A 72,089-nucleotide genomic window follows, 5' to 3' on the forward strand; every position below is an offset into this window, starting at 1 on the left:
TGACACACAATTTTTTTGTGTTCAAGGGGTCCTTCTACCTGCAGCTCCAGGGAACAGCAATGGGGGCCTCTTTCGCCCCCTCTTATGCTAACCTGTTCCTGGGGCTGTGGGAGCGGGACCTCTTCCTGTCAGATCAGCTGCCGTCGATGGACCTCGTCCCCTTTTGGACGAGGTACATCGACGACATCTTTTTGATCTGGCAGGGTACGGAGACTGATCTCCATGATTTCATGAAGTCTCTTAATTCCAATGATTATAATATCCACATCACGTATACCCTCCATACACAGTCGGTCTCCTTCCTAGATGTTAAGGTCTCGAAAGATTCCTTTAATGTCATTCAAACCGACATCTTTCGGAAGGAGACAGCAGGTAATATGCTCTTACATGCATCTTCTTCGCATCCTCAATATATGATTGAATCCATTCCCACAGGACAATTTCTGCGATTACGCAGGATTTGCTCTGTGGACTCGGATTTTGAGAGGCAAGCTCTCGATCTCAAGTACCGGTTTTATGCTAGAGGGTACAGTAAAAGATGCGTTAAGAGGGCCTACAATAGGGCCAAGTATTCTACTCGTCATTCTTTGCTGTATAACCCAAAAAAGCCGCAATCACAGGATGTACTAAGATTTGTGACCAATTATCATGGTCAGTTTCCAGCTATGCGGTCCTGTCTACAAAAGTTTTGGCCAGTTTTGCAGGCTGATCCGGTCCTTGCCCGTATAATTCCTAATAGACCTATGTTAAGCATCCGCAGGTCCAAAAATCTTCGTGACCACCTCGTTACCAGTCACTATGAATCGGTTGTTCAGCCCTCCCCTTTTGGATCTCTCAATCCACGGGTGGGATGTACACCTTGTGGACATTGTGTGGCTTGTCCGAATGTTGATAGGGCAAATTCCTTCACAGATTCGGCTTCAACCCGCACTTTTACCATCAAGAAATTCATTACCTGTACCACAACAGCCGTCATATACTATGCTACATGCCCCTGCCCCAAAATATATATCGGTTTGACAACCAGACAGTTTAAGGTGCGGATTAGAGAGCACGTGAATGGGATAGTGGCCGCGGCGGATTGTCTCGATATTACGTCTCTCAAAACTATTCCCCGTCATTTTAAGCTCCATCATGGATCTAATCCCACGTTGTTAAGAGTTAGGGGCATTGATCATCTTGATCCTGGTATTCGGGGTGGTAAAATTAGCCAGAAATTGGCGCGTATGGAAACTAAGTGGATCTGGACCCTAAAAACTCTTCACCCTAGGGGCCTCAATGAGAACATATCATATGCCTCCTTTTTGTGATGGTCGTGGTTTTGGGGTGCTCTGTAACTCAATTTTTAATGTCTTGTTTTTAACTTCATGCTTACATTTTATTTAGACATCAACCTCTCATCATGCACACTATATCTTAAGAGCTGTGAGTCCTTGGCAGGATGAATATTTCCCGGATGTCCTTATCATCTCTTCTCTCATACACGAGTGGACTCCTTTTCCTTCAATCAATTTTCTACTTTCCATTTGGATCCTGTGGGACTCCGCACCTGTATAATGCATCTATTTCCGAATTTGTGCAGTGTATTTTAACAGTCGTCCTTTTAGTTTACTGTATGCTGTATAATTTTGTGACACTTGTATAGCCTTATAGATAAGTTGATCTACTTAATTCTCTTAACAATGGTCGTCTGTCTTTGTATAGCCCTATAGGTGTTCATATGTATGATTAGTTGCTATCACCTGGTTTTGGTTAATATTTTTGATCATAATCCACTCATATTGGTAATATAGACGATTTAACCAGGTGGTGCGCTTTATTTAGAGTTCTATGCAGACATATTCTCATTGTGCCCAGTGGCAATTCACATATATTGGTGTGTATGCTGGTCATGTGTACATATGGCAATCCACTGATGTGAATGTTGGATCGCATCCTGGAGAACCATATGTGCATATTCATCTGGTGTCCAATGAGATTTGATATGCATATGGATCTATATTATGCCATGATTGATACCATGTATTTATGCTATTTCTGGTGTTTGGATGCATTTATTTGGGTGCGATGTATCTAATGTCCCACTATCCATGATATACAGTTATTCTCTTTGGGCATAATGTAATTAGATTTATGTACTTATATATCTTATATACTATATATTGTATATATTGGATAGATGGAGCTATTTGAACTCAGCCCCTTGATTTTGTATACTATACCATTGACTTCGGGTATAATGATGGAGGTGTTGACTCCTTCCCTCCTCTCCTGCTATGTCATCTCCGCCGGGTGAGTACGCATGCGCCTTGCTGGCACCGGGACGTCATCGCGTGGCTGTGTTGCTATGACTCCCTGTATGACGTCCGCTCACGTGACCGCTGCCCGGCTGTCATGTGACCGGAAGTGTCGTGCACGGGAGTGACGCGGCCAGCGAGTGGCGTCCCTGGTTGCTGGGAGATTGCATGCGTCACCAATCGCCCGCCGAATATGATTGGTTGATGCTCTGGTTTTAAACGAGCACCTCCCTGCACTAACCACTCCCCCTGACGAAGGCTTTTGACAGCCGAAACGGCCGTCGGGCAGACGCTGGTCTCCGCATACTCCAGGATTATCCTCCCAGGTATAACCTTTCCCTCTTTGGGCGTTATAGTGGTTTATTTATACCACTTTGGTGGGTGACGTGGCTCAATTGAGGGCCCCTTTTGGTTCTCATATTCCCTATGAGTTCCTGCTTTACACAAGCCCCCTCCGCTTTTTACCTTGTGATCACGTCCCATTTTGGTTTATTATCCACTGTATACCTGGTTGTGATGTGATATGGTACTGTTCTTATGACCAATTGTGGTTGTAGGTTAACAATTATATTTATATACATTAGTATATCAATTGTCACAGTTTTCTATTTGCACACTCATATGGTGTGCAAATGTATCCTGGAGATACGGTGACCCGCTGTCGCACCTGTATCCTGTGCCGCAATTTCACCTACCCTGTGTGTTAATAAAAATTATCACTTTTTCACCTACTGGCGTTGTCGCAAATCCTTTTTGTTTCTTATGCTGTATACCAGCGACTTGCCGGGGTCCACATTTCGCCATGTTTATTTATGGTACCTCTATTTACATTGCATCTAGATAAAACATGGTGTGGCTGTGGTTTATATATAACATGTCTCACACTGGTAATGCCCTCTACTGTATCATATAAAATAAGCCAATGAGGCATATTCTAAAGGCCGCTACACGCAACGACATCGCTAACGAGATATCGCTGGGGTCACGGAATTCGTGACGCACATCCGGCCTCGTTAGCGACGTCGTTACGTGTGACACTTACGAGCGACCGCTAACGATCCCAAATACTCACCAAATCGTTGATCGTTGACACGTTGTTAATTTCCAAAATATCGTTGCTCGTGCTGGACGCAGGTTGTTCGTCGTTCCTGAGGTAGCACACATCACTACGTGTGACACCCCGGGAACGACGAACAACAGTGTTCCTGTGTCCTCTGGCAACGAGGTGGGAGTGACGTTCATGCGGCTGCTCTCTGCCCCTCCTCTTCTATTGGCGGTCTGCTGATTGACGTCGCTGTGACGCTGCACGAACCACCCCCTTAAACAAGAGGTTGTTCGGCGGCCACAGCGACGTCGTTAGGAAGGTAAGTATGTGTGACGCGCCCTAGTGATATTGTTCGCCACAGGCAGCGATTTGCCCATGACGCACAAACGAAGGGGGCAGGTGCGATCGCTAGCGACATCACTAGCGATGTCACAGCGTGTAAAGCAGCCTTTAGGGATATTTATGTCTGGCCTGCCCATAGATCTTAAAATGAATCTGTCAGCAGATTTTTGCTATATAATCTGATAGCACCGTAACATAAGCCAAGAAAGCCTGATTCCAGCACTTATCACTTACTGGTGTAGTTTTCATAGAATACTTTTTTTGTCTGATGTGGATGTAGTAGAGCTAAAAGTTAAAGGAGTTTTCCTATGAACAAAGTTAATATAATTAATAGACCTTGGAATAATAATAATTTACACAATTGGATGTGTTTAATAAAATGTTCCTGTGCTGAGATAATCTCATATGTTCCCCTGCTGTGTACTGTGTAATGGCCGTGTCTGACATTACAGGGGCATGGTCTGACCATACCACATCTCCTGGGCAAGGGAGGAAGTAAAAAACTATAAAGACAGTACACCACAGGACCACAGTTGATTGTTTTTGTGAGGTAAAGCAATTCCCTACCTGTTTTTTAAAAAATATATTTTACATCAAAGAAAGAATTATTTGTGATCCCGTGCTGTAATGTCTCTATACTTTATTACTTCCTCCCCTGCTCAGGAGATGTGGTATGATCAGACCATGTCCCTGTACGGTCAGACACTGCCATTACACAGTGCATAGCAGGGACACATATATAAGATTATCTCGGCACAGGAAAAAAAAATTAAAACCCATCCAATTGTGGAACTTACAAGGCATATTGATTAAAATAAACCTTTCATGGGACAAGCCCTTTAAACCATTTAGAACTAGGCCCACAGCCCTGACTGGCAGCTTCCTGTGTATACTGTGCATTGTAAGCGAGCTGCAGCGATGGGGCGGGGTTACACGGATTAGCCAGATTAGCCTGTCTGCCTGTCAGGAGCTCTAAGCTGGGTTCACACTAAGCGACAGCGACAACGACGTCGCTGTTACGTCACCATTTTCGGTGACGTAACAGCGACCTTGTAAGTCGCTGTTATGATCGCTGCTTAGCTGTCAAACACAGCGACGCAGCAGTGATCATAACGTCGCTGTGCTACATGTGCAGAGAGCAGGGAGCCGCGCTTAGCGCCGGCTCCTTGCTCTCCTAGGTACAGTACACATCGGGTTAATTAACCCGATGTGTGCTGCAGCTACATGTCACAGTGCATAGAGCAGGGAGCCGCGCACACTACTTAGCGCTGGCTCCTTGCTCTCCTTGCTACAGTATACATCGGGTTAATTACCCGATGTGTTCTGCAGCCACATGTCACAGTGCACAGAGCAGGAGCCGGCGCTGGCAGCAAGGGCGGAGGCTGGTAATGAAGGTAAATATCGGGTAACCAGGGAAAGGTCTTCCCTTGGTTACCCGATGTTTACGCTGGTTACAGCTTACCGCAGCTGCCAGACGCCGGCTCCTGCTCGCTTCATTTCGTCGCTCTCTCGCTGTCACACACAGCGATGTGTGTGTCACAGCGGGAGAGTGACGACCAAAAAATGAAGCTGGACATTCAGCAACGACCGGCGACCTCACAGCAGGGGCCAGGTCATTGCTGGATGTCACACACAGCGACAGCGACGGGACGTCGCTGCAACGTCACAGAAAATGGTGACGTAGCAGCGACGTCGTTGTCGTTGTCGCTGTGTGTGACACCAGCTCTAGTCTATAGTGTTTATCTATTGCAGATAAAATGCTGATTGTATTGATACTACAACACACAACCTGATAAGTGATACATCCCTGGAATCAAGCTCTTGTGCCCTACATCATGCTGCTCTCAGATTAATTAGTAAAAACCTGCTGACAGATTCCTTTTAACATTTCCTTTACGTATTAAGAAAAACGTGGATATCTCTGGAATAAGTCATTGGATCGCAGGTATCAAGATATCATTTTATTCAGCTTCCTGTGTCTTGCATGCCCTTATAGACGACTTAGGAGGGCTGATCCTACTGACAGATTCCCTTTTAACATTCTACACTGAATTTGGTATAGAGTGATATGAATATGTTATACTGTATATGGACAAATAAATAATCTGTATTCTACAAAATATTGGCATAGTTTTTTTTTACTATTCATAGACATATACATTCTAGACCAGGTGCTAATGCAGAAATCTGTCAGACAGCCGTGAGCCACACATGACGGGGCCACGAATCACATGTGGCTCCCAAGCCACAATCAGCAGTTTAAAATTATGTTTCTACATAAGAACAAGGTTGCTTGTCATGACCTGTCATTGAGTAGATTGCTATAAATAAAAAATGACATTTTTCATGTTAGTCAGACCAGACATTCTTTATAAGTGCAAAGACCTTCAAATTAAGAGATTGTGCCAAGACTGCACGTTATCACCTATTCATAGCTGGGGGTCCCATGAACAATGTCATGCATTGTGGAACTACAGGAAAAACGATCGTGTATCAAAGAATTCTTGTGGTGACCTCAGCAGTGGGACAGTGGAATACTTTAGCAGCTTCAAATAGAGACCCTTGTATCTCCAATGTAACAGACAATAAATGTGGTGTAGGCTGGTCCCTTAGTAGGAAAGTTGTAGTGTGTTTTCAGTCACTGAGAAGCTGATGAAGTGACAACCGTCATGGTGATAGACTGGATAGGTTCCAAAGACAGCAGTAAAACTGACGGCTTTCCCAGTATGTGAAGTGATGGCATATTGCTAGTTGTAGATCCTACACTTATCTTCTGCATGTGATACTCCAGCTTACATTACAACAGTTATGTTTGCTTGAGTCCCGTTGTGGAGGATTGCCAAAGGTACTTTTGTGCCTTCATTTATGAGATCAGTGGGGGTCTTGCAGGTTGTAAATCCAGGCTCCCTTACAAGTTGTCAGTCATGAGTCAGCAGATCATCTCCAGACCAGCACTGTGACTGTTGGTGTAAGGATCTTACAATGGAAACACAAAACATGCTGTAGTAGGATGTGTATGACACAGATTGTGCTTTTATTCATTTGGCACATACTATTTAAGTTCCCAGCTGGATTTGAAACTATCCTTATGTTCTACTGGAGCAGAACCTGAGCCAAGCTCCAGGTTTTTAAAGAGTTATGGGATTTGGAGTTTCCATGCAGTTTCTGCTCTAAAAACCTTGTGTGCACCAAGCTTAATGTTATATGACTCCGTTGTAGTCGCCGAGTTTTCCCAGGCGAAGCCGCTTCAGGAAAATGACGGTGGTCGCTTCTCTGAGGCTGCTTCGCCGGCTGCTTTATCCTCATTCTTGCGCAGCTCCAGCCGCTGGTGGCTTTCACTCAATACTGCTAAGTATAGAAAGTTGGTAACTTCACAGAAGTGGATATAGAAACTAGGAGAAGTAAAAGATCTTCCTTTAAACTTCCCATTCCTTATGATTCCACTCCCAACTTTAGCTAAAAAAAAAAAATACTGAAATGTAATTTTTCATAAAACTTTTGAAAACTTCCAAGTCAAACCACCTTATTCATGAAGAAGTGTATGCCTCTTAATGTTTCCGGTGAACCTGAAAAGTAGCATGAACCTTCTTGTGCCTTGCCACCAATCCTATTGCATAATGTATATCATTGATCACCATGAATTAGACAAGCTGTGGCATCATGTCGTTTTGCCCTCATCTGGCTCTAGCTCTGCCCAGTTTGGTGGAGCTGGGCAAAGTTGGCCTGAAAATGCCAAAAGGCGATAAATGTTGGCACAACTTCAAGTTGGGCAAAAATATTGCCATGTATAAAAGTCTTTTTTAAGCCAGAAGACTAAGGGGATAAAAAACCCTGAAATGTACATTTTTTTTAAATATTTGTTGGGAGTTAAAAGGGACATATTGAATGTAAACCATACACTGTGGTTTTTCATACTGTTAAGCCGCGTTGTTTTCCAAAAATCATGGGTTTTTTTAACCCCTTTGTGGCATTTTTCCTTCTACAAACTGTAAAAAGTGAATATGAAAATGTATATTGCATTTTTGATACCTTTTTTTTGTGAATCCCACATGTAAAAAATATAAAAGCAATATAATGTAATTTTTGTAATGTAAAGACATGGTTGTAATACTGATACCTTTGGTGAAGAAATCCACTTTTTGGTTCTTCTTTAAACACTATTTGAAGTTCTCTGCTAAACAGATTTCAGTACACAGGGGCCGGGCTGTACACAGGGGCCAGACAGTACACAGGGGCCAGACAGTACACAGGGGCCAGACAGTACACAGGGGCCAGACAGTACACAGGGGCCGGGCTGTACACAGGGGCCAGACAGTACACAGGGGCCAGACAGTACACAGGGGCCGGGCTGTACACAGGGGCCGGGCTGTACACAGGGGCCAGACAGTACACAGGGGCCGGGCTGTACACAGGGGCCGGGCTGTACACAGGGGCCGGGCTGTACACAGGGGCCGGGCTGTACACAGGGGCCAGACAGTACACAGGGGCCAGACAGCACACAGGGGCCAGGCTGTACACAGAGGCCAAACAGTACACAGGGGCCAGACAGTACACAGGGGCCAGACAGTACACAGGGGCCAGACAGTACACAGGGGCCAGACAGTACACAGGGGCCGGGCTGTACACAGGTGCCAGACAGTACACAGGGGCCAGACAGTACACAGGTGCCAGACAGTACACAGGGGCCGGGCTGTACACAGGTGCCAGACAGTACACAGGGGCCGGGCTGTACACAGGGGCCAGACAGTACACAGGTGCCAGACAGTACACAGGTGCCAGACAGTACACAGGGGCCGGGCTGTACACAGGGGCCAGACAGTACATAGGGGCTGGGCTATACACAGGGGCCGGGCTGTACACAGGGGCCAGACAGTACACAGGGGCCAGACAGTACACGGGGGCCGGGCTGTACACAGGGGCCGGGCTGTACACAGGGGCCGGGCTGTACACAGGTGCCAGACAGTACACAGGGGCCGGGCTGTACACAGGTGCCAGACAGTACACAGGGGCCGGGCTGTACACAGGGGCCAGACAGTACACAGGTGCCAGACAGTACACAGGGGCCGGGCTGTACACAGGGGCCAGACAGTACACAGGGGCCAGACAGTACATAGGGGCTGGGCTATACACAGGGGCCGGGCTGTACACGGGGGCCAGACAGTACACGGGGGCCAGACAGTACACGGGGGCCAGACAGTACACGGGGGCCGGGCTGTACACGGGGGCCGGGCTGTACACGGGGGCCGGGCTGTACACGGGGGCCGGGCTGTACACGGGGGCCGGGCTGTACACGGGGGCCGGGCTGTACACGGGGGCCAGACAGTACACAGGGGCCAGACAGTACACAGGGGCCAGACAGTACACAGGGGCCGGGCTGTACACAGGTGCCAGACAGTACACGGGCCAGGCTGTACACAGGTGCCAGACAGTACACAGGGGCCAGACAGTACACAGGGGCCAGACAGTACACAGGGGCTGGGCTATACACAGTTGCCAGACAGTACACAGGGGCCGGGCTGTACACAGGGGCCAGACAGTACACATGGGCCAGGCTGTACACAGGGTTCGGGCTGTACACAGGGTTCGGGCTGTACACAGGGGCCAGACAGTGCACGGGGGCCGGGCTGCACACTGGAGTCTTGTCCTCTTCACCAAAGGTATCAATTTATTCAGTATTACAGCCAGTGCCATTACAGCCAAGTCTTTACTTTACAAAATAATGCTCAGAGGTGCTCTTTATAGCTCCACTTGGAGACAAAAATGTTTAGCTCTTTTTTCAAAACCAAAAATAGCCTGTAATACACATATATAAAATACCCATCCATTATGTATATAAACATTTATTACATCAAAAAAAATTGTTAAAAAAAATAATACATGGTATTAACATTTAACATACTTGAACACATATGTAATACATATGCACACATGCATTTATAATGTACAAAGCCATGTTGCCTACTTAAGGGAATATAGGAGCAGATTCTGCTCAGCAATCACCTGATACATTATTTTCACAAAACACGGCGGACTTCCACAAAAATTTACATTGAATGATATTATACATTTGCCCTAAAAATATTTACATAAAAAGTGCAAGTAACCTACAGGAATATATCATGGAGGGTTACTATTTCTATTTACATTGTTGGGATTCAAAATTAGCTGAAGGTCTTTTTTCTTTTCTTAATTAAAAGATAAGATATACAAAAACAAAACCCCCCTTGCAATACATAGGATATGTCAGCCTTCGCATTGACACTGTAATGTTCACCGTTATGACCAAACTGTGTAAATATTCCTATGCAATACTCTTTCCATTTCTCTGTAAACTGTGCAGGCCGATGGCCGGATTGCCTTTGATTTAGTAGAATATAATGGCGTTTGGATGTCACAGTTAATTATAACGAATGTACTAATTATTGTGTTTCAGTGTAAACTTGATAGGAATATCTTAACTAGGCCAAGTGTGAACATATATCTGGGCTCCAATAGAGACATCCATAGTTCTCTATGTATCTTAACGTTATATTTGAAATCCTTAATTTGTATTGTTTGGGATACGTCGACTAACCATCTAAATAGCTATAACCCCCAATGATCACTCCTCGTCTATTCTTTCACCTGAGCTTTTAGGGATCAGCATATCATTCTGTCTGCAGAATTAGAGGCGATATTGGAAGGTGCCCCCTTTAATTACTACCTGACCCTCAGACTTCGAAAACAAGCTATCCTTCTACATCCATGTTGTGACTGCACTCCTTAATGGCAGCCATGAAATGAGCAGCAGCATGGTGTTTTCTAATAGCGGCATTGTACGTGCTACTTCTGTTCAGTTTCCTCTTTCTACTAGGAACATAAAGCCACAAGAAATGTAGTGAAATGTTCTTCGGATTCATAGTTCCAAGAAAACGCACACTTGATTCAGAGGCAACTTTAGCTCCATCCTTCTCGAGATGCCTACATGAACCAAAACACACGTCTGTGCATTTGTCCAATTGCAGGATTCAGTAGCCACAGGCTTAGATGTGTGTTTTGCACTGGCTCAATCTGCCCGATGACAGTACCACAGTCTATGGCTTATTTGTGAAAGCAAAACACACCTAAACATCAGCATCACTTTATACAGTCTGTGTAAGCTGGGTAATGTTCACACTCAGCACATAATCGCTGGTGTCAGTACATGCAGGCCAAATTCACATGCTGGCTTCATTTCTGTAGTGAGTCGGACTTCATATTCTGAAAAAAAAAAAATTATGGTGTTAAGCTCATAAAAATAAACAGCAAGATATTATTCAATCTGAATACTGCTAGTGTAGGGTAATTTGTCATGTGACAGATTTGTTGCAAACGTTTCAGCCACTGATCATTCATCTGAATAGGGCCTGTGAAACTCTATGTAACAACCTCATACAAAACAATGAAAAAGATCCAATTTGCGACATAGAAATATACTCTTATACAGGTTGTCTGGTTTGGATATTCCCGTGGATGCTGCCGGCTTCCTGTCTACTTGGTTCTCAGGGTTTGCAGTAATCATGTTCATCTATTATTAACAGCAGGTAAAGTGAAGTCCTGAAGCCGTGTGTTATCTGCACAACACATGGACGCACGTATCCTCCAGACTGAAAACTAAATCCCAGGAGTGTGTGCATTTTTTGTCCATATTATGACAGCATGTCCTGGCCCGGGTCCTGAGACTAGTAGTTGGACAGGAGCTTGTGGCAGTAATACAGATAAGACATTATGCTGACACTCAACATTGATCCAAGACCAAGCAAGCACCAGACATGATAATTCAGTGCAGAATGGTGCAATGAGTGCACCAAGCCCTGGGTCTCGCTAAGGGTGCGCCAAACACCTAATTTCCAGATCAGACAAACTGCTTTTTATGCCCATCAAAGGCGATGTTTATTACACCAAAGATATGATTTTATAGGGGCAAAGTACCTTATTTAAAAATGGACTTTAAAGGGGTTTTCCACTACTAGGACACCCCCTTCTGATTCCACATGTTTTCCCCAGGTAAAATAATAAAGTCTATACTCACCTCCAGTGCTAGCACCATTCTAACGCTGCAGCGGCTTGCGGTGTCACGGCATCACATAAGCTCCCAGTTTAATCAGCTCCAGCTTCCTTCTCCCCACCTCGGACCAAATACCAGGAAGTGAGTGCAACCTCAGGCGTGATTGCTCCTTGAGTCCGAGGTGGGGAGAAGGAAGTGGGCACTGATTGGATGCAGGGCTCGCGTGATATCACAACCCCATGTGAGCTCCGACACTGCAAGCCACAACAGCGCTGGAATGGTGCCTGGTATAGGCTATTCTTTTACCGGGGGGAAATATGTGGAATCAGAAGTTGTCCTAGTAGTGGACAACCCCTTTAATAGTGGTTTGGGGTGACTGACGCCCTATGACCCTTCTAGCCCCCCACCCACAGCTAACCTACATTTGAAATGTATAAGGTGTAATGGAATAAAGAGAAAATACCTGAGGACTTGAGGGCATCATATATATAGCCATAATCTTGTAGAAAAGCATTCTGATTTCCAGATTGATTGGTGAAATATCCTTTACCGTCTATATTTGTCTGCTGCCAAACAGTGGGGTCTAACATCTGTCATTAAAGAGTAACACATATTAGTAAGAGACTATATATATGTAGTAATAAAAAGATTTTGACATTTGCAAAGTGTGAACTACCTACACAATACGTTTCTCTTACCTTAAAAAGCTCATCAGTGGCAGCTTCATCATCCTCAACTATAAAAACAGGATAGACAAAATATTAATACTAAGAAATACTACTATATTTACTGCAAACAACTGCTGCAAGACTAGGTGCGCATTGCATCTATGCACCAACTACAGTATACGACGAGAGCTTTCCTGCCATAGACTGCCAATCACAAAAAAAAGAGGCCAAAACTGTCTTCTTTCGGACTTTGTCTGTCAGGTATGCACTTGTATACACAGATTGTTTAACTCTGTAAGAAAAGGCAGCATATTGCACTTTCCTATACAGAGGACCACAGCAAAAAAATATATACCGTGCAGTATACCTTTCTTTACAGTAGGTCCTTATGTGGGTGACTGCCTCGGCATTCATTCTGACTGGCCACTGTCAGGTGCGTACCTCCTAAGTGTGTACACCTGACAGGCGGCACAATGCCTCGGCATCCATTCTGACTGGCCACTGTCAGGCACGTACCTCCCTGAGTGTGTACGCCTGACAGGCGGCACAATGCCTCGGCATCCATTCTGACTGGCCACTGTCAGGTGCGTACCTCCTGAGTGTGTACGCCTGACAGGCGGCACAATGCCTCGGCATCCATTCTGACTGGCCACTGTCAGGTGCGTACCTCCTGAGTGTGTACACCTGACAGGCGGCACAATGCCTCGGCATCCATTCTGACTGGCCACTGTCAGGCATGTACCTCCTGAGTGGTGACCTGACAAGCGGTACATTAGCAATGTGTACCTATGCTTACAGTGTCATACAGTTACAACTCTATGAATTAAGCCGAATTTGAAAGTCCAAGATCTATCAATGCCAGTGATATAAATATTAGCTATATTTACGAGCAGAAAGTAAGAAATTTAATAATTACCATCAGAGGAGATGGGCGACACCTGTAGATTGTACATATCGTTTGTGCTGTCAGGCAAGGGCATATCGATAAAATCTTTCAATTCAAGTACACTGCTGGAAACTTCACATTCATTCATGTCTGCAAGAGATATTCACACAATAATCAGCTTGAGTCTTAAAAATATAAAAATTAATAACATCTTATCTACACACACCACAGTCCTACAGTCATTGTCTTTTATTATTCTATTAAGCCTTCTTAAAAGGATTGTCTATACAACGCCTACAGCTCTCTTGGCTTCCTGAATAAGGAATGTTATAATACATGTAAGATGCATGAACAGCTGGTTATATATATTATATATATATACACATATACATATACACACACATACACATTATATATATATATACACACACACACACACACTCTATCTCTGTACCTTGTGTGCATGTGACTAGCACTAGGTTTAGCTCATACAGGAGGATATCATCAGAAAATGACTTATTTAAAATTAATCTTGTCACAAATGCAATTTTCAAAAAAGACTTGCTCGCTCTCTCATATATATATATATATATATATATATATATATATATATATATATATTATACATACATACACACACACACGTATGTATGTGTATAGTATAAATGTTGCAATGTTCATACTGGCCACTGGGGTTTTTCTAGACTCTACTTCCTGATGTGTCAGAAAACGACATATTTACATAGCCTCAATGAACGGATTGCGACTAGTTATGAGTGAGTGTGCTCGGCCCGACTATTGAGTAACAGGGAGCTCGAGATGCTTGGTACTCGATCGAGGGATGTCAACTCTAGCCCTCCTGTTAGGGGAGTCTGGAAAAATGCTCAGTTTCCCATTGACTTCCATATTATGCTTGTTATTTAGGTTAAGCCCATTCAAGCGTTCCATCTACTTGATTCGAGTACAGAGCATGTTGTTGTGTTGTGACTAGATCTCAGATTGTATTACTAAATGCTGTCTGTTTCTTTCTACCACAGATACAAACATCATCTGTACGAGGAGACAAGTGACTTTGCAGCTACCTAGAATTTCTGTGTTTGCGATGTCGATTTCCTGTGTCGGATATAGATTTGCTGTGTAGCCGTTGTGGTCGTCGGGGAGCTGACAGCTCTTTACAGCTTGTTCCACCTCATCTGCAGATGAGCTCTCACCCTGCAAAATAAAGGGGTAAGTATATGTTACCCAGAAGTATGTATACACCATGGACGGGTATCTCTGGCTATTGCAGAGCTCGTACCTTTTTCTTTGGTCTGCTCTTGGAGTCCTTCAAGGATTTAGACTTGCGTTCTGTAAAGGAAACACAAAACTTAAGTCATCACAACCATATTACACACAATAACCAGTGCACAAAACAACATGAGCAGTGACTGATAGCAACCAGTAATTATTGCTATGAAGGCTGGTGGCTATAAGTGACACTTCCACATAAACATTCATTTTTATGGTCAGCAGATTTACTATTATACTCACTGACGTGTAGGAAAGTGAGAAAATGGCATAATAAACTCATTTATGTTAATCTTTATCTATGGTATAATATAGAATTACAGTATTCAAGAGGAACAGGACATATAAAAGGAGGACATGTAATTATATATTTTGCAGCCACTTCAAAAACACAAAGCAAGAAATGGCAAAAAAATGGCATGTGTGTATGCGGCTTTAAGCAGTGGAAGCTGCTTCCTATTAGATGGTTGTCACTATACTACTCTATATAATGCCATGCGCCCTACAGCCGTCAGGTCCTCAGTCTTACCTTTTTTATCCATCTTCACTTGAGCGGGCAGCATCTGGTAGACTCTCACCGCACTGGACCCTTTATATACACTTCGATCCCTCACTTCTTTAATATCAGGCAGGGAATTCATTGCGCAGCGGAAGTTTGCTTTCCAGGTCTTGGCATCGGGTTCCTTCTCACCAACTTTAAACTTTCCTATAAGAAAAAAATAAATACTTTAATAGTTGAACTCAGGTGTAGTTAACAGCAATCATACTGTAATATAATCGACATGTCAATTGGCATTGGTAACTTGTGTCACATTCTCTAATCCAGCGAACAAGGGGGGGAGGGGTGGGAGTCTATTAGTCCTATTAAATTCCAGCCCCCATACTTTCTCAAATTCCCACATATGATGTTTCTCTGACATATTTAGGCTAGTTTCACACTACGTCTTTTTAACATCCGCTGAAAACGTTTTTTTAGCGGAAGTACGGATCCTGCTTTTACAGCAAATAACGTATGCAAACGCATATGTTATTTTGCAGGATCCTGCACTGGATGTTTAGGGGCGGGCATTGGAGTCATGTGATCGGGAGTGAGGGGAACTAGACTGGGAGGAGGCTTCTGACAGCTGCAGACGCTGGTAACCAAGGTAAACATCGGCCTTGGATACCCGATATTTATCTTGGTTACGAGTGTCTGCAGCTGCTAGGAGGCGGGCTGTCTGCACACGTAACCAACGTAAACATCGGGTAACTAAGATAAGTGGTTACACGATATTTACCTTGGTTACGAGTGTCCGCAGCTCTCAGGTGGGGGAGAGGGAGGGAGGGAGGAAGGGGGAAAGACAGATAGAGAGAGAGGGGGTGAGGGAGGGAGTAGAGAGATAGACAGATCACGCGAGACTGGTTCTGGGCATGCTCAGTACTTTCTGGGCATGCTCAGTACAAAAGCAGGATCCTGTCTATCAGCACGCCAGCGTTCACCTGCGTTTGCGTGCGTTATAGTCAGGATCCAGCAATTTGCAGTATTTGGACGGAGCTCAAAAACGCTACAAGTAGCGTTTTTGAAACATGTTAAAAAACTGCAAGTCACTGGATCCTCACTATAACGCAGGCAAACGCAGGTGAACGGATGTTAACGCGAGTCCATTGCAAATGCATTGAAATGAAAACGCATTTGCACTGGATCCGCTTTTCCGCTAAAATAACGTTAAGGACGGATGTTAAATAAACGTAGTGTGAAACCAGCCTTACTCCTAAAGGTTTCCATATCCTTTATGTTAAAGGGGTGACAGTTCACACCAGCGCCACTGTGGCGCCACTGACCCAACACAGAGCTCTGCCATGCCACTGGCGGGGACAGCATTGCCTCCGCAGTATAGGAGAATGAATCTGGCCGGATCCTGCAGCACAAGCAGGCTGCAAAGCAGAGAGCATGTGCCTAGGTGACCAGCCGGGCTGGGACTGCAAGGTGGCCGGTAACCTAAGCAACGAGCTGTACACTACAATATTATAAAGCCTTCCATTCGTGAGAACAGAGAGGATTTCTAATAGGGAAATTTAAAAATTTGCTTGTTTTTACCAGTTTTTTGCAATTTTACCAATTTATGAACTTGTGACAACTTCTGTAACGTTACACAAGTCCAAATGGAGGCCATGAAAGTTTGCCCATTCACAATCAGCCTTCACTATGTGAATACAAGTGACCAAAGAAGACAAACTCCAGCTAAAATTATTAATCCCTAAAACGTCACTATAGAATGCATTTGTCAATGTAATGAAGTAGTGAATGGATATTTTTAATTTCGGTAACTCCAAACAAGACCTTATTCCCACTATGGGAGAACAGAAGCCCATACACATGATACCCCGGTAAACATGCCCATTCAAACGTACCGGTATGCATAGCCCAGCTACGGAAAAGGCAGGCGTCCTTTTCAATATCCCAGCCGTGACGGGCAGCATGCTTCCAGGGAATCTGGAAAATCCCTTCCTCCTGCAGAAATCAAAGTTTGAAACTGCAGTAAAATGTCAGTACAATTCCAGTGAGCAAACAGCGCAGATCAGATATGGGAGAGGAGGACAAGAGTCTGCAGGAAATCGTACCTCGTTCATCCAGGAAAGGCCGGGAATCGTCTTGGATGCGATCTGTTTTTCGAGCCAAGGTCTCATCCTTAAACGGGTGACAGGCATTTTCCTGTGGAAACACAACAGGTCACACTTAGAATTATGTTTCCCTCACATGAAGGTTTCTACATTGCACATTAATCATGAAGGCTTCAGCACGAGATTGCTACAAATATCGTTTCCGCTTGCCACTTATTTATTCTCTGCACAAAACCTGGATCACGCCATCCCCTATAGCTCACGATCTGGACTCTGGCACAATTGGAAAACTGCCATTAATGTGAATGGCGCCATTATCTGCAGAGATCCTCACAGCTCAAGGAAAGTCACAGAAATTCCTAGAAGTCTTGCAAGTAATGCAGCCCAGAACCCTCTGTCATGAAGCATCTTATTATTCGCTGAATACAACTCTTACAGAATGATCACACACATCCTGCTCAGTGACCAGGGCAAATTCATGGCAGATCTCTGCCCTCTATTATTAGGGCAGCTCTGAAATATGATCCAATGACAACAGGTCTGCCAGTTACACTGGATCCACGGCACGAGGCGGCAGCTGCACCAGGCGCGGTCCTCTCACAGGACGACTACTGGGCACGCTGACTCCTTACCGCTGGAAAGCACCTAAGAAATATGCAACAGTTTCTACTGACTTCCTATTAGAGCAATGCAGCACTATCTACATACACCTATCTAGAGCAAATAGAGGATTATATGATACGCATAGCTGGATAAAATAAATACGGTGCACATGCATGTATTCTTCCCTGCAAACAGTAAACATGTACACATGCACAAATGTATGAGTATATATATATACACACACCAAGTGTATAACAGAATAAATATTATATATATACACATGCATGTTTTTTCCCTGCAGTGAATGTGTAAAGTACACACACACAAATGTATGATTTTATATATATATATATATATATATATATATATATATATATATATATATATATATATATATATATATATATATATATATATATACATACACACACACACACACGTTTTTTCTTGCACACAGTATGTATACACACACATCTGTATGAGTACATATCGTTCCGCGGCCGGCAGCCTCTGTTGCTGCCCCTGCTGGTCGGTGCCGGGAGCGCAGCAGCCCCCTGTATCGGCGGCACGTTCTGTAATGAGCCTGTTGTACACATGTAATGATGAAGCCCCGCCACCTAGTGGCAGCTCGCACGCACTGCAGCTCCCCGCCCACTTCATTGCTCTGCTTTGTTTTTTTGACAGGAACTTCCTTGTGTTCGTACAGGACAGAGCAATGTCTGCCGACCCCTTCTGCAGGAGACAGCCACATGCGGGCAGCGACCTACCCCATGTATGTAAAGTGTGCGCACAATCATGGAAAATCAATGACAAGGAAGCTGTGTATGAATGAGAAGTGTCCATCAAGTTCCGGACACCAGCATATGCATAATGGTGGTATAGAGACCACAGGAGAATTCTCCAGAGCCGCGAGCTGCAGGCTCCGTGCACACTGCACAACTTTCCCAGCACTATTAACCCCCATAGAGAAATATAGAAGAAGTCTGCTCCTACATTACCTGAGGCTAGTCCTCCGTGCAGCACCGCCGTGGAATGCAGAAGGTTAATCCTGAGTGGACCAGAGCTGGTACTGGGAGCACTGGTTCTGGGACGGGGTAGTGGGAGCACTGGCACTGGGAGCACTGGCACTGTCGCAGGCAGTGTGCGGCTCTGTATCGCCAGCGCTGCTGATGCTCCAGGTATATTGCTGAGTAAACCCGCCCTGGGAGGAGAGGGCGCCCCTATTGGACGCTGGAGATGCCACAGCCAAGCATCATTTCGGGGAAATCAGGCTGTTTAGAAACTGAGTGAAGACAGGGGAAGTCCCAGACTCCCTGACCCCTCCCCCCGCAGAGCACGAGGCATAATAAACAGCGCTGTCTCCTCGGCTTGTGTGCCATGCTTATTATAGAGTGTAGTATATGGATGTATAGTATTAGTGACGACATATGGATGTACAGAATGTGTCAGGGACATTATATGATGTATTGCATGTGTCAGGGACATTATATGATGTATAGAATGTGTCAGGGACATTATATGATGTATAGAATGTGTCAGGGACATTATATGATGTATAGAATGTGTCAGGGACATATGATGTAGAGAATGTGTCAGGGACATTATATGATGTAGAGAATGTGTCAGGGACATTATATGATGTAGAGAATGTGTCAGGGACATTATATGATGTATAGAATGTGTCAGGGACATTATATAATGTATAGAATGTGTCAGGGACATATGATGTAGAGAATGTGTCAGGGACATTATATGATGTAGAGAATGTGTCAGGGACATTATATGATGTAGAGAATGTGTCAGGGACATTATATAATGTATAGAATGTGTCAGGGACATATGATGTAGAGAATGTGTCAGGGACATTATATGATGTAGAGAATGTGTCAGGGACATTATATAATGTATAGAATGTGTCAGGGACATATGATGTAGAGAATGTGTCAGGGACATTATATGATGTAGAGAATGTGTCAGGGACATTATATGATGTATAGAATGTGTCAGGGACATTATATAATGTATAGAATGTGTCAGGGACATTATATAATGTATAGAATGTGTCAGGGACATTATATGATGTATAGCATGTGTCAGGGGCATTATATAATGTCTAGAATGTGTCAGGGACATTATATGATGTATAGCATGTGTCAGTGACATTATATGATGTATAGCATGTGTCAGGGGCATTATATAATGTATAGAATGTGTTAGGGACATATAATGTATAGCATGTGTCAGGGACATTATATGATGTATTGCATGTGTCAGGCACATTATATGATGTATACCATGTGTCAGGGACATTATATGATGTATAGCATGTGTCAGGGACATTATATGATGTATAGCATGTGTCAGGGACATTATATGATGTAGAGAATGTGTCAGGGACATTATATGATGTATAGCATGTGTCAGGGGCATTATATAATGTCTAGAATGTGTCAGGGACATTATATGATGTAGAGAATGTGTCAGGGACATTATATGATGTATAGCATGTGTCAGTGACATTATATGATGTATAGCATGTGTCAGGGGCATTATATAATGTATAGAATGTGTTAGGGACATATAATGTATAGCATGTGTCAGGGACATTATATGATGTATTGCATGTGTCAGGCACATTATATGATGTATACCATGTGTCAGGGACATTATATGATGTATAGCATGTGTCAGGGACATTATATGATGTATAGCATGTGTCAGGGACATTATATGATGTATAGCATGTGTCAGGGACATTATATGATGTATTGCATGTGTCAGGGGCATTATATAATGTATAGAATGTGTTAGGGACATATAATGTATAGCATGTGTCAGGGACATTATATGATGTATTGCATGTGTCAGGCACATTATATGATGTATACCATGTGTCAGGGACATTATATGATGTATAGCATGTGTCAGGGACATTATATGATGTATAGCATGTGTCAGGGACATTATATGATGTATAGCATGTGTCAGTGACATTATATGATGTATAGCATGTGTCAGGGGCATTATATAATGTATAGAATGTGTTAGGGACATATAATGTATAGCATGTGTCAGGGACATTATATGATGTATTGCATGTGTCAGGCACATTATATGATGTATACCATGTGTCAGGGACATTATATGATGTATAGCATGTGTCAGGGACATTATATGATGTATAGCATGTGTCAGGGACATTATATGATGTAGAGAATGTGTCAGGGACATTATATGATGTATAGCATGTGTCAGGGGCATTATATAATGTCTAGAATGTGTCAGGGACATTATATGATGTAGAGAATGTGTCAGGGACATTATATGATGTATAGCATGTGTCAGTGACATTATATGATGTATAGCATGTGTCAGGGGCATTATATAATGTATAGAATGTGTTAGGGACATATAATGTATAGCATGTGTCAGGGACATTATATGATGTATTGCATGTGTCAGGCACATTATATGATGTATACCATGTGTCAGGGACATTATATGATGTATAGCATGTGTCAGGGACATTATATGATGTATAGCATGTGTCAGGGACATTATATGATGTATAGCATGTGTCAGGGACATTATATGATGTATTGCATGTGTCAGGGGCATTATATAATGTATAGAATGTTAGGGACATATAATGTATAGAATGTGTCAGGGACATTATAGAATGTGTCAGGGACATTATATGATGTATTGCATGTGTCAGGGGCATTATATAATGTATAGAATGTGTTCGGGACATATAATGTATAAAATGTGTCAGGGACATAATATAATGTATAGAATGTGTCAGGGACATTAATGTATAGAATGTGTCAGGGACATTATATAGTGTATATTGTGTCAGGGACATAATAGTATATATTGTGTCAGGGACATTACATAATGTACAGAATGTGTCAGGGACATTATATATATGTATAGAATGTGTCAAGGACATTATATAGTGTATATTGTGTCAGGGACATTATATAATGTATGGAATGTGTCAGGGACATTATATAATGACCCTGACACATTCCATACATTATATAATGTCCCTGACACATTCTATACATTATATAATGACCCTGACACATTCCATACATTATATAATGTATAGAATGTGTCAGGGACATTATATAATGTATGGAATGTGTCAGGGACATTATATAATGTATAGAATGGGTCAGGGACATTATATAATGTATAGAATGTGTCAGGGGCATTATATAATGTATAGAATGTGTCAGGGGTATTATATAATGTATAGAATGTGTCAGGGACACTATATAATGTATAGAATGTGTCAGGGACATTGTATAATGTATAGAATGTGTCAGGGGCATTATATGATGTATATTGTATATCATGTCCCTGACACATTCTATACATTATATAATGCCCCTGAGACATGCTATACATCATATAATGTCCCTGACACATGCTATACATTATATAATGTCCCTGACACATGCTATACATCATATAATGTCCCTGACACATGCTATACATTATATAATGTCCCTGACACATGCTATACATCATATAATGTCCCTGACACATGCTATACATTATATAATGTCCCTGACACATTCTATACATCATATAATGTCCCTGACACATTCTATACATTATATAATGTCCCTGACACATTCTATACATTATAAAATGTCCCTGACACATTCTATACATTATATAATGTCCATGACACATTCTATACATTATATAATGTCCCTGACACATTCTATACATTATAAAATGTCCCTGACACATTCTATACATTATATAATGTCCCTGACACATTCTATACATTATATAATGTCCCTGACACATTCTATACATTATAAAATGTCCCTGACACATTCTATACATTATATAATGTCCCTGACACATTCTATACATCATATAATGTCCCTGACACATTCTATACATTATATAATGTCCCTGACACATTCTATACATCATATAATGTCCCTGACACATTCTATACATTATATAATGTCCCTGGCACATTCTATGCATTATACGTTACATATAAAAGAGCTTTCATAGAGGTTTTTAATGTCTCCTCTCATCTTGAGAAGTTGACACTGCAGATGTGACTTCTTGGCACGCGCTGATATTACATATGGGACTATTGATCCCTACGAAGCGGAAGTTGTCGGATGGTTTTTGGGCCCTTCCTACAGCTTTCTGTAAGGTACTGTAAAGGGTGTTACCTATCTTTAGAAGTTCTCATCTATCCATAGAATAGGTGACACTTTGCTGATCAGTGGTTGTTCCTGAGAGGAGTCTGTGGAGCCCCGTCTAAGCTGACACCATTCACTGTCTATGGAACTGTCAGAGACAAACGAGTGCAGCGCTCAGCGTATTCTGGCAATCACATAGAGAATGAATAGAGCACAGGCCTCCAGACAAAGCTAGGCCAGTAATCATCACCTATCCTATGGGATTAACCCTTTAAGACACATTTATGAGTTGTACATTACGCTAGAGAGGCTGTGCTGGAAACACTTCAGTGCACATCACGACTGTCACTACAGGGCAGCCCCTTTGACCTCGGTGGAAACATCAAAGTTGAGGGCTCAGGTTACTTGGAAGACCTTCAGCACTTCCAGAGCTGGGACTGCCTGCAGAGCTGATGGCAGCTTATGTACACAATCAAGCAAACATGATTTACTGACACTGATAAATCAGTCTGTGGACCCTTCCAAATGTATGAACATGTCTTACAACCCCCCTACCTTTAGAAGTAGGGGGCTTCTGTGGTGGGAGAACAGCAGTAGTGATCCAGAGGTGACCCATGTGGAAGCAGATAGGACCCACCTGACTGACTCCTGTAAGGACAGAGAATTTCATATGTGCAGTTTTTTTTTATTTTTACTTTAGAGGGGAAAAGAGACAAAATATACAAAAAGAAGATGAAAATGTGATGCAAAAAGTTCAGGTGAATAGCAGTTCTATGCTTGTATTTCCTTCACCTGACACTATTTGAGGACAGGACAGTGTCTGGCGGTGACCGCAGGTGACACTATTGTGGTGGTCGTCACACTGGAGGTGCGATGCTTCCTTTTGCCTAATAATAGTTACATACAAATAATACTTTGTAGATGAGAAGCAGCTCTACAGCCCGTCATTCATTCACACACCCCTACATAGTGAAACGTAAGCAACAGAGGCAAGAACATGATAGAAGAGAAAGAGAAGAACATTTGCCTCTGGGGTGAAAAATAAAAGTTGGATATTTCGGTATGTGCTTGCATATCCTCATGTAACAGTTGAGTATCAGATAGGTGGGGCTGCAATGCTTTATTTCTGGGTTTCTGTGATACCGTCCTCAGGGATGTGTATGTAAATGTAGCATTTAGATTCCTACGTATAGGATGTCATATTTTCAGTGGTGGGGTACAATCTCTGAGATCCTTCTCATTCACGAGAATAATGAGACCAGGGTCCTGTCTGCTTTTCCTCTGCACAATGACCTACCCATACACGTAGTGTGCAGCAGACTGAACGCTGTTTTCATTAGGCCTCATTCACACGTCCATGTTGCATGTATGTATTGTATCCATCTTTTTCATGTATACCACACACACCCATTATAATCTATGCTGCTATTCATATGTCTGTGTCTTTTTCTAGGACCAAGTCCCTGTGCAAAACTCATGGCGTCATGTCTGATTTTTTTCAGTATGGCGGCTGACTCGCCCACGCCAGGGCTATGGGACACCCGGTGCCGGGCCGGACTAGTCCGGTGGTAGTCAGTGGTGGCTGGGCCCGGCTCCGTGGCCCTGGTGGGTGTCAGTAGAGTATGTGGCTTAAGTTAAAGTTTGTGTTCGTGACGCCACCTGTGGTATGCGGCTAATAAGCCGCCGCTGCTGTGTGAGGCCACCGGGATGATGTGATGGCAGCTATGGTAGTACTGCTCCCCACAGGTGGAGCAATGCCCGGGGCACAGTTGGTGCTTGTAAGTGTCTATGCAGATGGAATAACAGAGACGAGTCCAAAGGTGCAGTTCCAGTTCTTTTACTCACAGTTTCCGTCACAGTTGCAGGGACCCTCAGACTGCTGGGACCACTGTCAGGGACCTCCGTCAGTTCTGGATGATTCAGAGCGTGAAATCCGGTTCCCTCTCTTTAGTGTCTCTTTTTCTGCTGTCTTCACTAGCCTTGCCTTAGGTAGATGGACTTGGCTTGGCCTCCATTACAGCCTCCAGGCTGGGGGGTCACCTGTCGGCTGATTACCCCTTTTCTGAAGGTCTGCTCTGGGTTCTGGCCCTGGGAGCTTGCAATTCCCTGGGCCTCGGTTTTTACTGTCTGGAGACTGTCTTTTCACTCCTCCAGTTTCTAGGGACCGTCCCCTGTCGCAGCTGATCACTCCACCGATGTCACTGTGGAACGGGCCACCGCAGCCTGCAGCTACCCGTAGCGCCTCTGGGCCCTCGGCTTCGGTACCCAACAAGGACAGCTCGTGGTACCTACAGGACTACCCGCGGCCCTGCGACCCTTTCTTTCCTTCTCTTCTTTCTCCTCCTTGCCTGCCTCAGCAGGCCTCCTCCTCCCTCCTTTCTCTCGTTCTTCTCCTCCAACTACATGCTGCTTCTCTCACTCCCTGAGGTAAACTGAAACTAACTTGACCTTCCTTTCTCTATCTGCTCTCTGGTCTCCTCCCACCTCCCCAGTTGCTAAGCTACCACCCTATGGGAGCAGGGATGGGTCTTACAGCCCCTCTCAGCATGCAGCATGGGAGGGTTGCCTGCCACTTTCCCTGGTCCTGTGTGTCCCTAGCAATGGGTGTAGTGTGGATTTACCAGGGGACCGGAGTTCACTCTCTTCCTCTCCCAGAATGGGGCATCACACCGCTGATGGGGTGCAATGACCTGTGGCGGCGGAAGCCTCAGGGGCGCCACACTCCCCCACAGCAAATCCCAGCACGTCCTCGGGCTGAAAAACAACAAAAACATGTGGAGAAACTGCAAAAACATTTTTGTATGCAATAACATAAAACAGTAAAACATTTCTTCCCTTTATGGGAGGCACATATCATAAACGTTGCAAACTTCTTATAAAGAAAACTCTAAGTGTGCACTTCCAGTCCATTGCACGGTTCAGGCAAATCCCCCATAATTCTGGTAGGGGGCACAACGGGTGCAACTAATTACATTTTTGGCTACTACAAGTCCAGTAGCCCGGCAGTTCGTTTCTTTCAATCAAACAAGATGACATAATCAACCAGCCATTAAGTCCAATGGCCTGGTTACATAAGACATATAAACAACATACCAGCCACTAAGTCCAGTGGCCTGGTAGGACATCACACATACACTTCCACCGGGGCCCACATTCCAGTTCAGTGGCCCGGTAACACATAACATGGGGGGTGACGTCTTCAAAAAGCATCAGGGGCAGTACAGCAGGAAAGGGTGTCGTCTTCAAAAAGAATAAGGGGCAAAACACGAGGGACTTCTTCAAAAAGAATGAGGGGCTATGTACAGTTCAGCTGCTTCTTACTTCTTTACATGTAGGGATTCTTCTCCGGCTCCCCACCTGGCAGCAGGTAGACAGCGGTCAGCACAGTCTGCGTCTCCTGCGTGGCTGTAGCAGGCCCGCTGCAAGATGCTGCGGCCTGGGCCTGCTCTGAGGTAGTGCTGCTGGCTTGCATAGGGTTACTGGCTGGCGCGAGGCTGCTGGCTTGCAGGGGGTTACCAGCCATACGGCGCCACTCTGGCTCTTCTGGGGCTGCCTCTTTGTCTTGGCGGGCCGCGCCTGGCATGGCGGCGGCCTGGGTTGGAGTCGCTGCTGCGGTGTGGATGGGCGTCGCTCCGGCGGTGAGATCTTGGCGGGCCGCACCTGGCGTAGCTGCGGCCCGGATCGGCGTCGCCGCGTCGAGCGTCCCTCCAGGGACCGCGGGCATGGCAGCGGGGGTTGGGGCTCTCGCGCCGGCAGGGGCATTAAATGACTCACCCCTCAGTTGCATCTCCGGTGTTCTGGTGGTCGCTGTCTTGCTGCAGGGTGCTGGTATCGGAGCTGCGGTCGTGGCACGCGCGCCTGCAGGAGGGCCGGGCAGGAACCCCACCGGGCAATCCGGGCTCCGCCGGCTGGGGGTGTCACTCTCTTTACCCGGCTCTGCAGCGGCTGCTGGATCTTCTCCGCTCTCCAGGACGCAGGACACAACCCGGTTCTGAGGTGCGTGTCCCGGCTCGGCCACTCCTCCTCTGGCCGCTCGTTGCTCGGCGTCCATCCTTTTAGCTTTTTCACGCGCCATCTTTTCTTCCTCCGCCTTCTATGGCGGGCACCGCTTCGCGCGCTTTTCTTGGACAAGGGGGCGGGGCTTCTCTTCGCGCCCTTTCTTCTTGCACGCCCCCCTTCTTCCCGCTCTCAGCAGCGCTAATGGCGGCGGTTTCTCAGTAAAGTACACAGTCTGTCACACGGTTCTTCAGGCGCACAGTACCCGGTTAGACCGGGCACGAAATCCTGTTCGTGACGCCAAAGTTGACTCGCCCACGCCAGGGCTATGGGACACCCGGTGCCGGGCCGGACTAGTCCGGTGGTAGTCAGTGGTGGCTGGGCCCGGCTCCGTGGCCCTGGTGGGTGTCAGTAGAGTATGTGGCTTAAGTTAAAGTTTGTGTTCGTGACGCCACCTGTGGTATGCGGCTAATAAGCCGCCGCTGCTGTGTGAGGCCACCGGGATGATGTGATGGCAGCTATGGTAGTACTGCTCCCCACAGGTGGAGCAATGCCCGGGGCACAGTTGGTGCTTGTAAGTGTCTATGCAGATGGAATAACAGAGACGAGTCCAAAGGTGCAGTTCCAGTTCTTTTACTCACAGTTTCCGTCACAGTTGCAGGGACCCTCAGACTGCTGGGACCACTGTCAGGGACCTCCGTCAGTTCTGGATGATTCAGAGCGTGAAATCCGGTTCCCTCTCTTTAGTGTCTCTTTTTCTGCTGTCTTCACTAGCCTTGCCTTAGGTAGATGGACTTGGCTTGGCCTCCATTACAGCCTCCAGGCTGGGGGGTCACCTGTCGGCTGATTACCCCTTTTCTGAAGGTCTGCTCTGGGTTCTGGCCCTGGGAGCTTGCAATTCCCTGGGCCTCGGTTTTTACTGTCTGGAGACTGTCTTTTCACTCCTCCAGTTTCTAGGGACCGTCCCCTGTCGCAGCTGATCACTCCACCGATGTCACTGTGGAACGGGCCACCGCAGCCTGCAGCTACCCGTAGCGCCTCTGGGCCCTCGGCTTCGGTACCCAACAAGGACAGCTCGTGGTACCTACAGGACTACCCGCGGCCCTGCGACCCTTTCTTTCCTTCTCTTCTTTCTCCTCCTTGCCTGCCTCAGCAGGCCTCCTCCTCCCTCCTTTCTCTCGTTCTTCTCCTCCAACTACATGCTGCTTCTCTCACTCCCTGAGGTAAACTGAAACTAACTTGACCTTCCTTTCTCTATCTGCTCTCTGGTCTCCTCCCACCTCCCCAGTTGCTAAGCTACCACCCTATGGGAGCAGGGATGGGTCTTACAGCCCCTCTCAGCATGCAGCATGGGAGGGTTGCCTGCCACTTTCCCTGGTCCTGTGTGTCCCTAGCAATGGGTGTAGTGTGGATTTACCAGGGGACCGGAGTTCACTCTCTTCCTCTCCCAGAATGGGGCATCACACCGCTGATGGGGTGCAATGACCTGTGGCGGCGGAAGCCTCAGGGGCGCCACACGGCCGGGGCCACACGAGGACTTCTGTGATCCTTGTATGACACTCGGCTCACGCTGGCAGCACAGCAGGAGCAGAGTGTCACTGCGACTGAGGTCCGATCATGCGATCGGACCACAGCTGTAGGGGGCGGGCCGGCACTGATAAGGGGCGGGCCTGCTCTGAAGAGGGGAGTGAGGGATTTATCTCCATCTTTCCTCCGTAGCCGCCTATTGCCATTCTCGCACTGCACTTGCGGTACACCACAGTGTAAGGCGAGTGCAGTGCAATTTTTCTTTCGCCCCATAGACTTGAATGGGTGCGAGAGAAACAAGGATCGCATTACGCTCGCAGCATGATGCGAATGTTTTCTCGGTCCGATTAGGGCTGAGAAAATAATCGCTCATGGGTGCTGGCACACAGGGTAATATTGGTCCAAGTGGAATGCGATATTTTATCGCATCCCACTCACTCCAATTTTCATGCCGTGTGGCTTTGACCTATCATAGATAAACAGAGATGTTATAAGTCTATGGATCCATGAACTATAAGTACAGCACACGGATAGCTAGTTTGAGTGCTGTCTGTGTATAACATTACAAAGGGTAGGAGAAGCTTTGTCATTTATCTATTGATCCATCCATTAAAAACACTGATTGCAAAATGGATAAACAGACCATACATGGATCACACGAATCCAAAACACTGACGACATAGGTACCATTTATTCACGTACATGTTTAAAAACGGTCGTCTAACTGAGGCCTTAGTTTGAGGATCTGGGGAGCATTCAGACCCCTACTAAAGTGATGCCTATCTTAACAATATGCCACCAAGAAAACCCCTTTATTTTTTTTACCTAAATAATTTATGAGTAATGTAATGTCTGTGTTCGCTCCTTACTAATGATGGGCGAATCCGAACTGTAAAGGTCTGGATCCGCCCAGGTTACCTAGTACCTGCGCACTGATCCGTGACCGAAGTTCTCAGGAAAGTCCGTGTAATTCTCAGGATCCGGCCATGCGGATAATTTAAAAAAAAAAAAGAAAAAGAAACAAAATAAGAATAAAGCAGGCGCGTAATACTTACTAGTCTCCCATGTTCCAGGTAGGTAACACTGCTTCACTAACCTCATACATTCACTGCTTCCCCCACCCACTGGCAGTCCCAGCGTCTGTGATTGGTTGCGTCAGACTGTGCTCCACCCTGTGTGACAGTGTGTCTGTGTCTGACTACTTGGAATCATACGCTGTCTGCGTATCTATAGTATATTAACAAATAAATAAAATATTTGGCATAGGGTCCCCCCATATTGTGATACCCTGCACTGATAAAATATATGGCTACAGGCTGCAACCCCCAGCGATGTGCTTATCTTGGTTGTGTATCAAAATAAGAGGGACCTCATGCAGCTTCTTTAGATTATTTAAAATAATTTAAAAAAATGGAGTTCGCCCCCCCCCCATTTTTGATACCCAGCCATAATAAAGCCGACAGCTAGTGGCTGGTATTCTCAGGGTGGGGAGGCCTGTGGTTATTGGGCCCTGCAGCCTAAAAATAGCAGCTTGCAGCTGCCCAGATTTGTCGCATTCATTAGATGTGACAATGCTGGCAATTTACCCGGCTCATCCTGATTGTCCTGGTGCGGTGGCAATCAGGGTAATATTAGGGCTTAATTACAGCTAACAGCTGCCACTCAGCCCTAGATTAGTAATGGGACACATCTATGAGACCCCCATTTCTAATCTGTAAGTGAAAAGAAATAAACACGAACACCTAAAACATCGTTTATTTGAAATGAAATACAAAAAAACCCAGCCTCTTTCACCCCTTAATTAACCCCAAACACCCAGTTCACATAATCCACACGAGCTCCCACAACACACTGCTACATACTGAAGTAACAGTGTGCGGACACAGAACATGTCTGCACGCTGTGGGCTTCAGTCAGAGATTGACTGAGCCAAAGCGATGGGCGATGACATCACTTAGTTTATTTGCGGTTGCAGCTGGAGGTTCCCATGGTAGCCCACCTGTTACCGCAGGTAAACTGACCTCAGGTGACCTCATTAAACTCAGTGACCTCACCTCAGACCTCCATCTCATGGCAGAAAACCAAGGTTTTTTTTGAGAAGACATGCAGATTTGGTGCTGAAATTTATACAACATATTCCTGCACCCAATCTGCATGCCCCGGCAAAAATAATTGCATCATAACGCATGCAGTTTTGATTTGATTTTTTTTACCAGGAGATGCAAATATGGTGCAGGAAACTCGTGTATAAATTCCAGTACCAAATCTGCATCTCTTTGCAAACAAAATGCACAAAAACAGTTTTGACGCCGTTTCTGTGCGGTTTTCTACAAGGGGGTGCATATTAGGTGTGGAAGTCACCAGATTTTGAATGTCATCTTTTTGCCTATGCACAGTGTGTGCAAATATCTGTCAGTCATTGGCACAAAAAACGCGCACAACTGGACAGCGACATTATATTTTACTTGAGTCATTGGCACAGACAGGAATAGAGAGCTCAATATTGAGGACTTGCAAAGCTGCAGGGGATAAAACAGTAATTTATTAAAACTACAGCTTGAAGCCCATTAAGTAATAAATCGCTCAGACTCTGCTCTTATTTATGCTGCTCACAAATTGGGAATACCTATTATGATATGCACCCTATAATGTATTAAAAACCCTTGTGCAAGTGTGAACAGACCCTCACAGTTTATCAACAGTTTTTGTGCAGTGCAGTGGTGCCCTATTCCATGATCTGTACACTGAGGACTACTACAATGTTTACATGTTGTGATGCTTAAGTCTATGTGCGCTCACAGTGGGTTTTTTTATGCTGCGTTTTTGTGCATTTTTGGCTGCAAAAAACGCACAAAAACGCAAATCTGCGTTTTTGTTCACTGCGTTTTGCTGCATTTTTCCAATGCATTGCATGTGTGAAAAACGCAGTAAAACGCAGGAAAGAATTGACATGTCCATTTTTTTTTTTAACTCAAAAACGCAGCTAAAAAAAAAAGTTGTGTGCTGACAGTGTCGCGGGCGGAGGAGGGGACGCTGCGCTCTCCCACTGCTCGGGTCCGGCCGCTGCTGCTGCGGCTGCTGCTGCTCGGTGGTGGCTCGAGCAGTGGGCCGGATCCCGGGGACTCGAGCGGCGTTCCTCGACCGTGAGTGAAAAGGGTGGGGATTGATTGTGGGGATTTGAGATTGTCCTTGACGCCACCCACGGTTGTTGTGAGATTGGTGACACCACCGCTGCTCTGGACTGGGGATCCCGGGAGCGATGACAGGGAGCAGCTTGGATGTTAGTCCTCCCCTCCGTGGGTAGGGGGATTGGTTGTCCTGGGGCCCGGTGAGGGAGTAGGGATGGATGGCAGGCGGGTTACGGGGCCTGGCGAGGTGCAGGGTCGCGGGGGCAGCGCTGTGCCGCACGGCACGGTGGTACTCACTCAGCCAATGATGTACACAGAGTCTCTGGTAAAACAAACGGCTGGATGGACGGGTCCCACAGACGGCTGCGGTGTTTCTCCTCCCGGCAGGTTGATGGTGACTGCCTTTCCCTGCACCTGTGTAGTGTGTAGGGTTCCAATGGGTTCCCACCGGTAACCCGCTCCCCAGCTTGGATGGGTGCTGGAGGAGCCCCTTTTGCCCGCAGGCTCTGGCCCTGGGAACTTTAGCCTTGGCGGTGACTGTGTTTCCCTCTCTCGGTTGGACTGTTGCCTTCTGTCAGGACTTGGCTGCTGGGAAACCCAGGAGGTTCCCTTCGCTAACGGATTTGACAAACTCACGGCGACTCCTAGCCTTGCCGGGGTCTGTAAGCCCCTGCCGGATGGTGCTGGCTTCTCTTTGCATACCGGTCCGGTACCGCCGGGCCACCGCCCGTCCACGGTCCTTACGGCAAGCTCCAATAGGCCACTCCTGCAGACGGTCACCACCGTCTGCCAACCTTGCTGATCTGTCCGGGCCACACATCCGGACCACTTTCTGTCTGCTCAACTGCTACCTACTCCTCACTGCTTCCTTTTCCCGCCTCCAGGACTGTGTACTCCTCGGTGGGCGGGACCAACTGCCTGGCCCACCCCCTGGTGTGAACATCAGCCCCTGGAGGAAGGCAACAAGGGTTTTTGTCTGACTTTGGTGTGCCTGACCGGGAGTGTGGGGTGTGTTAGTGTTGTTCTGTGACGACCTGGCTTGTCCTGGGTGCCACATTCCCCCTTAGTAAAATGCAGACTGTCCGCGGGCTGCCCGTCCATCACCGGTTTTATTTTCACAAACTGAAAAAGATAAACGGTCAACAGGTTACAATTATAATAACATCTTCCCACATCGGGAGGCATGGTTACTTAAACGTTGCTAAACGGTAACGGCTTCCGCTCTCTCCCACCCAAGTAACCTGGCCCTGATGCTGCCCCTAAGCAAACAGGCAGCACCCCTTGACCCCAGTCCAGCACAAGTTACCAAAGCGGGTTCTGTCTCTTTCAGGGGACCCACGTCCATGGGGAACCCCTGAACCCCCGGAGGATCGCCACCGGTTGCAGTAGTGGCGGGCCTGGGCCATCACTTCCCTCCAGGCCCATCCTCCAAATCAGCCTCTCCGGAGGCGGTTACGGTAAAGCCATAAAACACATTTTATTTACAAACCACAAGTTTGTGGTTGCCCTGCCAGTTCTCGGGCTTGTCCATAGTAGTTCCTACGCATTTGTTTGTGAGGGGTCCCAACGGGGACCAGTTGCCGGCAACGACCGGTGCAAATCAGGGTTTGCTAATCTGGTGACATCTTCGGTTATCATTCTTATCATTCATTTATAACTTTTACAACGGTACTTTCAACACACACAAATTCCCCCCCCCTAAAGAGTAGTTTCCCTGTACCTAAGTGGGGGTCTACCTAGGTTGGGACGAGTGGACCTCCGGGGCCCGGTGTCAGTGGTGACAGGCAGTGTGGCAGAGGGAACCATCAGTTCCTCCTCCCTGCTATCGTGTGGGGCAGGCGGAGGCATAGGGGAGCTGGGTACAGGTTCATCCCTGGGCACTGGCTCATGGTTGACTACTTCCATTACTTCCTCATCCACGGGTTGTGGGAACAGTATCACTGGAAGAATCACCGCGCCGTTCTGTGTAGGCCAGTCTGCTGGGAACTCACCCATAATAGTGTGGATTACCTCTTCTGCCTTCTCCGCCGGTCTGGGAGCCGGAGCTTCAGCTGCCACCCTCAATGCTGATGGGCACCTCTTTAGATGGTCCCGGGAAACCGTGGCCAGAGTTCCCCCCTGGTCACGACTGATCTGGTAAGCCTTCCCATTCTCCCATCCTGTGGGCTGTATGACATATGGGGTTTGCTCCCACTGATCATCCAGCTTGTGGGTCCTCCTTTTTTGCTTCAGCACTACATCTCCAGCCTGGAAAGGACCAGCAGACGCCTTCTGATTGAAGCGCTGCTCCTGCTGTTCCCGACTCCGACTCAAGTTCTTTTCAACGTACTCCTGGATTTGTCGGTACTGCACCCTCCGCTGAGTGTCCCATTCAGCTGTCGAAGGGAGTGCTTCCGGGGCTTCCAACCCCATGTCCAGATCCACCGGTAGCCGGCCGGGGCGAGCCCTCATCAGGTATGCTGGGGTGCATTTTGTTGAGCTGGAAGGGATATTGTTGTACATATCAACCAGGTCAGGTAGTTTTTCCGGCCACAGGTTCCGCTCTTCTAGCGGCAACGTCTTAAGGAGGCCCAGGACCAGGTGGTTCATCTTTTCACAAATGCCGTTGGTTTGGGCATGGTAGGGCGTGGTCCGGATTTTCTTGCAGCCGTACAACTGACAAAATTCTTGGAATACCTCCGCTTCAAAGGCCGGGCCTTGGTCAGTAAGTACCTTCTCAGGGTATCCATGTGGTCGGCAGAAATAAGCCTGGAACGCTCTAGCGGCGGTACGGCCGGTTAGGTCCTTGACTGGGACAACCACCATGAACCTCGAATAGTGGTCCACAATGGTTAGAGCGTAGGTGTACCCACTTCGGCTGGGGGTGAGCTTTACATGGTCCAGGGCAACCAGCTCCAGCGGTTGATGTGTAACAATCGGGTGTAGGGGCGCCTTCTGGCTGGCCTCGTCTTTCCTTCTCAGCGTGCAAGGGCCACATTCTCGGCACCAGGCCTCCACAGATTCCTGCATTCCACTCCAATAGAACCGCTCCCTCAACAGCATCTCTAGTTTCTTCCATCCGAAGTGTCCAGCACCATCATGGTATGCTTGCAGGACGGTGGGCACATTAGCTTGGGGAAGCACCAACTGGCGAATCTTCTCCTGGGTCTTTGGGTTAATCAGCTCACGGTACAACTTCCCCTGGTGTAGATACAGCCGGGTCCGTTCTTGCCACAGGCGTTGGGCTTCGGCTGGGGCGGCAGGGTCTATCCCAGCAGCGCCTTGTTCCACCAGGATCTTGACTAGGCGGACAGCGGGTGCCTGGTCCTGAGCTTCTTGCCACTCCTGGCTGGGCAGCGGGTCTAGGTTTACCTGTTGTTGATGGACATGCACCTTCTCAGTTGGCAGCCGATGAAATGCGGGCAACTCAATTTCTTCGAGGTCGTCATCCTCGGGCACTTCTTCCGACCGGTGGGGCATCCGAGAGAGTTCATCGGCATTAACGTTGGCACGGCCGGCCCTGTACTTGATGGTGAAATCGTAGTTGGCTAGCCTGGCTACCCACCGCTGTTCCAACGCGCCCAGCTTGGCTGTGTCCAGGTGGGTCAGTGGGTTATTATCCGTGAAAGCAGTGAACTTAGTTGCTGCCAGGTAATGGCGGAACCGCTCGGTGATAGCCCACACCAGGGCCAGGAGCTCAAGCTTGAAAGAGCTGTAGTTCTCAGGATTCCTCTCAGTCAGTCGAGCTTTCGGCTAGCATAAGCAATCACTTTTTCCTTTCCGTCTTGGACCTGGGATAGGACTGCCCCCAAGCCTACATTGCTGGCATCGGTGTAGAGGATGAAGGGGTGGCTGTAATCAGGGTACACTAGGATTTCTTCTCCGGTCAGGGTCGCTCTCAGCTGGCGGAAGGATTCCTCATGCCTTTCTTCCCACACCAGTGGGGCTCCTAGGGGTCTACCACCCTTGGTCTGTCCCACGAGGAGATCTTGCATCGGGGCAGCCATCTTTGTGTACCCCTTGATGAAGCGGCGGTAATACCCCACCAGGCCCAAGAACTGCCTCACCTCCCTCACCGTGGTCAGCCTCGGCCAGTCCTGGATGGCGGTGATTTTCTCGGGGTCAGGGGCGACACCTTGTGCACCAACCATATGCCCTAGGTACTGCACTCTGGGTTTCAGCAGATGGCACTTTGAGGGCTTCAACTTCATCCCATATTTAGCAAGGGACGCGAACACCTAGGCTAGGTGCTTCAGGTGGGCTTCATATGTCTGGGAGTACACAATCACATCATCCAGGTACAGCAAGACGGTCTCGAAATTTAGATGCCTCAGACAGTGTTCCATCAGCCGTTGGAAGGTTCTGGGGGCATTGCACAACCCGAACGGCATGCTATTAAACTCGCAGAGTCCCATAGGGGTGGCAAATGCAGTCTTCTCTCGGTCTTCTGGCGCCACAGCCACCTGCCAGTACCCACTGGTGAGATCAAGGGTGGAAAAGTAGTTAGCGGTTCTCAGCGCAGCCAGGGATTCCTCAATGCGGGGCAGAGGGTAGGCGTCCTTATGCGTTATCTGGTTAATTTTTCAGTAATCCACACACATCCGCATGGTGCCATTCTTCTTCTTAACCAGTACCAACGGGGCGGCCCAGGGACTACAGCTGTCCCTAATAACCCCTGCCTCCTTCATGTTCCTCAACATGTCCTTGGCACATTGGTAGTGTGCAGGGGGAATAGGCCTGTACCTTTCTTTGATAGGGGGGTGCTCACCGGTGGGGATATGGTGTTGGACCCCTTTAATCTGCCCAAAGTCTAGGGGGTGTTTGCTAAAAACTCGCTCATACTCCCGTACCACCCGGTATACCCCTTTTTTGTGATGTGTAGGGGTATCGTCAGGTCAGTGCCTACGTGTAGCTGTCGGCACCACTCGTCTAACTCCCCTTGGGATGGGTGAGTGCTGGCAGTAGGTGGTGAGGTGGGGGGAACGGCCTCGCGGATGGTGTGGGGATCCAGAGTGAGCAACTTGGCAAGGGTAGCGTACTGGGGAAGCCTGACTTCTTCCTCCCCGCAGTTCAGCACCCTCACGGGCACTTTCCCCTTCTTTACGTCTACCACCCCTCGGGCGGCCATTACTGTGGGCCAGTGTTCAAAGGGCATGGGCTCTATCATGGCGGGGTAGTCACGCCCCTGGGGCCCTACCGCTGCCCAACACCAAATCATCATCTCGCTCCTAGGAGGTACAATCAAAGGGGCAACATCAATCACTCTCACCCCACCAATCTCTCCTCCTGTCGAGTTCAAATGTTGGCGGTACATCAGGGCTTGGATCTCACGCTGCACTGCTCTCTGTCGGCTCCCCGCTGCCGTGGCGGCCAGCTGCTGCAGTAGGGTCCGCACGTCACTCATACAGTGCTCCATCACGTTAGTCCCTAGCACTACCTTCGGGTTATGATCATTGGGTTCATTCATTATCACAATCATACCCTGGTGTTGCAGTTCAGCTCGTCCCACAGTCATGGCCACTTGTTTGTACCCCACTTGGGTCAATGGGAGTCCATCAGCAGCAATCAGTGTCATACTGGCGTCTGGGGGAGCCAGTTTGTCTTTTCCCCAATACCGTTGATACAGTGTGTATGGTATAGTGGTTACCTGTGATCCAGTGTCCAGGAGAGCCATCACCGGTATGCCGTCCACGGCAATGGGGATAATGGGCCGGGCTCCGATGTACCAGTCCCGCCAGTCTGGGGGGCCATGGGGTTCTACTCCTGAGGATTGGCCCGTGGCCCCAGGGGTTGCTCGTTTAACGGACACCGTCGGGAGTAGTGGCCGGGCTTGCTGCACCTGTAACAGATTTAGGGGTCCATACCATGAGTCATTGGCCCTTCTCCGCTGCATCCAGGGGACGTCCTCAGGGCTATCGGCGAGCTGCAACTTCACCGGGGCCTGGGATCTGGTCGGAGGCTGGAGTGCGGCGAGGATCTTAGCGAGGTCGCCATCCATGCGGCGAACCTGAGCAGCGAGTTCTTCCATCGTTCCGCTTGGGGCTGCAGGTGCTGGAGGTGCTGGTGGGGTAGGGGCCACCACGACGGGAGCAGTCTCAACTGGCCATGGGGCTAGCTCAGGGGCTTCAGATGAGGGGGGTTGCAGAGCTTTGATGGCCCGTTCTTTTAACACGGCAAAGTCCACATCAGGGTGTTCTAGGGACCACAGCCGAAGTTGTTTGCGGTCCTCTGAGGACCTCATCCCCTGCACAAACTGCTCACTTAACATTTTGTTACTGTCCGCACTGTTGATGGTGTCCACCCGCTTCAATGTGTGGAGTGCGGTTTGCAGACGCAAGGCATAGTCCCGAATGCTATCTGCGGGCCGTTGCCGGCATTGATAGAACTGCATCCGCAACTCTGCCTCGCTACGGGTCTCAAAGGCAGTGTGAGGTAAATCCGGAGATATGACGATAAATCATGATATTCAAGTATGTCAGGAAGCCCTCTCCTGGTGTCACCCCCCCTTTCCTTCACACAACTGGTTTAGCAACAAATCCCATGGCCATGTCCTGTGATATGGAGATGAGGTGGTGTGGGAACAATGGACACAGGATGACTCCCTGCCGTCACCCTGTAACAAGAGTTGTATCTCATTAGCAAGGCTATGGAACTAGCTAGACAGAACGACTCCAGTAAAAAATGGTTCATATCTCGCAAGCCATATTTCCGATAAATATGGCAACCATAAAAATGGTGTCTCCGCATGTGGACGATGCCGGCACCCCCTTTTTATGGGAGCAGGACATTGGGAAATGCCCCAGGCGTGATATCAGCCAATGGGGAACTGGCAGACAGGTCATGAGTCCCCTCGTTCTGTAGCTAAATTCATAACTGTCACAATGAGAGCATTGGCGTCCGCCTACGACGCTCCCAGGCAAAGTTATGGCCCATATTCCATGTTGGGATATTGTCCATAACTCAAGCCAGGGGTGGAGCAGTGCTCCCTGTGAGGTCACGAAGGTAGGAGGGGACCTGGATCTGCCCAGGTTGATAACCCTACTTCGGCCATTTTCCAGTGTTCTTCTGCTCGGGGGCCTGGTTGGGGAAGACCTGTGAGGGAGTTCCTGGAAACCTGGTCTACAGCGCCCCCCTGTGGCCAGACGCAACAAGGTAACTGCTGGAACGGTGTATGCCTGTTTGTAACCCATGCTTTGATTGTAACTGTACTCTGACATATGTATATTCTGTAGATTCCCTATTGTATATATTGTAGTTTCTAGTGTGCTTTAGGCTGATTAAATTATATAATTAATCTTGGGCTGTTCTGTTATCTCGATCTTGAATCCCACGTCTGTGTGTTCGGGTAATAGTTACCGTGAAGCGGTTGGTGGCAGCGAATTGTGCCAAGGATTATTGTGGGGAGGCCAGTGAGATTCGGGGAGATTTTATATATTCCGCCCGCGGAGGTCGGGGGAATATATACCTTACTCTCACCGGGGACCCTTCAATAATCGGCATAAGTAGTATAGCGGCCTCCTTGCTTATTGTCGGGCAATACCATAATTGGCCTGACTATAAGAGGGGCGCTAGAGAGCGCGTCACGTGCTCTGTCTGTCGGTCGGGAGGTATAAAGGAGGGGTGACCCCACTTGTTACCCCCCGATTGTGACGTACTGGTAGCCAGCGCGGGGGATTTCTGAGTGACCCCCCCGGTGGTTTGTGACATATTGGTGGCATAGCGGTGGGATCGAGATAATAGTGTGTGTGAGTGTGAGACCCATACTCCCAGACACTAAAGACTGCCTGCAGCAGCTGTGGCTGCTGGGGTCTTCAGACTAGCTCAACACTAGAGTGTCAGAGTGCAGATACTGTAAGGTGTGTGGAAGCATCAGGTGTCAGTTCTGTGTCAGTGACCAAAAGTCTGCAAGAATGGCTGATGGCACCAGGAGCAGAGCTATGCAACTGGCCAATGCTAAGGCAGGAGCCGAAGAGAGGGAGGACGGTGCTGTGGACAGCAATGAGGAGGTTGCCCACGAGTCCTCCAGGAGCTCGACGCCAGAAAACCGTTCTGCCGAGGACATTGCACAACCTGGCACTGCTGGACAAGATGAGGAGGAGCTCACCCAAGGTTCCTCAACGAGCCAGATGCCAGCCCTCCGCTCTGAAAGGGACAGTGAATCGCCTAGCTCTGCAGCGTGCCGCAGATCACCACGTGCCATTCCACCGAGCCTGGGAGGCTCGGATAGCCTTCTTCAAATGGCTATGGCCCTTCTCCAGGCTGGAGACCAGAAGGGCTACAAGGAACTCCTGGCAGAGCGCAGGGCAGAGCGGCAAGCAGAGCGTGAGGCTGCGGAGCGAGAGCGGCAGGCAGCGCGTGAAGAGCGAGAGCGAGAGCGACAGGCAGACCGTGACTACCAGCTGCAGCTAGCTCAGCTCCGGCCCTCATCAGCCACACGTGACCTTCGAGACACCAAACTTCCAAAGGTCCGTGTTGAGGACTTCCCAGTGCTGGAGAAGGATGGAGACTTGGACTCTTTCTTGACTGCTTTTGAACGGACTTGCTTGCAGCACCATCTGGACAAGGACCAGTGGGCCAAATACCTGACCCCCCGTTTAAGGGGTAAGGCCCTGGATATCCTTGGTGACTTGCCTGCTGAGGCAGATCAGGGCTACGACACCATCAAGCGGGCCCTGATCCAACAGTACAACCTCACTCCAGAGTCCTACCGCAAGAAGTTCCGGAGCCTACAGAAGGGACCAAAGGACTCCTGGGCTGACCACCGGCGGGCACTTGCCCGAGCTGCCGACCACTGGACCCAAGGCCTGCAGCTTTCCACCGGACCGGAGATCCTGGACTTGTTCATCACGGAGCAACTCTTGTGGAACTGCCCTGAGGATCTCCGCCAGTTCATCCGAGACCAGAAGCCAAAGGGGTCCACGGCTACAGCTGCCCTTGCCGATGACTACACCAACAACCGGGCCCCTGAGGCCAGGAGAGCGGCCACCAGCAGCACCTGGAGAGGGGGTAAGATGAATTCTGCGACTGCCCCACCTGCCCCTAGACTGCAGGGGGTGTCCCCCTCAACTCCCCTCTCCAGGCCCGTGGCGGAACCAAGACGGTGCCACCAGTGCAACCTACCTGGACACTTCAAGGCCATGTGCCCTCAGCGTCCCAAGGCCCCGGCTCCGTCCCCGTCCCAAGGGCCGCCCAAGGTGTATTGTGTGGGTGGGGGTGGTGGTAGGTCCCTGGACAGCTTCCAACCTGTCACCGTCGGCCGGTCTGTGACCATAGGACTGCGAGACAGCGCCTCGGAGGTGACTCTGGTGCGGCCTGAGATGGTGTCCCCCCAAGACTTGATCCCTGGAAAAACCCTCGCTGTCTCCGGGATTGGAGGCACTGACCCGGCGCTGCCTGTTGCTGACATTTATGTGGACTGGGGCGCAGGGCGGGGGGTGAGGGAGGTGGGGGTAACTGATCGGATCCCTGCAAACGTGCTACTTGGGACAGATTTGGGGCAGATAACCTCCCAGTTTGGGCCCCCCCCAAGGGCTGAACCTTCAGCCCGTACTGACATGACTCCTAACAATGTCAATGTGTTATCTATGAATGATGTAAGGGAGGAGGGAGTGAACTCTGATATTTCTGCTTGCATAGACACCATAGACACACACTCAGCTGCAGCTGTGACAGGGGAGGGGGTCAGAGAAAGGTGTGACAATGCCTCTACAAGTAACCAGCCTGTGAGCTGGGATCTGTTGCCCTCTGCAGGGATAAGCAGAGAGCAGGGTGCTGCAGGGGGAGGACCAGTGTGTGGGGTGGGGGCTACCACAGCAAATGTGGGGTCCCCAGAGATTTCACAGCGGGGTTCTGTTGCTGCAGGAGGGGAACAGGCAGGTGAGATTGGGGCCGGTCCAGGAGCGGAAGTGCTCCCAGGTAAGATCTCGGTGCATGGTTCCCCCACAACCGGGGTGTCAGGAAGCCAGGTAGGTCTGCCTGAACCGGCGACTTGGTCAGGAACGGAGGAGGAGCAGGCACGACCCACGGTCGCAGCGGCTGTGGCCGCTGTCACCCGCAGTGGGAGTGCTGGAAGCCAAGGGGCCTCCCGGAGGTCCGATAGCTCTTCCCCTTCTGACCAAGTGGCAGCCGAGTCAGGTGGAGGCCAGGACACAGGTCCCGGGGTACTGACTGAAGATGTGACAGTCTCGTCGATTCTGGCCACATCTAGTCAGGGGTTTCAGGCAGCGTTAGAAGCTGACGACAGCCTGAAAGCTCTTAAGGAGCAGGCGGCACAGCCTCCCTCGGACTCGGACCCGGAGCGAGTGGTCTGGGACCAAGGACGGCTGTACCGGGCCACGGTCCAGCAGGGTTCACCGGAGGCGTGGCCCAGGGACCGACAGTTGGTGGTACCCTATCCGTTCCGGACGGAGTTGTTGCGGATCGCACATGAGATTCCGATGGCCGGACACCTAGGGATCGCTAAGACCAAGGCCAGGTTAAACCAGCATTTCTACTGGCCAAAAATGGGGGCCGATGTGGCTGCCTACTGCCGTTCGTGTGAAACCTGTCAGAGAGTGGGGAAGGCGGGGCCACGCCCCAAAGCCCCACTAGTATCTCTGCCAATCATCGATGAGCCTTTCAGGAGGGTGGCTGTGGATCTGGTCGGCCCGCTGGCCATCCCCAGCAGCTCCGGGAAACGCTTCATACTGACGGTAGTGGACTATGCCACCCGGTACCCAGAAGCAGTGGCCTTGTCGTCCATTCGGGCTGACAAGGTGGCCACCGCATTGCTGGAGATTTTCTCCCGAGTGGGTTTTCCCCAGGAAATGCTCACTGACCGGGGGACCCAATTCATGTCCCAGCTGATGGAGGCCCTCTGTAAGCAGGTCCAGGTGCGACATCTGGTGGCCAGCCCGTACCATCCACAGACTAATGGCCTGTGCGAGCGGTTCAATGGCACCTTAAAGCAGATGCTTAAGATGTTGGTCGACTCCCATGGGCGTGACTGGGAGCGGTATCTCCCACACCTGTTATTTGCTTACCGGGAGGTTCCACAGGCCTCAACAGGATTCTCACCGTTTGAGCTCCTGTACGGGCGACGTGTGCGGGGCCCCCTGGCTCTGGTGAAAGAGGCTTGGGAAGGGGATTTGGCCACCCCTGGAGTGTCGGTTATCGAGTATGTCATGCGCTTCCGGGACAAAATGCAGGCCTTGACGCAACTGGTACACGACAATATGGCTCAAGCCCAGGCCGATCAGAAGCATTGGTACGACCAGAACGCTTGTGAGAGGACCTACCAAGTGGGTCAAAAGGTGTGGGTACTGGTCCCCGTACCACAGGACAAGCTTCAGGCAGCCTGGGAAGGCCCATACCTCGTGGACCAGCAGCTCAACCCTGTAACGTACCTGGTCACCCTGGACCCTGCCCGTGGAAGGCGGAAGCCCTTCCATGTGAACATGATGAAGGCACATCATGAGCGGGAGGCATGTGCGCTCCCCGTGTGCAACCTGCCTGAGGAGGGAGAAGCGGAAACCCTCTTGGATATGCTAGCCCAGGTTAGGGCAGGCGGATCCATTGAGGATGTGGAGGTTGGCCACCAGCTCTTGGAAGACCAACGGTCCCAGCTGTGGGCCACCCTCCTCCCCTTCCGGGGGTTGTTTACCAACCAGCCCGGAAGGACTGACTTGGCTGTCCATCACGTGGACACTGGGGATCATCCCCCGATCCGGCGTTCAGCATATCGGGTCTCCCTGGAGGTGCAGCAACACATGCGCCAGGAGATTGACGAGATGCTGAAGCTGGGGGTGATCCAGGCATCCAACAGCGCTTGGGCCTCGCCTGTAGTCCTCGTCCCTAAGAAGGACCGAACCACTCGGTTCTGCGTGGACTACAGGGGGCTCAATGCGGTCACGGTCGCCGATGCGTACCCAATGCCACGCATCGATGACCTGCTCGATCAGTTGGCCGGGGCTCAGTACCTGACCATCATGGATCTGAGCCGGGGATATTGGCAGATCCCCCTGACTCGCAAGGCCAGGGAACGCTCTGCCTTTATTACCCCATTTGGACTGTACGAGTCCACGGTGATGCCATTCGGGATGAGGAATGCCCCTGCCACTTTCCAGCGGATGGTCAACACCCTGCTCAAGGGACTTGAAGGGTACGCGGCCGCGTACCTGGATGACATTGCCGTCTTCAGTCCCACCTGGGAGGACCACCTAGAGCATCTAGCACAGGTGCTCAGGCGGATCCACCGGGCAGGTTTGACCATCAAGCCGGGAAAGTGTCAGCTGGCCATGAGCGAGGTCCAGTACCTCGGTCACCGGGTAGGTGGGAGAACACTGAAGCCCGAGCCTGAGAAAGTGGAAGCCATCGCATCCTGGCCCACCCCCAGGACCAAGAAGCAGGTGATGTCCTTCTTGGGGACCGCTGGGTACTATAGGAGGTTTGTTCCATGCTATAGTAGCCTGGCAAAGCCCTTGACGGACCTCACCAAGAAGAAGCTGCCCTCTGCAGTCGATTGGACAATGGACTGCGAGACAGCCTTCCGGGCCCTAAAGGACGCCCTGTCCAGCCCGCCCGTGCTACAGGCAGCCGACTTCACGCGGCCGTTTGTAGTACAGACCGACGCCAGTGACTTCGGCCTCGGTGCGGTGCTCAGCCAGGTGGACTCTGCGAGCCAAGAGCACCCAGTCTTGTACCTGAGCAGGAAGCTGTTACCAAGGGAAGTTGCCTATTCCACGATGGAGAAGGAGTGCCTGGCCATAGTGTGGGCCCTGCAGCGTCTGCAACCCTATCTATACGGGCGCCACTTCATCGTGGAGACGGACCACAATCCCCTCAGCTGGTTGCACACCGTCTCTGGGACGAATGGGCGATTGTTGCGATGGAGCCTTGCGCTCCAGCAATACAACTTCACCATTCGCCACAAAAGGGGCCGTGACCACGGTAACGCAGACGGGCTGTCCCGACAAGGAGAGGTCGCGGACGGGCGCACGGGGGAACACCGGAGTGTGCTGCCCCCTAGCGCCCTCAAAAGGGGGGAGGTGTGAGGTAAATCCGGAGATATGACGATAAATCATGATATTCAAGTATGTCAGGAAGCCCTCTCCTGGTGTCACCCCCCCTTTCCTTCACACAACTGGTTTAGCAACAAATCCCATGGCCATGTCCTGTGATATGGAGATGAGGTGGTGTGGGAACAATGGACACAGGATGACTCCCTGCCGTCACCCTGTAACAAGAGTTGTATCTCATTAGCAAGGCTATGGAACTAGCTAGACAGAACGACTCCAGTAAAAAATGGTTCATATCTCGCAAGCCATATTTCCGATAAATATGGCAACCATAAAAATGGTGTCTCCGCATGTGGACGATGCCGGCACCCCCTTTTTATGGGAGCAGGACATTGGGAAATGCCCCAGGCGTGATATCAGCCAATGGGGAACTGGCAGACAGGTCATGAGTCCCCTCGTTCTGTAGCTAAATTCATAACTGTCACAATGAGAGCATTGGCGTCCGCCTACGACGCTCCCAGGCAAAGTTATGGCCCATATTCCATGTTGGGATATTGTCCATAACTCAAGCCAGGGGTGGAGCAGTGCTCCCTGTGAGGTCACGAAGGTAGGAGGGGACCTGGATCTGCCCAGGTTGATAACCCTACTTCGGCCATTTTCCAGTGTTCTTCTGCTCGGGGGCCTGGTTGGGGAAGACCTGTGAGGGAGTTCCTGGAAACCTGGTCTACAGCGCCCCCCTGTGGCCAGACGCAACAAGGTAACTGCTGGAACTGTGTATGCCTGTTTGTAACCCATGCTTTGATTGTAACTGTACTCTGACATATGTATATTCTGTAGATTCCCTATTGTATATATTGTAGTTTCTAGTGTGCTTTAGGCTGATTAAATTATATAATTAATCTTGGGCTGTTCTGTTATCTCGATCTTGAATCCCACGTCTGTGTGTTCGGCTAATAGTTACCGTGAAGCGGTTGGTGGCAGCGAATTGTGCCAAGGATTATTGTGGGGAGGCCAGTGAGATTCGGGGAGATTTTATATATTCCGCCCGCGGAGGTCGGGGGAATATATACCTTACTCTCACCGGGGACCCTTCAATAATCGGCATAAGTAGTATAGCGGCCTCCTTGCTTATTGTCGGGCAATACCATAATTGGCCTGACTATAAGAGGGGCGCTAGAGAGCGCGTCACGTGCTCTGTCTGTCGGTCGGGAGGTATAAAGGAGGGGTGACCCCACTTGTTACCCCCCGATTGTGACGTACTGGTAGCCAGCGCGGGGGATTTCTGAGTGACCCCCCCGGTGGTTTGTGACAGGCAGTCTGCAGCTTCTCAAAGATGGTGGCTACAGAGGACCGGTCCCCCTCGGCCCAGGTCTCCGCCTCCTGCTCAGCTGCGCCGGTTAGCTGCCCTAGCACTAGCGCTGGCCGTTGCTTATCAGTCAGGGGGTACAGTTCCAGCAGCGGACTAAGCTTCTTCCGGAAAACCTGCAAGGCATCAGGTTTCCCATCGTACTGCAGCAGCCAGGCAGCTCCGGGCACATAGGGCAAGGAGAACGGCATCACCTGAGCGAGAGCTGGGGCCGCGGCGACCCCCTCCAGCGAGGCCGGGACCTGAGCTGGCCCATTCCCATCTACGGGTGCCCCTGCGGCTGCGACCGCCGCTCCTCCAGCGGCTTCGTCGGGCGCAGACATCTTGTTTCCGTCCCCCTTAGTCTCTTTCCGGCTCCTCCTCTACAGGGGCGGGGTTTTGGCCTTCGCGCCTCCACTGCTCGAGGAGACGCTCGAGCGGGAATTTTTCACGCCCAAGATGGCGGCTTCTCCAAATTTTCGACCGGACACCTCCGGCGGTCACAAGGCGCACCTCTACCAGACGGCAGAGCGGTAAGATCCTGTTCGTGACGCCAAGTTGTCGCGGGCGGAGGAGGGGACGCTGCGCTCTCCCACTGCTCGGGTCCGGCCGCTGCTGCTGCGGCTGCTGCTGCTCGGTGGTGGCTCGAGCAGTGGGCCGGATCCCGGGGACTCGAGCGGCGTTCCTCACCCGTGAGTGAAAAGGGTGGGGATTGATTGTGGGGATTTGAGATTGTCCGTGACGCCACCCACGGTTGTTGTAAGATTGGTGACACCACCGCTGCTCTGAACGGGGGATCCCGGGAGCGATGACAGGGAGCAGCTTGGATGTTAGTCCTCCCCTCCGTGGGTAGGGGGATTGGTTGTCCCGGGGCCCGGTGAGGGAGTAGGGATGGATGGCAGGCGGGTTACGGGGCCTGGCGAGGTGCAGGGTCGCGGGGGCAGCGCTGTGCCGCACGGCACAGTGGTACTCACTCAGCCAATGATGTACACAGAGTCTCCGGTAAAACAAACAGCTGGATGGACGGGTCCCACAGACGGCTGCGGTGTTTCTCCTCCCGGCAGGTTGATGGTGACTGCCTTTCCCTGCACCTGTGTAGTGTGTACGGTTCCAATGGGTTCCCACCGGTAACCCGCTCCCCAGCTTGGATGGGTGCTGGAGGAGCCCCTTTTGCCCGCAGGCTCTGGCCCTGGGAACTTTAGCCTTGGCGGTGACTGTGTTTCCCTCTCTCGGTTGGACTGTTGCCTTCTGTCGGGACTTGGCTGCTTGGAAACCCAGGAGGTTCCCTTCGCTAACGGATTTGACAAATTCACGGCGACTCCTAGCCTTGCCGGGGTCTGTAAGCCCCTGCCGGATGGTGCTGGCTTCTCTTTGCGTACCGGTCCGGTACCGCCGGGCCACCGCCCGTCCACGGTCCTTACGGCAAGCTCCAATAGGCCACTCCTGCAGACGGTCACCACCGTCTGCCAACCTTGCTGATCCGTCCGGGCCACACACCCGGACCACTTTCTGTCTGCTCAACTGCTACCTACTCCTCACTCCTCACTGCTTCCTTTTCCCGCCTCCAGGACTGTGTACTCCTCGGTGGGCGGGACCAACCGCCTGGCCCACCCGCTGGTGTGAACATCAGCCCCTGGAGGAAGGCAACAAGGGTTTTTGTCTGACTTTGGTGTGCCTGACTGGGAGTGTGGGGTGTGTTAGTGTTGTTCTGTGATGACCTGGCTTGTCCAGGGCGCCACAACAGCAAAAATAAAAAGTCATAGACTTTGCTGGGGAAGCAAAGTCATGCAGTTTTGAGCCCAAAAACGCACCTAAAAAATGTCCAAAAACGCTCAGTGCGCACATAGCCTTACTCTGTATGTGCTGCTGCTGGGAGGCTGTTAGAGAATAAAAGATCTAAACAGGAAAATATATAATTCTATACAACCTATTTTCAAGTTACCATAAAATTTAGTTTAAGGTTAATGAATCTTGCTAAAACCTGTAGTATCTCACAGCAATGTGTGTGGAAGAATCGTGTCTTGGGAAAATAAGGCTGGGGAATTTTGGATTTGAAGATGCTTGTTAGTTATTACCCTTTCCTCCTTGAGGGGGAATACATTATTAGGAGGTGGGACGTTGGCCGACTGATGTTTATGGCATTTGGCTCAGGCCTGCACCTCTCGGGGCATTCATCATTGAGTCGTGGAGAGTGGGGACTTCACTTATCTTGTCTTCTTAGCTCCAATTGGTGGTTGACAGTAAAGTGGATTTCAGATGCTGTGCACCAAGGATGGCATGGCAGTCTAAAGGGGGCTTTACATGCTACGATATTTCTAGCAATTGCTAGCGATATCGTACGCAAAAGCACCCGCCCCCGTCGTGCATGCGATATCGTGTGATCGCTGCCGCAGCGAACATTATCAAAACGGCAGCGTCACATGCACTTACCTGGTCAGCAGCGTCGCTGTGACTGCCGAACAATTCCTCCCTCAAGGGGGAGGTGCGTTCGGCATCACGGCGACCTCACCGCTACGTCACTAAGCGGCCGGCCAATCAAAGCGGAGGGGCGGAGATGAGCGGGACATAACATCCGGCTCACCTCCTTCCTTCCTCATTGCAGGCGGGGCGCAGCTACCTGCGGTGTCACACACAGCGATGTGTGCTGTCACAGGAACAAGGAACATCTATAAACAACCATTAACAATTTTTGGTTTTCAAGACGACCTCTCCATGGTGAACGATTTTCACCACTTTGGAGGACGTTTAAGGTCACTGGTAAGTGTTACACGCTGCGATACCGTTAATGACGCTGGATGTGCGTCACAAACGACGTGACCCCGACAATAAAACATTAACGATATCGTAGCGTGTAAAGCCCCCTTAAGTCCTATGCAATGTAGATAAAAAAAAGTAAAATAAAACCTAGAAAACCGCATATACATTAATGGTTCAGCATTATTTGGGAGGATACTGTTTATTTTCACAGTGTCCCTTTAACTTATGACCTAAGGCTTCCTTTTGTGGTAAAGCACTAATAGCAGAACAGCCTTTTTGGACATGATCATGTGGCTGTGATATACTGCAGGTGTCCAGAATCCCATGAGTCAACCAAACCTATGGTTATCTATGATTTCCTGAACACAATGCCTCCGTTATTTGATTTTTGGAAACTTAAAAACAAGCTGAGACATTAACTAGGAATACAAGGGAAGTAACACAATAAGGGAAGAGCAACTAGCAGACCAAGTAAGAGGGTGGCTCACTAGATGAAAGAAGATCCAGCCATGATCTTATTGATGCCAGAAGACTGAAAGGAGTGATAAGAATTGTGTGAGTTACCAAGGGGAAACACGTTTATAGAAGCTGGACACTTTAGAGGAGGTCTTCCCCGGATAAACCAATATAATGGGTAGGCATCACTAGACAGACCAAGGTGATGCTTTGGCTTCACCATTAGTGGTGGAGGTGTATGCCAAAATTTCAAAATACTGCTCAAATCACCTCTAATGCATCTCCTGAGCTTAGTGTAATATTAAAATAGCTACAAAATGCAGTTACAAAAGTGATGTCTTTTTTATTTAATCAAAAACCTATGTGTGTGAATCCACTATAACATGAGTACAAATATGCAGTGATCCTGCTTCTAAGGACTTGGACACGTTAGAATTGATGTGGTCAATGAGAGCCATTAATTGAGCATCCCTATATAATCTAACAAACTAATGCAGAAAAAATTAGATTTTATGTAATCTGCAAGCATCCTCCTCTTTCAGACATTATTTTTCCATGGTTGCTCATTCTAGAAGCTCATAGATAGTGCACCTGCGTTCCATACCGTCCAGGACTGGCTGTGATGTCCTGCTGTCCATAGAGCCCATGCTTCTGTCCCCATATATTCTGCACTATACATCAATCTTATGGCACAGCAGCATACACTTATACTAGGCTGGTATTCTGCACATAAGAGCTGACGTGGGAAGGTGCAGTGCTCACTCTAATGTCTATCAGGGTTTCTGTTTCCTATAAACAGGCTGCCTGCTTAGAAAGCACTGTCTAATTTTATTCTATGCTGACAAATAGTGCAGGAATTTCATCAGCTATATCCTGAAGGCAACAACAATGCTTATCAATGTCATGCACCTCACTTATGACTCACACCATTAGTGTTAGCATTTTCTATGCTCATCATCAGTGATAATTCTGATAGTCTTGTACTCAAGTTAAATTTAAGTGACATTTCAGAACTTCAATGAGTTCTTCAATAAGAAAAATTGTATTCAAGGTGTGTTATTTACAGTACCACTATAACAATGCCACAAATGGGAAAATTGTAACATTGTTGTAACAGTGCCATACTAAAATGCCACCAACAACATGGTTTTCCCAGGTTGCCATCTACAGTGCACCTGAGTGCCTATGACAGCTTTCCCGATAGCGTCCCTTCTCTGACATAAGACGTTGCATGTGAGCAGCCACCAGAAGCCTGCTTGTGAACTCTTGCTCCTGCCTTTATCTACCGTATGTATGATCAGTGGGCTGATCAGTGGGCTGAATTCACAGAACTGCAGTCTGTTCCCTATCAGGTGTGGGGATGTGGTTGTCTTTTGATAGCCACATCTCTTTCTGTATGATTCTGAGTCTACCCTGAAACACAAGCGCTCTCACAATAGTGCGGACCCTGGAAGAACAGATATGACGGGAATAAGGATAGGCATAAGAATGGAAAAAGCTATTGCTAGACATCTCTTGCAGTGGATTTTCTTTGATCTCTAAGGCCATGTCTCCACGCTGCGGAAAATGCGCAGATTTTGCCGCGGATTTCTCGCGGAAAAGCCGCGGATTTTCCGAAAATCTGCAGCAGCGGCACTTCCAAGCCATTTCAATGGCATTTTGGAAATGCTGTGTCCATGCTGCGGATTTTTCCGTGGCGGATTTGCCGCGGATTTTGATCCGTAAAAATCTGCAGCATGTCAATTATTGTTGCGGATTTTGATCTGGATTTTGGCTATAGAATGGGGAAAAAAAAAAATCCGCATCAAAATCCGCGGCAATTCCGCGGTAAATCCGCGGCAAATCAGCGGCAAAAAAAAGGTGCGGATTTTCATGCAGAAAAATCCGCAGCAACATTCTACCGTGGACACATAGCCTAACACCTGGCACTGAGGAAGAGTTTAGATACACATACACATTTATATTTTCCTTTTATATCGAAAAAAGTAGACCGATTCAGTTAACGGACGCGTATAGGCACATACAGATAGTGGATAACCCTTGTCCTGCATCACCTAATACTGAATCGTGATGAGTCCTGTTGAGACAGTGTTTCCCAACCTAGTATTAACCCCATTACGACCGCGTTACGTTTTAAAACGGCACCAAAAAAGGGTACTTATTCCTTTCTGCCGTTTTAAAACGGCGGGCAGAAAAAAGTGTATAGCGCCCCCCAGCGTCAGAAAATCTCCGGGGTTTCAGCTACCGGGGGTAGCTGAGACCCTGGAGATCATGATTCGGGCCGGTTTTTCCGGTCCCCAGTCACGTGATGACCGGTATACACCGTATACCGATCATCAAGTTATAGTAAATGACCGCGCCGGTAAAAAATGATTTATCTCCCATCTGGCATGATCAAACATGTCAGATGGGAGATAAATCTCTTTCTCGGTTCCCTCCCGTCCCCCGGTGTCCCCAAAGTGCCCCCCCCGACCCCCAACCCCCTCCCGAAAATCCAAGATGGCCGCGCGCACCGCCGATCACAGCAGCGCGCCGGCCACATTCACACTGTTCCTATGGTTTCTGTCGTATGTGTTATGGCACATACGACAGAAACCTGCTCCCCAGGCCCTGCCAAGTCACCCTCTATCCCCACCCCGGTGTTCCCCGGTGTCCTACATACCTGTCGGAGCGCTGATCCCCCGCGGCCCCCTCCTCTGGCTCCTTCACAGCAGACGCCGGTCACATGTGCAGAGCAGCTGACAGCTTCCTGTGTTCAGGACGCTGGCTGCTGCTGCTGCTCGGCACTTTGCAGTTGTGACCCGGGGAGGGTGGGTGCAGATTCTTTGCACCCACTCTCCTCAAATGGAGGGTCTGCACTCCTAGAAAATGGGGGACACGTTCCCTGAACGTGTCCCCCATATTCTAGAAGGTCCAGAATCGACGTGGGATGTCCAAATGGATTGCAGCGGATTTTTTTTTTCTTTCAATAAATTGGCTAATCAGGCAATGTTTTGGGGAGTGTTTTTTCAAATAAATTTTTTTTTGTTGTCAATTTTTTTTTTTATTACTGTCAATTAGTTATGTCGGGTATCTGATAGACGCCGTGACATAACTAATTGCTGGGCTTGATGCCAGGTGACATTACACATCTGGTATCAACCCCATTTATTACCCCGTTTGCCAACGCACCAGGGCGCGGGATGAGCTGGGGCGAAGCGCCAGAATTGGCGCATCTAATGGATGCGCCATTTCTGGGGCGGCTGCGGCCTGCTATTTTTAGGCTGGGAAGGGTCCAAAAACCATGGCTCTTCCCATCCTGAGAATACCAGACCCCAGCTGTCAGCTTCACCTTGGCTGGTGATCTAATTTGGGGGGACCCCACGTTTGTTTTGTTTTTTTTAATTATTTATTTATAAATAATTAAAAAAAAAAAACAGCTTGGGGAGCCCTCCAAATTGATCACCAGACAAGATGAAGCTGTCAGCTGTGGTTTGCAGGCTACAGCTGTCTGTTTTACCCTAGCTGGCTATCAAAAATAGGGGGGACCCCACGTCATTTATTTTAATTATTTTTTTTTCTTTTGGGCTAAATACAAGGCTAGGCACCCTTTAGTGTCACATGAAAGGCACTAAAGGGCGCCAGCTTAGAATCTGCAGAGGGGGGTGGACATTATATATATGTTTGACAACTATCCATTCATCCATTGTAGCATTTTACGCTGTGTGCCCACAATCAGGGTTTGCAGCGTTTTGGGCGCAGAGTGTTTTCCCTGCGTCCATAACGCTGCGTTGTGCAGTAGAAGCACAGTGGAAGGATTTTTAGAAATCCCGTGCCCACTGTGTTTCTTTTCTCTGCAGCATAAACCGACCTGTGGCGCAGCTTCCCGAGCCTCAGCATGTCAATTTATGCTGCGGAGATGAGTGTTTTCTGCAGGTAGAATAGAGCCAAAGTCCACAGCAGCCTGAACCCAAATCGTGGGCATGGGCAGCTGCGTTCTCCCGTGGACAACACTCACATCTCTGCAGGAAGGCTGACACTGTGTACTAGCAACATTTTTGTGAAGTACCTGTGGATTCAAAATGCTTACTATACTCCTGAATAAAATCCTTGAGGGGTCTAGTTTCCAAAATGAGGTCACTTGTGGGGGGTTTCTGATGTATAGGTACCCAAGGGACCCTGCTAATGTGACATGGTGCGCGCAATTTACTTCAACTTTTCCAGAATTCAAATGGTGCTCTTTCCATTCCAAGCCCTCCCATTTATCCAAACAAAGGTTTTTGGCCACATGTGGGGTATCCCTGCGCTCACAAGAAATTAGATAACAACCTGTGGAGTACACGTTTTGTTGTTGCCTCTTGAAAAAGTGAGAAATGTGTCGCTAAATCAACATTTTTGTGAAAAAAATGAAAATTTCAATATGGCAACCTAAGCTTATCAAATTCTGTGAAGTATTCGTGGATTCAAAATGCTCAATATACACCTCGATAAAAGCCTTGAGGTGTCTTGTTTCCAGAATGGGGTCACTTGTGGGGGACCTCCACTGTTTAGGCACCTTAGGGGCTTTCCAAATGTGACATAGCGTCCGCTAATTATTCCAGCCAATTGTTCAGTCAAATGGCACTTTTTCCCTTCCGAGCCCTGCTGTGCACCCAAACAGTTGATTTCCACCACACATAAGGTATCAGCATACTCAGGAGAAATTGCACAATACATTTTATGCTGATAGTTTTCCGGTACTCTTGTTAAAAAAAAGCTATCTGGTTGAAGTAACAATTTTGTGGTAAAAATATATTTTTTTTATTTTCACAGCTCAACATTATAAACTTTTGTGAAGCACCTGGGGGTTCAGGGTACTCGCCAAACATCTAGATAAATTCCTTGTGGGGTCTATTTTCCAGAATGGGGTCACTTGTGGGGGACCTCCACTGCTTAGGCATTTCAGGGGCTCTCCTAATGCAACATGGCGTCCGCTATTGATTCCAGCCAATTTTGCAGTCAAGTTGCACTCCTTCTCTTCCAAGCCCTGCAGTGTGCCCAAACAGTTGATTTCCACCACGTACAAGATATCACCAAACTCAGGAGAAATTGCGCAATAAATTTCATGGTGATTTTTTTTCCTGTTACCCTTGTGAAAAAAAAAGCTACCTGGTTGAAGTAACAATTTTGTGGTAAAATTTTATTTTTTATTTTCATGGCTCAACATTATAAACTTCTGTAAAGCACCTGGAGGTTCAGGGTACTCACCAAACATCTAGATAAATTCCTTGAGGGGCCTAGTTTCCAATATGGGGTCACTTGTGGTGGTTTTTTGCTGTTTACATACCTTAGGGGTCCTCCAAATGCGACATGGTGCCCGCAATCTTTTTCAGCCAAATTTCCTTTCCAAAATTCAAATATTGCTCCTTCCGTTCCAAGCCCTCCCAATTCTCCAAACAAAGGTTTCAGACCACAAGTGAGGTATCACCGCGCTCATAAAAAAGTGGGTAACAAACATTGAGGTGAAGTTTTTGGAATTACCTCTTGAAAAAGTGAAAAAATTGATGCTAAAGCAACATTTTTTAGAAAAAAATGAAAATTTTCAATGTGACAATGTAACGGTATCAAAATCTGTGAAGTACCTGTGGATCCAAAATGCTCACTATACCCCTAGATAGAAGCCTTGAGGGGTCCACTTTCCAAAATGGCGTCACTTGTGAGGGGTTTCTTCTGTTTAGGTACCTTAGCGGACCTGTAAATGCAACATGGTGCCCGCAATCTATTTCAGCCAAATTTGCTTTCCAAAATTCAAATATTGCTCCTTCTGTTCCAAGCCCTCCCATTTGTCCAAACAAAGGTTTCTGACCACATGTGGGGTGTTGGCGCGTTCATAAGAAAGTGGGTAACACGTTTTGGGGTTCATTTTGTTGTGTTATTTCTTCTAAAAGTGAATAAATCTGGGGTAGAGCAACATTTTAGGTAAAATTTTATTTTTTGCTTTTTTTCATTCCACTTTGCTTTAGTTCCTGTGAAGCACCTGAAGAGTTAATAAACTTATTGGATGTGGTTTTGAGTACTTTGAGGGGTGCTGTTTTGAGAATGGTGTCACTTTTGGGTATTTTCTGTCACCTGGGCCTCTCAAAGTCACTTCAAATGTGATGTGGTCCCTAAAAAAATGGTTTTGTGAATTTTGTTGAAAAAATGGGAAATTGCAGATGAACTTTGACCCCTTCTAACTTCCTAACCCCAAAACATTTTGTTTCAGAAATTGCGCTAATGTAAAGTAGACAAGTGGGAAATGTTATTTATTAACTGTTTTGTGTGACATAACTCTCTGGGTTAAGGGCATAAAAATTAAAAGTTTGAAAATTGCAAAATTTTCAAAATTTTCATCAAATTTCCGATTTTTTCACAAATAAAAGCAAAAAATATCGTTCTAAATTTATAACTATCATGAAGTACAATATGTCACAAAAAAACAATCTCAGAATCACCGGGATCCGTTGAAGCGTTCCAGAGTTATAACCTCATAAAGTGACACTGGTCAGAATTGCAAAAAATGGCCTGGGCATTAAGGACAAAACTGGCTCCGTCCTTAAGGGGTTAATTAAATAAAATAAATATTTTTTCTTATATAGTGCTAACATATTCCACAGCGCTTTATATAGGTCAGGAACACTGTCCCCATTGGGGCTCACAATCTAAATTCCCTCTCTGTTGGTATTTGGAAGAACACCAGAGAACCCAGAGGAAACCCACGGAGAATATACAAACTCCTTGCAGATTTTGTCCTTGAGGGATTCAAACCCAGGAGCCCAGGGCTGCAAGACTGCAGTGCTAACCACTGAGCAACTGTGCCACCAATTTAGATTCTAATAAAAGTTACCCTAAACAGTAACAGGAAGAGCTGTCATGCTTTGGCTGTGTTCACATTAGTACTCCAAGAGCCATAACGTTTTTATTTTTTTCCTCCAGTTAGCCGTTTGAGACAAGAAAAAGGTCCAGCTCACCATTAGTATCACCAGGAGGCAGTGTGAAGCACGGAGACGCTCCAGCCGGGACCTGTACAATACAAGAACTCCAGCTTCACAAACTTGTGCTCTACTTTATTCTTTAACATTCTTCCAATAACAGCATTGCCCAAGTATTTTGTAGTTAATTATCTACGCCTTTCGGATGTCGCATCATCCTTAATGAGTCATGATTAAGGATGCTGCGACATCCGAAACACATGGATAATTAACTACTGAAGCTAGGGCAATGCTGTTATTGGAAGAATTTTAATGAATAAAGGAGAGCACAACTTTATAAAGCTGGAGTTCTTTTGAATTATAGCCATATGAGGGCTTTCTTTTTGCGGGACGAGTTGTACTTTTGAATGACACTGTTCATTATGCCACATACTTATAGTGTACTGGAAAACGGGAAAAAATTCCAAGTGCCGTGAAATTGCAAAAAAAAGTGCAATTCCACAATTGTTGGGGGAATTTTTTATTTGCCATGTTTACTATATGCTAAAACTGACTTGGAATTTTATTTCTCCAGGTCAGTATGAGTACATTGATACCAAACATGCATACTTTTATTTTTATTGAAGTGGTGAAAAAAATGAGAAATTTGTCAAAAAAATAATTTTGCTTTTGTCCGAGACATTTTCCGAGACTTGTAGAGTTTTCGTTTTTCAGGATCTGGGGCTGTGTGATGGCTTCTTTTTTGCATCCTGAGCTGACATTTTTCCTGATACTATTTTGGGGTAGATATGATATTTTAATCGCTTTTTATTGCCTTTAATGCAGTGCGGCGACAAAAACAATGTAATTCTGCCATTTTTTTTTTCTTTTCACGATTAGCAGTTTACCGATCAGATTAATTTATTTTATATTTTGATAGACTGGACACTTCTAAATGAGGCTATGCCAAATATGTGTTGTTTTTTTTTTGTTTTTTTATCTAATGGTGCAAAGGTGAGGTGTTTTCAACTTTTGTAGGGGTTTTTACATTTTTATATTTTAACCCTAGAATGCATACGGTGGTCTCGCAGGCCTGTTAGGTCACTTGTTTTCTATGGTAGATTTCTATGGTTGCGCATTTTAGGGTTAAAACCTTTTTTTTACTCTTTACTGTATTGTTTAGTCCTCCTAGGGGATTTGAGCTGCAATCATCTGATTGCCTGTGCTGTACAACGCAGTGCATCAGCATTTCTCTGTATAGTGAAGATCACGATCTCTTATGAATGCTGGCTCACAGCAGCAGGAGGATCGTGATTCATGATGACAAGCACAGGGGCATCAACTGACCATGGGCTGCCATGACAACCCATCAGTGCCCCGTGATCACACGATGGTTGGTGACAATGGGCAGAATTTGTGACGCACTTCCTATCAACGCATGTTACTTTCTGCTGTCAGAGATGGAGAGCGGCATTTAACTGGTTAATAGCCACGGATGGACCTCTGATCCACCTGTGTCTTTTACAGGCACTGATTAAATCAACTGTCAAGAGCCCGCATCAAAGGAAGGGACATGGCCGATGATGTACATCATTGGTCGTGAAGGGGTTAAGTAATAGTTCTACATAATAGTCATATAGTTACTGAATAACAAATATGCTAATATAGACCAATGTACCAATAACTCCACATAGAAGAGACAAATAATGCAACCATACCATGACCATATGTTATTATTATTTATTTATAGAGCACCATTAATTCCATGGTACTGTACATGAGAAGGGGGTTACATACACAATACATATACAAGTAACAATAGACAGACTGGTACAGCGGGAAGAGGACCCTGCCCTCGCGGGCTTACATTCTATAGGATTATGGGGAGGAGACAGTAGGTGGGGTGTAGATTGGGCAGCAGCTCCGCACGGTGGTCGGGCGGCAGCTCCGCATGGTGGTCGGGCGAGTTCATTGTAGATTGTAGGCATTTCTGAACAGGTGGGTTTTCAGGTTCCATTTGACGCTTGCAAGGGTAGGAGGTAGTCTGACGTGTTGAGGCAGCGAGTTCCAGGAAACTGGGGATGCTTGGGAGAAGTCTTGAAGTCAGTTGCGTGAGGAGCGAATGAGAGAGGAGGAGAGGAGGAGATCTTGGGAGGGCCGGAGGTGACGTGTTGGAGTGTAGTGGGAGAGTAGTTCAGAGATGTAGGAAGGAGACAGATTATGTACAGCTTTGTAGGTCAGTGTTAGTAGTTTGAAGTGGATATGGTGGAAGATTTGGAGCCAGTGGAGGGACATGCAGAGAGGAGAAGCGGGGTGGTATTGAGGAGAGAGGTTCTGGCAGCAGAATTAAGGATGGACTGGAGAGGGGCGAGCATGTTAGCACGGAGGCCACAGAGGAGGATGTTACAGTAATTGAGGCAGGAGATTATGAGGGCATGCACTAGCATTTTTGCAGATTGCGAATTGAGGAAAGGACGGATTCTGGAAATATTTTTGAGTTGAAGACGGCAGGAGGTGGTGAGGGATTGGATGTGTGGTATGAAGGATAAGGCAGAGTCAAAGGTCACTCCAAGGCAGCGAACTTTGGGTACTGGCGAGAGCAAGGTGTTATTTGTTGTAATAGATAGATCAGGTGGAGAGTGTAGGTGAGATGGAGGAAAGATGATTAGTTCAGTATTGGCCACATTGAGCTTTAGGAAGCAAGAGGAGAAGAAGGAGGATATAGCTGATAGACACTTTGAGATTTTATATACACAACCCACTATAGCAAAACTAATATATCAATAACAGCACTTACAAGGGAGTAATAATACCACCACATGATGACCAAACTACATATTACCAACACATAGTGAAAAAATAATAGCACCTTAGTGTTATTTAACAAAAACCACAGTACTAACACTAATATTGCCCCCATACAATGACCATATAGTGAAAGGTATCGTCATACAGTTTACAGCACAGGTAACCCCAGATACTCATTGTTGACATCTTTTGCCCAAATACAGTAGGATTTCCCCCACTGTGGCACCTATACAATAGCATTGTTCACCTATTAGGTCCACACGATCTCCCATTGAATACATCCTGACTCTCAACAAAATACCTTTGCCAAAACTGACATCCGGAGCCAGTCAAAGAGTAGCAGCAAGCAGCAGCTCTCACTTCTTCCAGGTGTCAGTTTTGTCCAAAGGAAGTGAGAATGAAACAGCAGCTGATTAGCTGCAGGGCTAACATGACTAAAAATGTGACGTTAGCCCTGGGAGAGCAGGCACCAACATTGTTGCAACATAGCCTGCATTGGAAGCTAGAATAGCTATTATTTTACATGAGGGAGTTATCCGAGTAGAGGCGACCCCTTTAATGTTCAGTGAAAAACTATAGCCCCTGCCTCATTGAAAGAAGCAGAAAAAAACCCCGGTGGCACATGATGGCATGAAAGACGCATGAGTTGTTATGTGATGACCGCTGGAACAAGCAAGCAGAATAAGTCCTAAAAGTGGCATTGTTGACCTTGGCATTCTACAGCGCTTACCGAAAATTTGCTCTTGGCCGGAAACTCTTTTAACCTATACGTCCAATGTATATGTTAAACAGAGATCACAAACTTCATATGAACAAAGAATATTTGAAGTTTTTCTGTTTATTCCATATGCTTCACAGATATACCAAGGTGGAAGGCAGGAGGCCAGTAGTAATCACAAACAGTAATTGTGGGTTGCAGAACAACCAGATAGGCTGAAATTCCCTGAAGGGCACACGATTTCTTGTTGACAAAAATCTTGCTGGCAAACGTATGAACAAGGGAGTAAACACATTCACAGGTTTGAGATCCTTGGTCTGCAGGTACTGTTATGCCTCTATATCACATAATTAGATCTATAAGCTACAATTATTTTGGTGCTGGCTAGACGGTGGTGTGGTAATCTCACCAACAAAGGAAACACCATTTGTGTAACCTGTGCAGCCCACTGGGGCCCACCTCCACCTCCATAGTGAAAAACAGAAAGAAAGAAAGAGGGGCTCATATATATTGTTCTAAGACAGGAGCCCTCTTCTGTCTGTATCTGCCCCTGAATCTGACTGATCATCATCCCTAAACCCCACAAGAAGGTGGATATTCACAGTAGGAGTTTTCTGCTTCTGCAAGGGGGTTATAGCAAATTTGTCATTAGTTGGTGGTAAATGTGCTGTAATCCCAATACATGCATGAGGGCTTGTTTTATCAGTGCTGCTTTGAGATATATGTGCTGTTCTGATCTCTTTTAGTTATTTTTTTTTATTGTTTTGATGTTAATTGTATTGATTAAATATCACATTTTATTAGTTTGGACAATTATACATGAAGCAATACCAAACACTTATTTATATTTTGTTATTAATTTTTGGGAAATGATTTGAACTTTTTTCTTTTTATTCATTTCTTAAAAAGATTTTCTCTTTTGGGAAAGTTTTGTCCCAGAGGGAAAGTTTATTGTAAAAACGTATCTTCCCCCGGCCATCGCTGACTTTCCACCACTGTTGCCAGAGCCAGTTAAGGGTACTTTACACGCTGCGATATCGGTACCGATATCGCTAGCGAGCGTACCCGCCCTCGTCGTTTGCGCGTCACGAGTAAATCGCTGCCCGTTGCGCACAACATCGCTAACACCCGTCACACGGACTTACCTTCCCTGCGACGTCGCTCTGGCCGGCAAACCTCCTCCTTTCTAAGGGGGCGGTTCGTGCGGCGTCACAGCGACGTCACACGGCAGCCGTCCAATAGCAGAGGAGGGGCGGAGATGAGCGGCTGGAACATGCCGCCCACCTCCTTCCTTCCTCAATGCCGGTGGACGGAGGTAAGGAGATGTTCATCGCTCCTGTGGTGTAACACATAGCGATGTGTGATGCTGCAGGAACGAGGAGCAACATCGCTACTGACCAGACAACGATTTTTCATAAATAAACAACCTCTCTCAGACAACCCATTTTTGCCTCTGTTGCGATCGTTTAAGGTTGCTCCAGCCTGTCACACGCTGCGATGTCGATAACAACACCGGATGTGCGTCACGAACACCGTGACCCCGACAATATATCGTTAGCGATGTTGCAGCGTGTATATGGCCCTTTAGGCTCTGTGCGCACTGGGAAATGAAATTTCCTTGCGTAAATTCCGCATGCTCTCAAAGATTACCGCACCCGCGGTAAAAAACCGTGGGAAACCGCACCCGAAAACCGCATGCGGTTTGCCGCAGTTTGCTGCGGTTTTACCGCGGCATTGTTCGCGGTATTGCCGCGGTTTTGCCGCGTGCGGGTTGGGATGTGCTTTATTGCATTCAATGCAATAAAGCACATTGAAGAAAAAAAAAAAAAATACATTTAATTCTGATAGTGGATAGACAGAAGAATAGATAGAGGGATAGATAGATAGACAGACAGAGGGATAGATAGAGAGATAGATGACAGATCGCTGCATTTCCCACGGTCGGCAGTGAGTTCACATTACCGGCCGTGGGAAATGACCGGTAATTACCTCTGCTGTCTGCTGCTTTCATTCAGCCTGTGTCTGACAGTCGCGGCTGGATGTCAGCAGTGCAGGACGCCGGAGCCGGAGCTGTGGACTACGCCGGAGCTTTGTTTGGGAGGGGTTAATAAAATGGTGAACGAGGCTTGTTGGTTTTATTTAAAATAAAGGATTTTTCGGTGTCTGTGTTTTATTCACTTTACTTTCGGGTTGATCATGTCAGCTGTCACATAGACGCTGCCATGATCAAGCCTGGGGTTAATGGCGGTGGTCCCCCATCACCATTAACCCCTTGTATTACCTTGCCACCACTGCTACACGGTGGCAAGAAGAGCCGAGGACACTCCGGTATTGTCGCATAATGCATGCGACAGTGCCGGGGCAGCTGCGGCTGATATTCTCGGCTGCCGGAGGGGGAGTGAGGCGGGGGACATTAACCCTGCCCCTCTCCCTCCCCAGCCTGAGAATACCGGGCCGCCGCTGTGTGCTTACCTCGGCTGGACGGTAAATATGCAGCGGAGCCCAAGTTCTTTTTTTTCTATATTTCCGTTTTCTTTCTATGTGTGTTCTATGTGTCTGTGTCTATGTGTTCTATGTCTGTGATGTCTGTATGTGTCTGATCTGTGTGTGTTTACTCTCTGCATGACTTCCTCTTCCTGTAATGACATCACTTCCCTGCAAAACCGCAGACAAGCGATGCACATTACCGGAGGTAAACCGCGAAATGCCGCAGGGAATAACGCAGGAAAACGCAGTGAACCGCACAGAATTTGCTGCCTGCGTTATTCCCTGCGGATTTCATGATTAACATTGAGTCAATGGAGTGAAATCCCGCAGCGATGTGCGGAAAAGAAGTGACATGCACTTGTTTTTGCTGCGGGATTCCCGCAGCAAAACATGCAGCTGTCAAATTCCGCCCAGTGCGCACAGGATTTTTTTTCTCCATAGGATTTGCTGGTGATTCACTGCAGAGATGTTATGAACATTTTCTGCAGCGAAACATGCAGCAAATCCGCGGAAAATCCGCGGCAAAATCCGGTAAGTGCGCACATAGCCTTACTGTCTGCACTGCAGATGTTACATTGGCTTAGCTGCAGCCAATAAGTCAGATCAGCGGCTATGCCAATGTAGTGAAACAAGCTGCTAAGCTGATTGATTGGCTGCAGCACTGTCAATATGTCAGTGCTGCAAACAATGAGGCTACATTCACATGACCGTACCGTTTTTGCAGTCTGCAAAAAACGGTCTGTTTTTTTACGGATGCATCCGTGTGGCACCCGTGTGGCATCCGTTCAGTTCCGTATACAGTCCATGTGTCATCCGTGTGCCTTCCGTTATTTTTGCGGACCGCAAAAAACGGAAGCAGCTAAAAAGATAAATAGATGAGTAGATATAGAGATGGATAGATAGATATAGAGACAGAGAGATAGAGGGATGAATGAATAAATGAATGAATGAATAGAGGGATAGATAGATAGATGAAAAAGACATAATGTCCTACCCCCCTGCATGTTCTAAGCTGGCACCCTTTAGAGCCTTTCATTTGGCACTAAAGGGTGCTTAGCCTTTTATTTAGCCAAAAAATAAACAAATAATTAAAAAAAAATGACGTGGAGTCCCCCCTATCTTTTGTAGCCAGCTAGGGTAAAGCAGACGGCTATTAATATGACATAACTCACACCAAGAGCCATTAGATAATGAGCACCAAGCCTCCCTCAATACGGCAGGGTAGGTGCCAGCACTACTCATGACAGGAATAATGAACAGGAGAACAAGAGTAAAGTGCAAAAAATAGACAAAATTTATTGAATACACAACAAGACATAAAATACATTAAAATAGAGCACTACCAGTATGTCCTGGGGATGCCAATATAGAATAGACCAGTGTAAATGGCCAAAACAGATCAAAGATACATGCAAGTCGCAGTCTATAGAAATGTGGCTACAGCTGGCCTAAGCAAATCACAAATATTGGGAACATACCCAATAGCCAGGGAACTGTTTGAATGGAAAATAAATAATAAATAGAGGTCAAATCAAACCGTGATTGCCCACCATGTCAGGGTGGGGAATCATGGTGATATCACTGGCTGGGCTGCAAATAAACATAGAACAATAGCAGGGAATAAACATACCATAGCTATATAGCACAAGTGTGCCATTACGATGTATTCCCTTACCTAAAGTGCTGAAGTGCAAGTTACACAAATGCCGGACAGCCAGGCGTAGACACAGACAGTTCCTATAGGGTAGGGAAGGGCATCCTCAGGTGTCAAAAGGTCTCCATCCAACGCGCGTTTCGCGGGGATAGCTTTTTCAAGGTGCGAAACGCGCGTTGGATGGAGACCTTTTGACACCTGAGGATGCCCTTCCCTACCCTATAGGAACTGTCTGTGTCTACGCCTGGCTGTCCGGCATTTGTGTAACTTGCACTTCAGCACTTTAGGTAAGGGAATACATCGTAATGGCACACTTGTGCTATATAGCTATGGTATGTTTATTCCCTGCTATTGTTCTATGTTTATTTGCAGCCCAGCCAGTGATATCACCATGATTCCCCACCCTGACATGGTGGGCAATCACGGTTTGATTTGACCTCTATTTATTATTTATTTTCCATTCAAACAGTTCCCTGGCTATTGGGTATGTTCCCAATATTTGTGATTTGCTTAGGCCAGCTGTAGCCACATTTCTATAGACTGCGACTTGCATGTATCTTTGATCTGTTTTGGCCATTTACACTGGTCTATTCTATATTGGCATCCCCAGGACATACTGGTAGTGCTCTATTTTAATGTATTTTATGTCTTGTTGTGTATTCAATAAATTTTGTCTATTTTTTGCACTTTACTCTTGTTCTCCTGTTCATTAAAGCAGACGGCTGTAGACTGCAGACCACAGCTGGCAGCTTCACCTTGGCTCGTAATCCAAAACAGAGGGTACCCCACACTGTTATTTTATATTAAATAATTTAAATAAAAAAACACAGGGTCCCCCCCCAAATTGGATCACCAGCCAATGTAAAGCAGACAGTTGTGGTCTGGTATTCTCAGACTAGGGAGGTCCAGTGTTATTGGACACTCCCCAACCTAAAAATAGCAGGCCGCAGCCGCACCCAGAAGTGGCGCATCCATTAGATGTGCCAATCCTGGCGCTTTGCCCCAACTCATCCCGTTGCCCTTGTGCGGTGGCAAATGGGGTAATATATGGGGTTGATGCTATATGTGTAATATCACCTGGCATGAAGCCCTGGGGTTAGTGATGTCACACGTCTATCAGATACCCGACATCACAAAGCCAGTCAGTAATAAAAAAAAAAAATAGTCAACAAAAAAAGTTTTATTTGAAAAAACACTCCCCAAAACATTTCCTCTTTCATCAATTTATTGAAAAGAAGAATCAAATCCAGGTCCGGTGTAATCCAATAAGGGGGTCCCACGACGATCCATACCATAGTCACTGTCCCAGTCAATGAAGAATAGAATGTTCCCCATTGGCTGGGAGAGTAGTGCAGTGACCTGAGCTAACATCAATAGGTCAGCCCAGGTCACTGCAGGGGATGACAAGCGTGGCTGTCAGGAGGTTAGATGAGATCACTACCTGCTGTGACAATCTTCTACACTCCTGACGTCAGCGCTGTCACTGACTTCCATTGCCCGCCGTGTTCACAGCAAAGAATCGCAGGAGCCCATGACAGTCTCCGGCCGCCCGTGAAACTTGATGTGAGAATGGGCGGGCATAGAAGGCAGTGACAGCGCTGATGTCAGGAGTGCAGGAGATCGTCACAGCAGGTAATGATCTCTTCTAACCTCCTGACAGCAGCGCTCGTCATCTCCGTGGCTGCCCGCACTGCAGTGTGAGAAGCTGCTGATACTGCACTGCGGGCAGACACTGACACGCTGCTGTGCGGGCAGCCGCGGGGCTGGCAGGGAGCGGGACACAGACTGCACGGGCACACGACGGAGGTCACACGGAAGTGCTTCTGTGTGACTTCCAGGGATTTTGCGGGCCCATTGACTTGTATTGAGTCACAGTCCGTTATTACGGAACAGAATAGGACATGTTCCATAATAATGAAACGGACATACGGCATCCGATCTTTTTTTTTGTAGGATTGGATGCATGCGGAAGCTGAAAAGATAGTCCTGTCCGTGGGTTCGCAAAAAAACAGGAACTGACCAGGACAAACGGAACGGTCATCTGAATGAGCCCTAACAGTCACCGGGAGAGTGAGTAAAGCACAGTTAGCTTTTTACTATGTCTGTCTGAGGACTCAACCTTTCTGAAAACGCAAAACCCCTTTAATTATTTTTTAAAAAGTATTTATAACTGTTTTTTTACATTCTTTATTAGTCAGATATGTCACTCGAAGCAACGGTCACCAAGCTACGACTTGCTTAATTTGGACACATCATATGGAGAAAGCAATCACTGGAGAAGGGCATCATGGTCGGAAGAATAGAAGGAACAGGAAGACCAGCAATCCGATGGCTTGATACTACCAAGAGAGCAGCAGAGAAGACCCTGGTGGACCTATCTAGGCTTGCACAAAATCGTTCTTCCTTCAATTGCCGTTAAATAATTTTTAGTCAGTTTTGGTGGGGACTTGATCTTGAAAGTCAGCTCTATCTCAGCAGCGACTCTTGGGTTCTGGCTGTATAACACAACAACTAAGCTTCTGATACTGCTCCCTATATGTAGTGCACATAGTAACTATAGATGTATAGCGAATGTTGCCAATGAGCTAAAGGGGTTCTCCATGGAAATAACATGACTAAATGTTATTATAACCACATTCCTAAATACCCTTAATCAGCTAATCATACTTGTTTTTTTTCTGTGTAGAAAACCACTATTCTGCACTGTGTTGCCTTAACTTTATCAATTTGTATGCACTTATTGAGTTGTTAAAAGAATTGTCTACTACTTGAACAACCCCTTCTCAATCAGTATGTTTCCCCCAACTAAAATAATACCACCTATACTCACCTTCAGTGACAGCGCCGTTTTAGTGGTGTTGGCACTGGCTTTTCCGGGGCTCATGTGAGATAATGTCAAGCGACCTCTGTCACATAGTGGCCACTGTACTCCCCCCTCTTTTGGACAAATCAAACAGTCAGAGGATGTAAAAGAGGAAGAAAGGAACTGGTAATATAATATGGCTATGGTTAAATGAGTGCATAAAAAAATTTAATTTCTAGTTGCAAAGTGCACGATCTCCCACTGATCAGAACATCTGAGACAAATGCCTTCAAGCCATGATGCCAGAGCCTACCACCCAACACTGGCAATGGATTGCCTGGGGCTTTGAAAAACCCGGGCAATTCCACAACTGTATTGGGGCCACAATAAAAAACACGTCTATGTCCAAAAGCCGCCACACTCCTGGTGTTCCACCACCTCGGGGCTCCTACCTGGTCCCAGTGGTGAATGAGCTCCATTTGTAGTGGTTCATGAGGAGGCCTTTCAACTTACAACCCATGTACTGAGGCCTTATCCTCACAGAGGTCTTGATCATCGCATATTCAATTACTGGCTTTCCAGGGCATGGTGATTGGTAGGATATGCCTTTGGTATCTTGTCTGCCAAACGAAGGATTCTGATGGGTGCAATCCAATTAAGCAAGCAAAATGTCAATGTTGTAATTTAAGCTTGCGTCTTCCTCCATAATTATATCGAAATTCAACCAAAGTCAGGTAGGCACTTCCTCAAACTGTATTGCTCGTACAAGAGGATGGCTCTCCTAGCCATGTTACTTGATAAAGGATCTGCACTCACATGTATATTTTTTGATGCTCTTTTTTCCATATGTTTCAGGAAAAAAATTTTTTTACATATCCTAATGACGCGTTTCGGGTAAATAGTCTGTTTTGAGAAAGATTATTTAGCTGAAATGCGTCATTAGGATAAGTAAGAAAAAAAATTCCTGAAACATATGGAATAAAGAGCATAAAAAATATACATGTGAGTGCCGATACATACAGGATACCACAGATATTTCAATTGCCCCACTTTTATGGATTTTAATTGGACAGATTTTTTATACGCTCATGTGACTCTAGCCTAGACATGGGCATTCAAAATTGCAACTTGCTTTGAGCTGTGTTAGTTATCTGTATAGATGCTTACACAGAAAATGTATTTTCAATATTTTTTTTTGATATCCACGTAATACCTTTTATAAATGTAACAAAAATAATTTCTATAGCAAGAGTCTGAAATTAGTGACCTATAAAAACATGTTGAGATATACTGCACATATTCATGTTAACCTGAAATTGTTGGGTACTTCCCTCCTTTCCTGAAGATTCAGGGACATTATTTAGACATTAATGTGCAATGTAACATATCATTTCGGTATCTTGCTAACATATAAATAGGACATCTGGCTCTTGATTATGCCTTCATTTAGTAAATGCAGATAATTTACAGAACGCAGTGCAAAGTTATAGTATACACCAAAAATAGATACCATACACTATGTTATGATAAAATCATAATTTTATTAACTACAGCTTCATAAAAAGTACATAAAATAACAACATATAAAGGTGGAACTATACAAAGAAACAGCCGGGAGTTAGATTACATGGAACACAATGGCTATAATAAAGAAAGGTTAACGAACTATATTGGTTATATATAGTGGCCCAAATATCGGCCAAATGCATAGAATATAAAAACAGCAAAATACAAAACAACAAACTGGCCAGTGCATATATGAGTAATTATAAAGTGCCAACCCTATAGGCTCTCTTGTTTAGGCTTCTTCCCTCTACGGTTTATGCCGAATGCAGAGAGCCTCGTGGGTTAGCACTTTAAAATGATTGATATATGCACTTGCAAATTTGATATTGAGTACATTGCTGCTTCCATATTCTATCCTCTATGCATTTGGCCAATGTTTCGGCCATTACAATATGTGACCAATGTAGTATTACCATTACTGAATCACATGTACTGTGTTCCATATAACTTGACTCCTGATTCTGTTTCTTTTTTCTATGCTAGTTTTTCCACCTTTATACAGGTTTGTTTTATACAATTTTTCTGAAGCTATATTAATTAAAATATATTTTATTTTTACATTGTTTATGATATTATTTTTGGCATATATTTTGAGATTCGTTGGATATTGTACTATTTATTTTTGTTACGCACCTGTCCTAGATGTGAGCTCTCCCTTTTGCCCTGGTCTGCTGAAGTTTCTTGTGCTCCACATCAGGCCTTGAAAGTAGCTCGGCATGCTCCCATGTGATTTTCTACCTACGCCTATATAATCGCTTCCTTGACACACATGTAACGGGGTGCCAGGGGTGCCTCGGGGCTTGTAGTCGTGGCATCTTCTATCAGGCTTACCCCTGGTTCCGCCGTCACTATAGGGACAGGAGATGTCTTGGTGGGGCAGAGTGTGGTGGTGCAGATGTCGTCCGACGTATAAATACTCTCCAGGCATGATTCGGTGCAAATAAAAGACATTCTTTATTTCACAACTCTTTCCCAAACCGGCAGTTACAGATGACTTCACGTTTTCCTTAGCTGGGGGAAAGCCTGCCCTGACGTCTCCTCCAGTGGGGATGTGCCCGGCTACTCTGCTTCACCTGGCTCCCACTACGGCTACCCACAGACCGGACCCACACCGGTACTGCTTCGCACTTTGAGGTTCCGCCCGCTCCTTTTCTCTCCGGCTTCCCTATTCTTCCAGCTCCCACACTCTGCCCCGGCTCTGCTTTCTTTCTCCCGTCCCGGACACAACTGCCTTCTCACTCCCACTTTTTCTCCACATCTTTTTCTCTCCCTCCCCTTTAACTTGCCGGCTCCTCCTACCACTTATTTCTGTGAGACAGCCGTCCCACCCAGCCACTAGGGGGACCCACTAACACAATATAATAACAATAAAAACATTTTTATTAATAACAACGACATTCGGGTAAACTGTGCTTCCTGGTAAGGAGTCTGCCCACCCCTTACACACCTCCCCTCTTGAAGCCTAAGCCTCCCGGCAAGGCATAAATCTACAATTACAGTTAAAACGGAACAAAGACATTTTAATAAAGCTATGAACTTTTTCACCTTAGTGCACCTGCAATGGGCACACCAGTCCAGCGCCCGGAGTTCCTCCTGGAAGCTCCCGGTCTTAGTCGTGCCCGGAGGCCGTCGGCAGGCACTCCCGGTCTTAGTGGAGTTTCCGCCTGGAGGCTTTTGCAGCACTCCCGGTCTTAGATGTTAAACGGCAGGAACACAACTCAGCAAAATCTTCTTCTTAACGACGCGGAGGGAGCCCCTGGCTCAGTCCAGCAGCAGGCTCTCTCTGGGCTTAGCAACTTGAACGGTTCCAAACAGCACACTTCTTCCGGTTCAAAACAACGCCGGTGTCTAACAAAAACAGGCCCGCCATCTTCCGGTCTTGAAAAGTCACTCCGGATGATAGGCACATTGCCATTCGGCTCATTGGGCCTTCACGTACTCTGACAGGGACTGCCCGGGCAACCGGCGCAGCCTCCGGAAGGGCTCGTAATTAGCGGGTTGCTCCACTGTCTCCGTCTCCGGCTTTGTTTCTTCTACCCCCGACGGGGGTGAGGGGGTCGCGGCACGGGACGGCTGGGGGCTGCCCATGACAATTACCGGATGCGTGGTTAGGTTTTGGTTAATAGCCAGCACCGCCGGGGTTCCCTTCTCCGGGTCAGCGATCGGTCCGGGCAGGACTTCCGGGGCTACGGCCAGTGTGCGTCTCGGGTGGGAGAGCTCGGCTAGTACCGGTCTTTGCTGCGACCGCCGCCGGTACTGGCATTCCTCCCACTCCAGTTCTTGCTGCCATTGAGCCGCCTCTTGAGTAGTAGGCATCCGGGTTACTCCGACTGCAAAGAGGCCTCGGCATCCCACCTCTCGCATAAACCGGACCTTTTCTCCCGGATATAACGTGTGCAAACGTTGCGGCAGGCCTTCAATGTCCAGGTTCACCCTGTTATAGAAGTAGTGGTCGCCGGTTTCCTCATCTTCGATAAAGCCATACCCCTCCTTCTGATTAAACTTTACCACGGTTCCTGTGGTACACTGCTGCTCGAACTCCGCACTCCGGGGACCAGCCATCATTTCCCGGGCCACGGTCTCGGCCAGCAGCCTCTCCTGTACCGGGTCCGGTTCTGGGGACGGGGACTTCCGTTAAGGCAGGGGTGACGGCTGTACTGGGTCTCAAAAGAAGCCCCAATTGTCCCTTTCTAGCTTCCGGGCGTGTACTTCTTCCGGAGCCGGAACTGGAACGGGTGTCGCGGGTCCCACCGCGACTGGCGGGGGTGTCTCCAGGTATGGGGTTCCCAGGAGCCGGTTCCCTGATGGCAGCTGAGCGGTGTACGTCGCTCGGACCTCGGTCGTGGTCTCTCCGGTTACCGCGTCCCACGTCGTCACCCAGGTCACTTTTGTGACCCGTCCCGGTCCTCCGGGTACAGCCGGCAAGTGAGAGGGAAATCCCTCCGCAGACGCAGCCGCAATCTGCTTCTGGTGGCTTCGGTCCAGACCAGGCGCGACCACCGCAGCTTGTTGTACCTCGGGGTTCTCCATTTTGCCTGCAGTACGAGTCACTAGTAAGGGCGTCAGGGTCGGTGGAGATGCTGGAGGAAGTGGAGGCGGGCTTACTTTTCCCGCTCTTGGGTATACTCCACCCCCAGTCTCACACATCAGGTCGACCCCTCCGCAGCGGTTCTTCTTTTTCTCTGGAACACCGCCCATGTCACATATCTTCATCTGTGCCCTGGGACCAGCACTTCCCCTCTTTGGGCGGAGTACTCCGAACTTCTTTTTCGGCACAGGCCAGCCCCAGGCTCTTCTTTTGGCGCCAATTTTTCGCGCGCTTTCCATGTCCTTGAAGACGACGGCCATCTTGCCGCCATCTTGTGCCCGGTCCAACGCCTTAGGCACTGCTTCTTCTTCCAACCAAGGGATCGGGACTCTTCTCCAATAATCCGGATCCTGTGCCCTAGGCACCACTTGGTCTCCGTCTTCTTGGGTCGGGGCCCCTTGCATGTAATTCGCATCCTGCCGACTACGCCACATGTAACGGGGTGCCAGGGGTGCCTCGGGGCTTGTAGTCGTGGCATCTTCTATCAGGCTTACCCCTGGTTCCGCCGTCACTATAGGGGCAGGAGATGTCTTGGTGGGGCAGAGTGTGGTGGTGCAGATGTCGTCCGACGTATAAACACTCTCCAGGCATGATTCGGTGCAAATAAAAGACATTCTTTATTTCACAACTCTTTCCCAAACCGGCAGTTACAGATGACTTCACGTTTTCCTTAGCTGGGGGAAAGCCTGCCCTGACGTCTCCTCCAGTGGGGATGTGCCCGGCTACTCTGCTTCACCTGGCTCCCACTACGGCTACCCACAGACCGGACCCACACCGGTACTGCTTCGCACTTTGAGGTTCCGCCCGCTCCTTTTCTCTCCGGCTTCCCTATTCTTCCAGCTCCCACACTCTGCCCCGGCTCTGCTTTCTTTCTCCCGTCCCGGACACAACTGCCTTCTCACTCCCACTTTTTCTCCACATCTTTTTCTCTCCCTC

At 47.7% G+C, this 72,089-nt stretch overlaps 1 protein-coding gene across 1 annotated transcript; it reads right to left on the reverse strand.

Moving 5' to 3' along the window:
- Positions 1–9,508: 9,508 nt before the first annotated feature.
- IRF1 (interferon regulatory factor 1) lies at positions 9,509–18,938 on the reverse strand. Its single transcript, XM_075342323.1, has 10 exons — positions 18,754–18,938; positions 17,153–17,243; positions 16,943–17,042; positions 15,081–15,257; positions 14,562–14,611; positions 14,347–14,476; positions 13,295–13,414; positions 12,409–12,446; positions 12,174–12,300; positions 9,509–10,923 (listed from the first exon to the last, which is right to left on the reverse strand). The coding sequence occupies exons 2-10, from the start codon at positions 17,237–17,239 to the stop codon at positions 10,841–10,843; spliced, it is 912 nt and encodes a 303-aa protein (XP_075198438.1). The 5' UTR covers positions 17,240–17,243; positions 18,754–18,938; the 3' UTR covers positions 9,509–10,840.
- Positions 18,939–72,089: the final 53,151 nt, after the last annotated feature.

The sequence above is a fragment of the Anomaloglossus baeobatrachus genome, chromosome 4, assembly GCF_048569485.1.
Source record: "Anomaloglossus baeobatrachus isolate aAnoBae1 chromosome 4, aAnoBae1.hap1, whole genome shotgun sequence".
Lineage (NCBI taxonomy): Eukaryota > Metazoa > Chordata > Amphibia > Anura > Aromobatidae > Anomaloglossus > Anomaloglossus baeobatrachus.

Coding starts and splice junctions, on each gene's coding strand:
- IRF1 (XM_075342323.1), bottom strand. CDS start 17,239: ATGCCTGTCACCCGTTTAAGGATGAGACCTTGGCTCGAAAAACAGATC. Junction 15,258..16,942: donor TAGCTGGGCTATGCATACCG/GTACGTTTGAAT, acceptor TTTTTCTTATAG/GAAAGTTTAAAGTTGGTGAG. Junction 14,612..15,080: donor AGTGAAGATGGATAAAAAAG/GTAAGACTGAGG, acceptor TTTCCTTTACAG/AACGCAAGTCTAAATCCTTG.